Source organism: Bos indicus, chromosome 10 (genome assembly GCF_029378745.1).
Source record: "Bos indicus isolate NIAB-ARS_2022 breed Sahiwal x Tharparkar chromosome 10, NIAB-ARS_B.indTharparkar_mat_pri_1.0, whole genome shotgun sequence".
Taxonomy (NCBI): Eukaryota; Metazoa; Chordata; class Mammalia; order Artiodactyla; family Bovidae; genus Bos; species Bos indicus.
Window position 1 is genome coordinate 46781209 of NC_091769.1, and position 71629 is coordinate 46852837.

General features: G+C 45.1%; 1 protein-coding gene and 1 pseudogene across 29 annotated transcripts; both read right to left on the reverse strand.

Annotated features, from left to right (window-relative positions):
* Window positions 1–21013: 21013 nt before the first annotated feature.
* TPM1 (tropomyosin 1) lies at window positions 21014–50637 on the reverse strand. 29 transcript variants are annotated; one of them, XM_070797469.1, is made up of 10 exons: window positions 50416–50629; window positions 49540–49665; window positions 49214–49339; window positions 35383–35516; window positions 33314–33431; window positions 32076–32146; window positions 31219–31294; window positions 30690–30752; window positions 30333–30402; window positions 21014–21823 (listed from the first exon to the last, which is right to left on the reverse strand). In XM_070797469.1, exons 1-10 carry the CDS (start codon window positions 50527–50529, stop codon window positions 21741–21743), a joined length of 981 nt encoding a protein of 326 aa, XP_070653570.1. In that variant the 5' UTR covers window positions 50530–50629; the 3' UTR covers window positions 21014–21740. The 29 variants fall into 29 exon arrangements, with proteins under 29 accessions (XP_070653570.1, XP_070653560.1, XP_019824283.1 ...); XM_019968722.2 differs by lacking the exons at window positions 21014–21823; window positions 49540–49665 and adding exons at window positions 27053–27252; window positions 28808–28886 and having other exon boundaries at window positions 50416–50633; XM_070797456.1 differs by lacking the exons at window positions 21014–21823; window positions 31219–31294; window positions 49540–49665 and adding exons at window positions 27053–27252; window positions 28808–28886; window positions 31742–31817 and having other exon boundaries at window positions 50416–50633.
* On the reverse strand, window positions 35523–42722 carry LOC109565064 (cytochrome b-c1 complex subunit 7 pseudogene; annotated as a pseudogene).
* Window positions 50638–71629: the final 20992 nt, after the last annotated feature.

Sequence of the window (71629 nt, forward strand, 5' to 3'; positions counted from 1 at the left end):
ATCTGCCTTCATGGTTCTGTCTGCCACCCACCTCCACAAGCCAAGGGAAGACAGTGTGGTGTGCTGGGAAGTCATCTGGGTAAGAGCTCAAGGACCCTCAATTATAATGTGAACCCTGCTGCCCCTGAGCTGCAGAATCTTGGGCAATTTGCTCCAACAATTTGGTCTTCAGTTCCATATCTGTAATATTAGGTTTCCCTCTGTGAAATAATACATATATATGTCTATACCTGATTCCTGACAAAGAATTCCTAAAACTCTTGAAAAATAGAGGTCCTAGGGAAATCTTCTAATACTTAAGTCTTTGACTCTAGTTCCTAACATATAGCTTCCAAGACCTTTTAATTTCCTAAGTGATAGGAGTGTCATTTGTTCTAATGAGGTGACCTGTGGTCAAATTCTCGATAAGGATTTGTCACCAGAAGGACCAAGCCATGATCAGAATCTTAGAACTTTCAGCCCCAACCCCCCATTCTCTGGGGCTGAAAATGGAGTTAATAATTGACCTGGCTTCCCAGGTAGCCCAGTGGTAAAGAATCTGCCTGCCAATGCAGGAGACACAAGAGATGCAGGTTTGATCCCGGGGTAGAGCAGATCACTTGGAGGAGGAAATGACAATCCACTCCAGTATTCTTGCCTGGAAAATCCCATGGACAGAGGAGCCTGGTAGGCTACAGTCCATGAGATGGCAAAGAGCAGGCACAACCGAGCACACACATACCTATATGGTGTTGCTGCTGCTGCTACTAAGTCGCTTCAGTTGTGTCCGACTCTGTGCGACCCCATAGATGGCAGCCCACCAGGCTCCCCCGTCCCTGGGATTCTCCAGGCAAGAACACTGGAGTGGGTTGCCATTGGTGAAGCCTCCATAAAAATCCCAGTAGGACCAGGTTCGGGAAGCTCTGAGATGAGCATTGACATGCTGGGATAGTGGCATGTTGCCACTCCACAGGCACAGAACTCCTGTACTCGGGACTCTTCTGGACCTCACCCTCTGTATCTCTTCATCTGGCTTTAATCATTTAATTAATCATTTTAATCATTTAATCTTTATTGTGTCCTTTACAATAATCCTGAGTTCTGTGAGCCATCCTAGCAAATATTTTAACCCAAAGAGGGGTCAAAGGAAATCTGATGTGTAGCCAGTGGGGGTCAGAAGTACAGGTGACAGCCTGGGACTTGGGACTACCACCTGAAGTGGGAGCAGTCTTGTGGAGCTGAGTCTTTAAAAAAATTATTTTTGCATTTTAATTTTTTTACTAATTAATTTTTGTTACAGAATAGTTGCTTTACAATGTTGCATTAGCGTCTACTGCATAACATAATGAATCTGCTCTATGTATACATAAACCGTCTCCCTTTGGGGGGACTGAGCCCTTAACCTTCGAGATCTGATGCTAACTCCAAGTGGACTGTGTCAGAACTGAACTGAATTGTAGGCCACTTGGCTGGTGCCAAACAGCTTGTTGTAGTGAAGAATCCACACGTGTGGTGTCAGAAGTGTTGTGAGTGTGGTCACTGCTTGGTTTTATGATTCTGGGCAATGGCAAAATTTCTTTACACAAAGAAAAGATTGGGGATTCTTTGTTTAAAGGTGTGTGCATGCTCAGTCATTCACTTGTGTCCAACCCTTTGCGACTCCATGGACTGTAGCCTGCCAGGCTCCTCTGTCCATGGGATTTCCCAGGCAAGAACACTGCAGTGAGTTGCCATTTTCTTCTCCAGGGGATCTTCCTGACCCAAGGATTGAAACTGCATCTCCTGCATCTCCAGCATTGCAGGCAGATTCTTCACCCTCTGAACCATCGGGGAAGCATGACACTACAAAAATGGGAGATGGAAAAATTCACCAGAAAAGGCAGAGTGAAAGCCTTCTATTAACTTCCCTCAGTTGAAACCCTGAAGGTGGAGTTGGGTTTCAAGTTGCTTACCAACAATCCAGAGCCTGGCTAGAAGGCTCCTGTGCTGCTAGTGGCCTGCGAATTCTCATAGGGCACTGAGATGAGAAGGGAAAATGGAGCTTTAAGACTCAACACTGCTGAGAGCAACAAAATCCCCAAGGCAAATCCAGGAACACACAGGATTCCCGAGAGCCTGGGGGAATCACAGGTTTCAGGCTGGGATCAGGCTTCATCAACTTTCCCGACTGGGAGGTAAGGTCACACTTGAAAATCCCATTGCAACCAACTCAGCCCAAGTTCACATTCCTTCAGGCAACCAGCTGCAAAACCGTAAGTTTGTGGAGAGAGTCCGTGTGAGGATGTGGGGCCAGACAACCTCATTCCGACTGCTAACCTGGAGGGGGGGTGGGAGGCAGGGGACAAGGGACACCAATTCTGGAATTCCTATCCTTGCCTGTTCCTGCCCACCCCACTCTTTGCAGTTACGGAAACAATTTCATTGCAGACAGGTGATTTCTCAGGCATGTTGTTGGCAGTACATGGAATAAATCACTTTCTCCTCCACCCTGAGAAAAATTGTCCCTCTCCTGTAGGAGCATAATTCAAGCAGTCTGCCTCCAGGGAGCTGAGAGGAGTGCAACCAGCGCCGGTGGCCTAAGCTCCAAGAATTATGAGCAGCGAAAAGACACGATGAAGAGGAGGTGCCTCAGCGGTAAGGCAGTGCCTGCCTCAGATCAACCTGACACCGAAACTCAGACACAGGACGTTTTCTTCTCTCTACACCTAAATAACCATTTAAAGTAGAAGTATGCTGCTGCTGCTGCTGCTAAGTCGCTTCAGTCATGTCCAACTCTTCGTGACCCCATGGACTGCAGCCTACCAGGCTCCTCCATCCATGGGATTTTCCAAGCAAGAGTACTGGAGTGGGGTGCCATTGCCTTCTCCAAAGTAGAAGTATAAAACCCACTTAAACCAGGCTGCCTTGGTGGTTCAGTGGTAAAGAATCTACCTGCCAATGCAGGAGATAAGGGTACCATCCCTAACCCTGGAAGATCCCACATGTGGTGGAGCAGCTAAGCCTGTGCACCACAACTATTGAGCCTGTGCTCTAGAGCTCACGAGCTGCAACTCCTGAGCCCATGTGCTGCAACTGCTGAAGCCTATGCTCCCCGGAGCCCGTGCTCTGCAACAAGAGCAGCCACAACAATGAGAAGCCGCAATTGTAGAATAGCCCTTGCTCACCGCAACGAGAGAAAAGTCCACACAGCCAAAAGGACCCAGCACAGCCAAAAACAAATAAATAAAAATTATTATTATTAAAAAATTTTTTTAATTAAAAAAATAAATTTAAACCATGAGTCTATTTATAAGATTTCTACTTACACATAACTTTCTGGTAATCTATGTAGCTTCTAAAATGAGTGTTGGTTCCTCACTAAAATTAGATTATATCTAGTGATACAGATATATTTGTACATTTACATATTTTGTAAAAACAAAATACCGGAACAAGCTGATAGGATTAAGTGTAGGAGTAGAAACAGCCTCCTTTGAGAGCATGGAGTCAACAAACTTCTTCTAAATAGTAAACAGTGTAGACTTTGTGGACCTGTAAGTCTCTGTCACAGCCACTCAGCTCCATCATCGTAGCACAAAACAGTCACAGACGTCACAGAACTTAAGGAACGTCGTCGCGTCCCAGTAAACCTTTACTTAAAACTGCTGACATTTGAATTTTACATAATTTTCATATGTCATGAACTTTTATTCTTCTTTCAAGCTTTTTTCAATCATTTAAAAATTTAAAAGCCATTCTTAGCTCTCAGGCTGTATAAAAACAGGCTGTGATTTGAAGAGTGCCCACAGGAGACAGTTTGCCCGATTCATCAGAATTCCCAAGGCAAAAATATAATGAAGGCAAAGTTTTGTTTTTGGTTGATTTAATCCTTTCCCTTCCCTATGGCGTACTATTTTAAAGTAAGATGGAAAAAAAAAAAAAAAAAATAAGACCATGGTGAGGGTGGGGGTGGGGTGCAGTTTAGGAGTTTGGGATTAGCATATACAAACTACCATATATATAAAATAAGCTAAACAACAAGGCCCTACTGCATAGCACAAGGAACTACATTCAATAGCCTATAATAAACCACAATGGAAAAGAATATGAAAAAAAAATACATACGTATGTCTAATGAATCACTTTGCTGTACAGCAGAAACGAACACAACATTGTCAATAAACTATGCTGGTGCTACCTCAATTAAAAACAAATTCCATTCAGGGAAAACAGAACCACTCAGGGCTGCTGTGGTGGTAAAGGCACCCCTGTAACCCCGCCCTTCATACGTGCACGCGCTCTCGGTTGTGTCCTACTCTTTGCAGCCCCCTGGACTACCCAGCTCACCAGGCTTTTCTGTCCATGGAATTTTCCAGGCAAAAATACTGCAGTGGGTTGCCACTTCCTACTCCAGGGGATCTTCCCGACCCAGGGATCAAAACCACGTCTCTTTTGTCTCTTGCATTGGCAGGTGGGTTCTTTACCACTGTGCCACCTGGAACGCCCATCCCCACCCTAAACAAAACCAAGCCTTCCTGAGACTTCCTTGATGGTCCAGTGGCTAAGACTCTGTGCTCCCAATGCATGGGGCTTGGGTTCAGTCCTTGGTGGGGAAACTAAAGACACTGCAACTAAGACCCAGCACAGCCAAATAAATAAAAATAAATAAATATTAAAACAAAACAAAAAGCCTGCAAACCTTCCTGCCTCGACAGCTGAAATGCCTTTAACAGAGGATAAGTTCTGGAATTTGACATATTAAATTAATAGCCACAATAAGGATAAAAATAAAGTAAGGAAAAAGGTAAGTCAAAGGAACACATTATCAACACAGGAATTTCAGAAAGAGCAAGGGAAATATTTTGAAGAAGGTCCCTCTTTTGCTACCTTGTAACCAACTACCGACTTTACCTTCAAGGCGAATGAATTTTGCTTCTGGCAAAATCAACAGACTTCTGTCGACTCCCATTATATTCCAGGAACACAGAGAGTGCAAAGATGAGGCAAAACAGCCCCTGCTCTCAGGTAGAAGAGAACTGCTATTAGATAATAAAAGGTCCTTTCCATTGAGTGACAAGAGTCAATGATTCATTGAACAAAACATTTACTGAGCACAAAAAGGTAAAATGGTTGTCTGAGGAGGCCTTACAAATAGCTGAGAAAAGAATAGAAGCTAAAGGCAAAGGAGAAAAGGAAAGATATCCATCTGAATGCAGAGTTTCAAAGAAAAGCAAGGAGAGATAAAAAAAAAAAGTCTTCCTAAGTAATAAGTGCAAAGAAATAGAGGAAAACAATAGAATGGGAAAGACTAGAGATCTCTTCAAGAAAATTAGAGATACCAAGGGAACATTTCATTCAAAGATGAGCACAATATAGGACAGAAACAGTAGGGACCAAACAGAAACAGAAGATATTAAGAGTTGGCAAGAATACACAGAAGAACTATACAAAAAAGATCTTAATGACCCAGATAACCATGATGGTGTGATCACTCACCTAGGAAACATCACTATGAACAAAGCTAGTGGAGGTGGAATTCCAGCTGAGCTATTTCAAACCCTAAAATATGCTGCTGTGAAAGTGCTGCACACTATATGCCAGCAAATTTGGAAAACTCAGCAGTGGCCACAGGACTAGAAAAGGTTAGTTCCAATCCCAAAGAAAGGCAATGCCAAAAATGTTCAAACTACTGCACAATTACACTCATTTCACATGCTAGCAAAGTAATGCTCAAAATCCTCCAAGCTAGGCTTCAACAGAACGTGAACTGAGAAATTCCATATGTTCAAGCTGGATTTAGAAAAGGCAGAGGAATCAGAGATCAAATTGCAAACATCCACTGGATCATAGAAAAAGCAAGAGAATTCCAGAAAAACATCTATTTCTCCTTCATTGACTATGCTAAAGCCCTTGACTGTGTGGATCACAACAAACTGTGGAAAATTCTTAAAGAGACGGGAATACCAGACCACCTTACCTGCCTCCTGAGAAATCTGTATGCAGGTCAAGAAGCAACAGTTAGAACCAGACATGGAACAACAGACTGGTTCCAAATTGGGAAAGGGGTACGTCAAGGCTGTATATTGTCACCCTGCTTATTTAACTTATATGCAGAGTACATCATGAGAAACGCTGGGCTAGATGAACCACAAACTGGAATCAAGATTGCAGGGAGAAATATCAATAATCTCAGATATGCAGATGACACCACCCTTATGGAGAAAGTGAAGAGCAACTAAAGAGCCTCTTGATGGAGGTGAAAGAAGAGAGTGAAAAAGCTGGCTTAAAACTCAATATTAAAAAAAACTAAGATCATGGCATCTGGTCCCATCACTTCATGGCAAATAGATGGGGAAACAATGGAAACAGTGACAGAATTTATTTTTTTGGACTCCAAAATCACTGCAGATGGTGACTTCAGCCAAAAATTAAAAGATGCTTGCTCCTTGAAGAAAAGCTGTGACAAACCTAGACAGAGTATTAAAAAGCAGAGACATTACGTTGCCAACAAAGGTCCATCTAGTCAAACCTATGGCTTTTCCAGTAGTCATATATGGATGTGAGAGTTGGACCATAAAGTTGAGCACCAAAGAATTGATGCTTTTGAAGTGTGGTGTTGAAGAAGACTCTTGAGAGTCCCTTGGACAGCAAGAAGGTCCAATCCATCAATCCTAAAGGTAATCAGTCCTGAATATTCATTGGAAGGACTGCTGCTGAAGCTGAAGCTCCAATACTTTGGCCACCTGATGTGAAGAACTGACTCATTAGAAAAGACCCTGATGCAGGGGAAAGACTGAAGGCAGGAAAAGGGTACAACAGAGGATGAGATGGTTGAATGGCATCACTGACTTCATGAGTTTGAACAAGCTCCAGGAATTGGTGATGGATAGGGAAGCCTCCAGTGCTGCAGTCCATGGGGTCACAAAGAGTCAGACACTCTCTTTCAGCAAGCGAACTGAAGAAGAATTACTACATTCCAGGTCCTGGGTTGGGTCTTCCTCCTTTTCATTTGGTTATCTGCTTTTCTTAATGCATAAAAGTGTCAAGCTGGCAGTCCCAGATGGAACATCAAAGAGGGAAACCGCAGAGTGACTGGTCTCTGCCCTAGCAGGGCTGGACTAGGGAGAGGTGAGTGAGAACTCCAGGATGCAAAACCAAGGAAGTCTTAATGTGTATGTGCTTGCATGACCTGGAGAGTGGGCACCTCCTTGAATTTTGCACCGTAGCGCCCCACCTGGCTGTACTGGCAGAGCCTGCTATGAGCCTGGGAGGGCTGGAATTGGCATTTTCGGGTTTGGGTTACCTAAGACCCCCCAACTCCCTGGTGAGGAATTACATCTTTCTCACTGTATCCAGTCCTGTGGAACTCTCCCATGGCCTTGATTCCCCAGAGACTAGGCTGGTGTGGGCGTCACAGGCTCCCTTCCGGACTGTGACTCCTGGACTGAATGAGCTAGTTTCTGTTTCTTCCCACCGTCTACAGTCTCCCTGAGTAATGCTGACATTCCAGTCCAGGTCCATGGACCAGCATCGCCTGGTGCTGGTGAGAAATGTAGACCCTCGGGCCTGTCCCAGACCACAGTCAGAATCTGCATTTTGACAAGGTCCCCCACTCCTCCCACCATGGCATGGCCCTTGCTACAGCCCTTGAGGTTCACAACAGAAGGCCTGGCAAAGCAGCTTTGCTGAAAATGCACCACTTGTTCCACTGCAGAGGCTGGGTTTGATCCCTGGTCAGGGAACTATGATCCCACGTGCTGTAGGGTCAAAAAAAGAAAAAAAGAAGGGGGGGCCAGGGGGCCAAGGGGCTCTTAATGTTGTTCAGGGATACTTGCCTCTTACAGATCCAGTCTCAATGTTTTTCTGACATCCTAGTGATAGCAGACCCTGATATCACAGTTAATACTGTGAGGAGACAAAATAATGAGAATAGTTTTACCAAAGACAATGAAACATTGTATAATGTCTGTATTTCACCATTGACTTGAGTGCACCCTTAGAAAACTAAGTGTAACAAAAACCCAGGACATTTTTGGAAACTGTATGCTCTAGCAACTCTTTGTAGAGTTTTATACAAGCACTCTTTTATGAGTTATATAAAATGTTATAAATGTAGGGAAAAAATGCACCACTTGCTGAAACTCAAGGAGGCTCAGGGCTGGCCCTGCCCTTCCCAGTTGGGCCTCCCTCCCTGAGGAGTCCTCAGACACACTCATCTGGTGCTTTGTTAATGGTTGACTCTAAAATAAAACAAATAGGTATTAATTTCATAAAATGATGCCAGCACCACCATTTGAACAAGCCTCTTTCCAGAGATGCCCCTCCTTTTTAAAGTGGAGGTGGGTGACTCAAGAGGCTACTTCAAAGTGTAAAGGTACTCCCCTCAGTCTTGAGCTAATACGAGACAGTGGTGGTTCTTTTTTAGAGACAGACCTCTGGTCTTTCTTCCTTTTAGAATGGGCCAGGAGAGTAGAGAAGAGGTGTCAACAACTCTAATACTTACTGATAGCCTACTACACACCAGACCCTGGACATATATTTTTTATTCTTTAATGCTATCATAAAGGACAGGCTTAGACAGAGGATGAAACAAATTCAGAGAAGCCAAAAGAACTTGCCTCAAATCATCCAGTGTCTACCTGGGAAGAACCAGACACTGAACCCAGGTTCTATGTGTTTCTGACTCACAAGAACATATGAAACCTAACACATTACTGCAGCCAGCCTTTGCCCCATGTGAGAGTAGTGGTGGGGGTGATGATGGCTCTGGGTGTGCATGTATGTGAATATGTGTTTGGGGATGGTGGGTTGGGGTGCTCAGGAGAGGCAAAGGTAAGTGAGAAGCTTGCAGGCAGGCCCAACTCCTTGTGGTGGCGGGCCATGGCATCAGTGAGATATGCAGTCAGCTTAAGATTTCACATGTTTGTAAATTAAAATGAGAGGACTAACAAGGACCTACTGTATACCACAGGGAACTATATTCAATACTTTTTAAAATTAAACATTTTGGGGGGGGGCACGTGGCATGTAGCATCTTAGTTCCCCAGTCAGGTACTGAACCAAGGCACCCTGTATTGGAAGTGCAAAGTCTTAACCACTAGACTGCCAGGGAAGTCCTATACTCAGTATCAGTTCAGTTCAGTTTAGTTCAGTCACTCAGTCGTGTCTGACTCTTCGTGACCCCATGAACCACAGCACGCCAGGCCTCCCTGTCCATCACCAACTCCCGGAGTTCACTCAGACTCACGTGCATCGAGTCAGTGATGCCATCCAGCCATCTCATCCTCTGTCGGCCCCTTCTCCTCCTGCCCCCAATCCCTCCCAGCATCAGAGTCTTTTCCAATGAGTCAACTCTTCACATGAGGTGGCCAAAGTACTGGAGTTTCAGCTTCAGCATCATTCCTTCCAAAGAAATCCCAGGGCTGATCTCCTTCAGAATGGACTGGTTGGATCTCCTTGAAGTCCAAGGGACTCTCAAGAGTCTTCTCCAACACCACAGTTCAGAAGCATCAATTCTTTGGCGCTCAGCCTTCTTCACAGTCCAACTCTCACATCCATACACGACCACAGGAAAAACCATAGCCTTGACTAGACGGACCTCTGTTGGCAAAGTAATGTCTCTGCTTTTCAATATGCTATCTAGGTTGGTCATAACTTTTCTTCCAAGGAGTAAGCATCTTTTAATTTCATGGCTGCAATCACCATCTGCAGTGATTTTGGAGCCCAGAAAAATAAAGTCTGACACTGTTTCCACTGTTTCCCCATCTATGATGGGACCAGATGCCATGATCTTTGTTTTCTGAATGTTGAGCTTTAAGCCAACTTTTTCACTCTCCACTTTCACTTTCATCAAGAGGCTTTTTAGTTCCTCTTCACTTTCTACCATAAGGGTGGTGTCATCTGCATATCTGAGGTTATTGATATTTCTCCCGGCAATCTTGATTCCAGCTTGTGTTTCTTCCAGTCCAGGATTTCTCATGATGTACTCTACATACAAGTTAAATAAGCAGAGTGATAATATACAGCCTTGACGTACTCCTTTTCCTATTTGGAACCAGTCTGTTGTTCCATGACCAGTTCTAACTGTTGCTTCCTGACTTGCATACTGGTTTCTCAAGAGGCAGGTCAGGTGGTCTGGTATTCCCATCTCTTTCAGAATTTTCCACAGTTTATTGTGATCCACACAGTCAAAGGCTTTGGCATAGTCAATAAAGCAGAAATAGATGTTTTTCTGGAACTCTCTTGCTTTTTCCATGATCCAGTGGATGTTGGCAATTTGATCTCTGGTTCCTCTGCCTTTTCTAAAACCAGCTTGAACATCAGGAAGTTCACGGTTCACATATTGCTGAAGCCTGGCTTGGAGAATTTTGAGCATTACTTTACTAGCGTGTGAGATGAGTGCAATTGTGCAGTAGTTTGAACATTTTGGGCATTACCTTTCTTTGGGATTGGAATGAAAACTGACCTTTTCCAGTCCTGTGGCCACTGCTGAGTTTTCCAAATTTGCTGGCATGTTGAGTGCAGCACTTTCACAGCTTCATCTTTCAGGATTTGAAATAGCTCAACTGGAATTCCATCACCTCCACTAGCTTTGTTCATAGTGATGCTTTCTAAGGCCCACTTGACTTCACATTCCAGGATGTCTCAGTGTACTCAGTATAATAACCTATAAAGGAAAAGAATTTGAAACAAAAAAAGTATGTCTAACTGAATCACTTTGCTGTACACCTGAAACTATCACAACATTGTAAATCAACTATACTTCAAGTAAAAATAAAAAATACAAGTGGAAATAAGCATATTTAGATTTTTTTTCAATGGTGATTTTATCAATGCTTTTTGGGGGAAATATTAAAACCTAAATTCTATCATGTTTTCTAATTCTTTTGGATCCCCTGCTTTTGCTGACACACTCAGTACACAACCCTGTAAGACCCACCTTAATGCCAGTTCTGAGGTTGAGGGGACCCGGCCCAGCTATGTGGAAGTGGTGGTGACAACTTCTACCTGGGAGACCAGCAGTGCAAGGTGTGGTTAGGGAGGCGGGGAGGCTGCAAACTTTAGAATGAGCTACTGCTCCAAGAATTTCTGGAGTGCCTGTTTTCCCCATTCCTGGGCTCTGAGTCAAGAATGTAATTGAAGCCAGGGGACAATAGAGTGTGAAAGGAAAGATGTCCCCCGGTGTCAGATACCCTAGCCAACCAGACCCAGACACACAGAGCAGGTGCTTGGCTTTTGCTCCTGGTGCTGGCTGGGTCCCTGCACCCTGCCCCACACTCTGTGATAAAAGCCACAGCTCCTGCCTCTGTACCTCCAGGACGAGCTCTGACTGAGAAGAGCCTGCTTCCTCCTCCCGACCCCTTGTTTCCAGGCTAGAGATACAGAGGCAGGAGCCATAATCTCAGCAGAGGAAACCATGAAGCAGGACCTCAGATGCTAAGGACTTCCCAGAGGAGGGAGAGGATTTTGTTATTGTCTGAAGAAAGTTACCCTAGATAACCTTCTGGTGTGTGGGAAGAGGATCAATAGCCGGGTGAGCTGGGTTTGCATAGTGTCACTGAGAAGCCCCCATCGTGCCCTAGTGGAGACAACAGGACCTGCATGCTGTCTTCTGGATGGCATGGGGGAGGTGGCTCCCACAGGGCTGGTGATGGTTGGCCTTTCCGTCTTGCAGGGTCTACTTAAGCCCTGCCTCCCCCACTGGAGAGGGGCTGTTCTTATTGTTCATCAGTTTTGGATTTTAGGGGTTTTTTGGCCACAATGTGCAGTTTGCAGGATCTTAGTTCCCCAACCAGGGATTGAACTGCCATCGTTAGTAGTGAAAGCGCAGTGTTAACCACTGCACCGCTGGGGAATTCCCTGGATTTTAGTTCTGTAGGGCAATGAAACCTTATCTCCTTGTGATTTCAGGGGGAAAATCCAAGTGGGCTATCTGGCTCTGAACCATCCTGATGAACACCAGAGGCAGGCTTGAAAGAGCAAGGGCAGCACCATATGGCAGCCTCCCAGGTGAGTATGGAAGAGACAAGAGGCAGCCTTTTCCTTGAAGCCAGGGAGGGTGGCTGTAATGGCTGATGGCAGACACAAGACTCAGGTGTGTTTAAATAACAACACAAAAAAATGAAGCTATCTCTCTCTGAAAGCTTGCTGTGTCAGACACTGTACTAAAAACTTTACACGTAGCATCTTAATCATGCCCTGGATGCAGGTACTATTATTATCACCCCCATCATGCAGACAGAGACATTAAATAGCTTTCTCAAAGTGATACAACCAGTAAGTGGCAGATGACTTCAAAAATCTGGTCTTACTTCAAAGTCTGGCTTTTTGATTTTTGTTTTTGTAGTTGTATGTTTTTATTTTTGTCACACAAAGAAGGAGAGAGGAGGTGAAGGGGCGGAGCCCAGCAACATCCCTGGAACAGACTCTGAGGCATAGGTTCTGAGGCATACATTCATTCGGGTTTGTTCTGAAATGGCAATTTCAGTCCATGTTTCAGGAAACTCTCCAGGCGGTCAATCTCAGGGCAAAAAACTTACAGTAAAAACCTCCCACCTGTTCACCACATGGGGACACAACACAAAATGCAAAACAAACTTGTTTGGAAAATGTCCTTAAACAAGAATGGGCAAAGCCTGGGATTTTGACCTCTATCCTAGACCGCATCCGTCATAGTGCAGTTTAAGTTTCTCCTATTGCTGCTTCATCCATCTATCACCATTCACTACCAGTAGTTAAGGCTCTTACCAAAAACGGAGGTCAGAGTGACCCTGAGCAGTGCCTCGGAGACCACACAACAGTTCAGTTCAGTTACTCAGTCGTATCCGACTCTTTGTGACCCCATGGACTGCGGCATGCCAGGCTTCCCTGTCTATTACCAACTCCCGGAGCTTACTCAAACTCATGTCCATTGAGTCGGTAATGCCATCCAACCATCTCATCCTCTGTCATCCCCTTCTCCTCCCACCTTCATTCTGTCCTAACATCAAGGTCTTTTCCAGTGAGTCAGTTCTTCACATCAGGTGGCCAAAGTATTGGAGTTTCAGCTTCAGCATCAGTCCTTCCAATGAATATTCAGGACTGATTTCCTTTAGGATGGACTGGCTGGATCTCCTTACAGTCCAAGGGACTCTTGAGAGTCTTCTCCAACACTACAGTTCAAAAGCATCAATTCTTTGGCGCTCAGCTTTCTTTATAGTCCAACTCTCACATCCATACATGACTACTGGAAAACCCATAACTTTGACTAGACGGACATCTTTGTTGGCAAACACCCATTATTCACTTTTATCAACTTCAGGTCTAAACATGGGTTACAGGAAAGAGTGGCCGCCATGAAAGCATCTGTTAAAGTTCAAGTTTGTGTGTTTACGTTGGTGGGAGGAGGTGGGGGAGAAACAGAGATAACATGGAACTGGATTTCTTAAAGCCCTCTATTTCAACCAGCTTGGAGAAACTGTCTTGTTTGTTTGTTTGTTTGTTTTTTAAGAACCCAAAAGCTGGAAATTAAATGGATTGTCCAGTCCAGGCTGGAGCAGGAATCACTGCATATTGATAGTTAAACAGTTTAACACTATATTTAGGAAATCCTACACTTAAAATAAATAGTTTTTTCCCCCCAAAGTGTATGTTTTCATTTCCTATGAGTCAGAAAATATACAAAGAATTTCCTATCAGTTCTAGTTATAAGAACAAAAAAAATCAGAAAGAATCCAAATGTTTCAAAAACAGGAGAATAACAAACTATGGCATATTAACCATTTCATATAATGATACCGTGAAGACTAGATTAGCAAATAGGAAGGTATGCAAAGTTTTAAATAGAAAGTCCTCTGCATACACACAGGCAAAACACATGGAAAATAATTGTTTAAAGTGATGGTGAGACTTCTAGTGACCTTTTTCTTTATAGACTTTCTATTTTTACAATCTTTTGTGACAAATAAACTGAGAAATGTTTACAGTTATATGGTGCCTTGTACTTTAGATGTACATTTGGCTTATTTACCTTGCAGTCCTATATCCAAATATGGCAAATAGGTTTTCATTTGAATTTCTAAATCGCTACATGAAATTTACATATTCCTTTAAATATGTAACACCTATTTATTACTGTTATACAAGCTGGAGTTAATTCTCCCAGTTAGTCTTTTTCATCCAAATTTCATTATTCCATGTTAATCAGTAATATTTTATTTTTCTTGGGTCGGAATCCAAACTAGTAAAGTGAAAGGGAGCTGCCATCACCAAGCAATTCCTATGGATACAGCAGTATAGGGACTTCCCTGGTGGCCTAAGGGTTAAGACTGTGCTTCTAATGGATGGGATGAGGATGTGATCCCTGGTCAGGAAATAAGATCCCACATGCTGTGCCCAAAAAGTAAAAATTAAAAAACAAAACAAAAAAAAACACAGTAGTGAAAGCCCATGTACATTACCTTGCTTTCTGTCTTTCATGGAAGGCTGGAAGAAAGATTACCTAGAGACCCCCAGGGCTCCTATCCCATTAAGAAAGTTGAAGTCTGGCAACCCCAGCAGATCAGGTGACTCTTCTCTAAGGGCCTCAGGAAAAGCACGGAGGAGTCTTCCCACGGACTAAATGAGTTCGTGGTGATGCTCATCCATCTGCTTTCCTGGGAAGCAAAGGCTGTCTCCCTGCAGACCTCCCTCATGGAGTAGAAAGCTGATTTTGTAATCTCCAAGAGCCTATGTTTATTTAGGTATACACTACTCTTTGCTCTGAAGATTAGGAGATGCTCTAAGAGAAAAGCAAAAGTATAGTAAGATCCCAATTTTTTTGTTTTTTGGAAAGTCAATGGGATAAAACAAGAAATGAGGGGAGGGTAAGAGGGGAAAAGTTGTAAATTAAGTTCGACGAAATAAACCTACAATAATGAGCAAAAACTTGGTGGTGAGAGTAAATAGTAAGATCAAAGCAGATCTAAACTAACAGAGCTCTAGTTTCTAAGGTTTGAGAGGTAAGGGTGAGTTGTGCATGACTGTGGCTGGAATACTCAAGAAAATTATACAGCATGCCCAGAAAAGCCTTTCCCATTGGTTTTAGGTGCTTAAAAATCTTCCAGGAAGGGGGAACAATGCCTGTTTTCCATGCACTTCTGTATAATTTACTCTCATTTTGCAAATCATATCCTATTATTATTATTTAACATGTCTGCATTGCCTCCTGTAGATTATAGACTCTTTGCAGCCAAAAATTCTATACTTTTTCCTCCAACCTCCAACATATAGTCCCTAAAATAACAGGAGTGCTTTTTAAGTGGAAATGGAAATTCTTAGTCCTGTAAGCCAAATTACTGATGTATTTTTGGGTAAGTTTCTTTTTGATTTGGACCATTTTAAAAAAGTTTTTAATGAATTTGTTACAACATTGCTTCTGTTTTATGGTTTTTTGGCCACGAGGCATGTGGGATCTTGGCTCCCTGACTAGAGATCCAACTCACACACCCTGCACTGGTAGGCAAAGTCTTAACCACTGGACTACCAGGAAAATCCCTACTTACAATTTTAATCTCCATGTACTCTCTAGTCACTAGAAGACGATATACAGAGTCCCTGGTGGCTCAGAGGTTAAAGCATCTGCCTGCAATGTGGGAGATGCGGGAGATGCGGGTTCGATCCCTGAGATGGGAAGATCCCCTGGAGAAGGAAATGGCAACCCACTCCAGTATTCTTGCCTGGAGAATCCCATGGAGGGAAGAGCCTAGTAGTCTACAATCCACGGGGTCACAAAGAGTCGGATACGACTGAGCTACTTCACTTCACTTTCTATGTTTGAGAGTGAGCAGAATAAGAGATTATAATGAAAAACTACAGCTGGAGGGGAAAGAGAGAAGACAAACCAGAAACAGGAGAAGGTCCAGATAGGAATTTTCAAGCAGAGGATCAGGGATGGAAGAGATGTGAACAGTTCTGCCAGGATTTGAGACCAGATACACTTCACTGAGTCACATTTTCTTTACATTGATTACATCTCTATTTCTAGGCAAATTACCCACCACATTCTTTTTAATTTCTTGGGAAGGTGCTAAGGCAGACAGTCCTGGAGTATCCTGGAAAAAGAGAGTACTTTGTGAGAACAGAGCAGGAAGACACATGATGGAAATGGTGGTCATTAAGCTCAAGTAAGCCACTGATGAATCACTTTCCAGCTGGGTCCTAAGATACAGATAAGCCAGCCATCTCCATGAAGCTAGCACTTACTTTAAAAACGAAAATGAAAAACCCTATTGCCTGGGTGCTTGGTCACACTTCTAATATGCTGATTGCTGGACTTTCAGCAACAATGCCAAACCCTTTTGGGATAGCAATGGTGCTCACTTTGGATAATGGTGTCTGTAACCACAGCATGACTCAAGGGCTTAACTGGCAAACTGTTTTACTGTGAAATGTACTTTTCAGAGGAAGTGGGCTTGGGACAGGGTGGGTGGGTGGAGGTCCTAAAGCAGGAGGTGGCCAGCACATCAAAACCTGGTTCATCAGAAGGCCACAGGGCTATAGGATCCCACTGCATCTACTGGAGAATTTAATTTTCCATTTATGAGTTCAAGCAATGAGTTCCACTGGAAAGGCAGCATTTCAAACCCTGAGTTGATAGGAGGTTAGGACTCACTATCATCAACTGTACGCCCCTCTTACCTCCATCCCTATGCAGCATCCATCCAGGGGAGCCCACTCCTTTGTGCTTCTGGCCCAGCCATGTCCAGCTGGCCCCTTGGGAGCAGAACAGTGTTCTGTGTGTTCCTGGGCCACATACAGAAGGGCTTTTCACCTTTCTCGTCACTAGGTTTCCTCTGGAGATGGGGATCTACTGCAGTCTCTTAAGAACGAACGAGGGCTGATCTGTCTTCACTTATATTTGCTGCAAGGTCAACCATCAGGATCTGATGTTCTGTTCCCTTTCACTCAGCAACACATCCAAATGCAGTTCAAGAAATGGAGAAACAGAAATTTTCAAGAGCCAGTATTTTACTTAAAAATGAGATATGGCTCTTGCTACTCTGAAACATTCTTCACCTTTTATGCACAGGTGATTATGCTGAAATTGTTACCTGAGCATTTGTGTCTGGGTCAATCAACAACCATACTGTGAATGCCTTTTATGTGGAAGTACCACTGCAAAGCCATGAACAGTCTACTGGAGATTGGTGCTCAGGATTTTCATTTCAAAAGGAAAAAGTTATTTCAGTTTCCCCAAGGACCAAACACAAGGCGAAGAAAAGGCTTGGGTCAAGGGCCAGAAGAACTGGAAGCAGAGGCAGGGCGGGGGTGGGGCGTCCACGCACATCACCTCATTTAGTTCTTGGTCTTGTGAAGAAGTGCACAGGCAAACCATCTTTAAGGTTGGAGAAATTGCTGCACAAATGGTTAAGATTAACCAGGGGTCACTCAGGAAGTGGTGGAGGACCTGAAGCAGGTCTCTCTGGTTTCCAAGCCCCACCCTGTGCTGCCTAGCCTGGAGGGGAACTGGGGTTGCACACAAGCAGATGGTGACCTTGAGCAAGCCACCAAGCTCTCTAGCGTTGAGGACGATAAGCCTCTTTCCGGCTCCGCATCAGCATTTCAGTTATGGCATTAGCCTTGGCAGGCCCTGATAAGGCCTTGACTCCCCTCTTTGTTCTCCATGGCCTTGGTAACAGACAGAAAGCAAGCTCACAGGCAGCAGGAACCAGTCTTATCTTTTAGGTCGATGCCTATTCCTCAAGAATTTGGCAAAAGTTGCAATCACATTAGTGAGCCCTCAACATATCTTCATTCATCGTTTGACACAAAATTTATGACATCTGTCAGAGGAATGTAGGCCTAAAAACCCTCAATCAAAACGTGTATACAATGGAAGGAATACTTCTTGCATCGCCTGCCATTCCTAGCAATTTCTTTCCAAATCTGTCTCCAATTTTCGAAATGATGGCTCCCTGAACACCTCAGCATTTTGTTTTGATTGGAGAATTCAGAGGATTTTCTTGGTATGTACATCTGAGGGCATTTTCTTTTTTAATCACATTTATGAATAGTGTTGAAAAGGTAAAAAAATGGTTAAGATAGATTCAAGCACTTTTTTGAAGTGAAAAATAATTTTTCTTGGAGAAAAAAAATAATCAGGCCCAAGGTTTTAAACTCTGGAGGATACATAACAACATACACAAAAGTTAGATTTTGTTTCTGCTAATGATATCTGTAAGAGCAGTAAGTACTGTTCTCTTCAATGCCAGCCAGCCTCAAAAGGTTCAGAATGTACCCACAAAGTGGTTTTCTTTTTTCCTTAATAAGACATCATAGAATTCCCATCACAAAATTAAGTATTTTTGGAAGATGCTTATATGCTTACCTTGTAACCTTTCTCTGTGGAGTTCCACATTGTTTTACCCTGAACAAGGCAACATGTCTGGCAGTGCATTCTGAAATCTGGGCCTGCTAAGTCTTGACAATGGAATTCAGAGTACGAACCTTCAATTCTTTGTCTGCACTACATGGTTTTCTAAATGGTGACTGTATCAGCGTCCGGCCTTGGTGTTGGCACTCTGAAGACCTGTCACTGCTCTCCCCTGACCTCACTGAGCAGCACGTTCAGAGACGATCACGCTGGGTGTAAGACATATGCCCCGTGGGGACAGGGCGTTCTTCCTTTTCTATGTATCAGAATCATCAGTTAATAACAATTCTATGAACTAGCATGAGGCCACAGTAATCCACTGATTTCATCTGGTCCCTGGAACCCGGGAGGAAGTTGGGCCCTAAACCACCCATGGGGGTCAGGGCAGCTGCAGGCTGACTCAGCCTCTGGCCTCATCCTCCCACAACCGTACCTGCCTCCTCATCTGGTTCTATCTATGTCCAGGAGCTGCTTTTCTTCTGCTGCAAAATGTCTGAAACACGTGGAAGAAGAGCCCAAACAGGGCTTTGGAGTTGCACAGGCCTGAATTTGACATCTGACCACACTACTTGTGAGCTCTGGACCCGAGAGCAGGTTCGCTCAGCCTCCCTGAGCCTGTTCTGTAAGTGAAATGGGGCTGAGGTGAAGCTGAAAGAACAGCTCTAAGGCGCTCATGACGGGTTGTTGCCCAGGGTATCTAAGAGAGTCCTCATCGCCATCGGGCAGTTAGTGTTGTACCAGCATCCACCAGTCCCCTGTGGTGGTCTCTGGGCACAAGGGGCAGCAGCAGGAGTGGTCATTGAGTCCGCTTGAGGTACTGTGATGCATACTCGTCACCCGGCTCACACATTCCAGTCCCATGCTAGTAACCTGTGTGCTAGGTACCCATTCCATAGATGAAGAATCTGATTTAGGGACCTGACAGGCTAGGCAATTAGGAAACGTGAAGTCAGATCTGGCTCCCCAGGTGAAAACACGCTGGCATAGGAAAGCTTTTGAGTGGAGGCAGGGGTATCTCTGTCTACCTGGGAGTGGGCAGGGGAGTGCCCAGGGCTGGTGAAGATGCGAGAAGGCTGAGACACAGAGAGTTCATATTTGCTTTGAGCAAAAGGACAGCTTTTTATTTAAATACCAAAAACATTTTGTACTGAGGTATAGCTGATTAACAATGTTGTGACAGTTTCAGGTGAACAGTGAATGGACTCAGCCATACATATACATGTATCCATTCTCCCCAAGCCCCCTCCCCCCACCCCCATCCAGGCTGGCACATAACATTTGAGCAGAGTTCCATGTGCTATACAATAGTTTTTGTTGGTTATCATTTTAAATATAACAGTGTGTACATGACCTTCCCAAAGTCCTATCTATCCCTTTCCCTGGCAATCACGAGTTCAGTTTTCTGAGAGTCTGTTTTATAAGTAAGTTCATTTGCATTTCTTTTTAGATTCCACATATAAGGGATGTCATATGATATTTCTCCTTCTCTGACTGACTTCACTCTGTTTGACACTCTCTAGGTCCGTCCATGTTGCTGCAAATGGCCTTATTTCGTTCTTTTTAATGGCTGAGTAATTTTCCATTGTATATACACACCACATCTTTTTTATCCACTAAAAGGACAACTTTTTAGAGGTGGGAACTGTAACTCAGATGCCAGGCTTCTCTCTGGGTCTCTGCAGAGAATACCTGAGAAGAGTGTGGAAGAACAGCTAGAGATACTGGATCCTTTTCAATGAAAACATCTGTGCATCCAAATGAATGTTTCCATTTTACTGTGTTTGCTTTATATGAGAATGTCCTCCTTTTCCCCTGTAGTACAAGTTTAGCCAATTAACAGTGTAATCTGTTTTTCTTTGCTTAACATCTTCAAGACTGGCCAGTGATGTTTTCAGTTTCCAAGTCCAATAAAAGGATGTACTGGCATTCAGAACTCAAGCACGAGTTAGAAAGCAGAAAATCACCAAGATCCTTTACTTCTACTTAAAAAAAAAAAAAAGTTAATATTCATTTATTTGGCTGTGCCAAGTCTTAGTTATGGCATGTGAGATCTTAGTTCTCCAACCAGGGATCAAACCCAGGGCCCCTGCATTGGAAGCACAGAGTCTTAGCCACTGAACCACCAGGGAAGTTTTTTTAAATAGAATCACTTCTACTTTTAAATAGAATCACACTGCTGGGGGACAAAACATTTGGTGCATTAACTCGCAATTTTTTGATGTGTATGATCGCCACTGCTAAAGACTTAGTTAAGAGTTGAGGAAAACTCCCCAAACTGGTAGAACCACAGCAAAAGGCCTACATGTATGTATGTGCAGATGTAACCCATAACCTGGAGGAAGGCTGGGACTTGGGAAGGGTCCCCTGCTACTTGTTTTACCTTAGTCTTTCAGTTGTGTCTGACTCTCTGTGAGCCCATGGACTGTAGCCTGCCAGGCTCCTCTGTCAGTGGAATTTCCCAGGCTGCCATTTCCTCCTCCTGTAACTTTAACAGACTAAAGGGATCCTGCTTTGAGTGCTTCTGGGAGGATCACACAAGAAACCCACTCCCTGCCAGACACTGAGATATTCATAAGCTTTAAGAAACATGTGTGAGGGAAGGTAGGTCAGTCACGCGATCTGAAGTTCACAAAGTAAAAACGGACAAACGACAGGACCACCCTGTTTAGAAAACGTCCTACAATGTGCATTTATTCCATATCATTGTACAAGGCTTCCATACAGTTGTAACTCTTAAGACAATGTGTTTTCTTCACCATTGTATGTGGTGCCCACATCTTTCACTTGAACATGCTGGAAATCCACATCGCATGCTATCCCACAAGTTGTAACGAGCTGCAAATACGCCAATTAGAAGAGCACAGTGGCTTACAAAGCTTCAGCTTTAGTGAATTCTGACAGACAGGATCCACAGTCTCACCTCATTGTAAAACTCACAACAAAATAAATTAGTGTTGGACAGACTTCTAAATCGTACAATATTTAAGGAGAGACCATAGTGGGACCTTTTGTTTAAAGTAGCACCAATCCACACCCGATTGTTTCCAACATTACCCTTCCTGGTCATTGGCAGTTTGAGTGGAAATCTTTCTGCTTCCTCAAGGATTCCTGGACTGACTAAGCATACTGTGTCGCTAAACTCTCTACGGTGTGGCAATGTCAACTTGGGAAATGGCACATTTAAATCATTGTCACCTTGAACACGGGCTTGCCTGTGTGTGTGTCTTCCCCACCCCCGATCTAGCTGGTATCCTGTGGATGTTTTTGTGACAGTGGTGAAAGTAAATAAAAAATGCATTAAGGGGTTTCATGGTAAGCATGGTGTTTAAAAACAAAACAAAACAAAAAGATAAAACAACATGAAAGAATGTGGTCGCAGCTAAGGAGGTTTTCACATGTTGTTTAACTCCAGTAAAGTCTGATCCAGCATCTGGTGCATACTAAGGTTTTCTTCTTTGGCATGAGCCACTTTCTCTGTGGTGGGATTAGAAAATTAAGTCATGAATAGCTGAGCTTTGGACACAGCGGTGGTTTGTACACTTAGGCAGGCAAACATCAATCACAAACACAGGATGAGATGATTAGGACCGGGCATGCTCGTACGACATGACTCATTTCCAGACAGGGACCTACAAAGGGGACGCTGTCCTGGACCTGAAGAACCTGCAGGCACAGCAGGCTCTCACAGAGCGGCCAGGTGAATCTCCACCAGTAATCCCCGGGGAACAAAATGCAGGTGGGGCTGGTGGATGTTCACTGCTCATGCGCTGTGAGAACCGGGAGAGGTGCGCGCAGCACTCAAAGTTATAACAGCAGCAGACATTTCTGAGTTACAGGCAGCTAAGGTCCGAGAGTTGTGTTGTAACACAATCTCAGAGAAAACAAAGATGACATAACTAGGCCTTCTGACAACGTTTCAAGGATTTATTTCTGTTGCTCGTTTAAAAAAAAAATAACCAACATGTTTCATGCACACTCCAGTAGGACATTCTCTTATTATTCTCACAGTGTTATATTTATTATTAGCATGACATTCTCACCAGATTCCAACAACACTGTTAAGACTAAATAAAAGCATACCTTTCAGACAATCGGGGACTTCTGACATGAACTCCTGTTTTCAAAAGCTATTTTGCCCAAGCATAGGTACATTTAATCATATTTCAAACACTATACCAGATACTTAGAAGTGAGAAATATGAATATGTAATAGGAATATATTATTATATATATCATATCCTATATATTATATATATATACATATATATATATATGCTGATACACATCCCTCTGCTTTGACTTTCTAATTTTAAGCAAGACTCAGTTCTCTGTAGGAAATAGAAAACATGTTTTTGGTTCTCATTATGCATCAGTCCAAACAAGAGGACCTGCTATTGCAAAGACGAGTGCTGAACTGATTATAAACATTGATCCATATACACAGATGTAATTTTACCATAAAAGCAGTTTGGGGATTAAAGAGAACTTAATTATTCTAGATATAAGAGGAAAATTGCAGGCAAGGCCAACCTTTCAACTGATTCATGTTCAATTCTGCAGAATTCTGCAGAAAGCAATCATTTCCAACCCTACTATCTGAAGGTATGACAGTCTTATATTTCCTGACACGGGCTGCATTCCTAGAATTCAGCCCAGGTTCTTCCCCACTTAAGTTTAATCCTCATTCAGGGCCAGCTTTAGTTGGTTAGTTAGGCGGCGGTTTTGCTCAAGTTGCTGGTAGAGTTGATCTGTACAGGTCAGCAAGCAGGTTAGCAGAAGAGAAGAGGCAGAAGGAAGAGAGGTTAGCTGGAGTTGGTGAGAAGGAGTAAACAGAACACAGAGATACCTCAGGTACTGGTCACTTGCTGAGCAGGTTCCCCTCACCCCATGAGAAGCTGTCCTGTGCTCAGGGAAGGCCTGGCTGACAAAGGAAGAGCCAGGACTCCTCTCTTGGCAGGAGGAAAGGGAAACAAGAGGGGGGAAAAGGATCCTCCTCCTTGGCAGGATCCGAGGAGGAGAGAGGGGGCATGTTCCTCATGCATCTCACTAAAACCACCATATGAACTGAGCCCAATGAAGCTTCTGGCAACAGCCTTAGGAACTGGGGCAGGGCTGGAGGTGAGCCTAGTAGGCCATCCATTCCTTGCAGGACTCAGTGACTGAGAGACTTGCCTGCAAAACCTTGACCTACTGTTTCTGCTCATCCCTCCCTAGAACCCTTTCATCTCCACTGCTAGGGCTGGCTTTCCTTTCAGGTGGCCCCGAGAGGGGCCACTCCCACTGTATTAACAGTTTTGGAAATGCAGAACTAATAAGCTCCACGTCTCTGCCCCAGTCACTGTGTTACACAGTATAAACTCTCATCCAGCTTAGACGTAGGGTGTGTTACTCTACACAAACAGCAAAAGAATAAGCACTTACCCCACTCAAAACTGATTTAACTGTTGACTTCCTAGAAGGATGGCATTCTCTGGTGCTAAATGGGCATGTATAAAATCCCAAACGTCCACATGGAGACTGGTGTGAAGTACATTTTGCCCAAGGGCATGTAATCTTCTCATTTGGCAAGGAAGGCAGCTGCTAGTCAGCCTTTTATCTGATGGGGATACCAGGGGATGCCCAAACAAGGACAAGAACCTGGCCCTTATCACGGAAAGCTGGAGGTTACAGAACTGTCTTGCATGCCAGGGACAACCTAAACCACAAACTCTAACTTAACGATCCTGAAGGCTGACAATCCTACACCTGGGGAGAATAAAAATGTTCAGTTTCTAGTTCCCAGGTTTGTTGGGAAATCAATCAGTCCTCATTTTAATGTTCTCTCATGTATGAAGAACCTGCCTGCAATGCACAACTGGGTTTGATCCCTGGGTAAGGAAGATCCCCTGGAGTAGGAAATGGCAACCCACTGCAGTGTTCATGCCTGGAGAATTCCATGGACAGAGGAGCCGGGAAGGCTACAGTCCACGGTCACAAAGAGTCGGACACAACTAGCCGGCTAACACTTTCACTTTCACATATGGTAGGAGATGAGGAATACCTTATATTCATTGTGTTTTTTAGCTTGGAATATCTCTGCCTTGTCTTCTTTGCTGATCCAAATGTTCTGAATATGCAAAACCCCAGTCAAATATCATCTTCTCCAGGTAGCTCCCAATCAGAATTACTGTCTCTATTCCTCACGGACTCTAAATGTACACCATCTGTTAGGTCAGACCTGCTTCACTCATCTATCTTCCTACAAGATGGCCAGTTCACTGAAAACAAAGAACATTTCCAGTTCATCTCCTGACCACACCCTCCCTCCCTTTCATGATGTCCTGCATGTTTGGGGGCTGCAAAATTTAAACCCCACTAGCACATTCACACTCTCACGTGGGAGACATCATCATGGGCATGTAGATGTCTTAGCTTCTGAACCAACGTACAGTCAAGCTGGGATGAAAGAACTCTGCAGGAACCCTAGAGAACCCAGAGGGTTGATGTGAATGCAGTTTAAATGACAGTATCCTTACGGCCTCATTTGGACCTGCTCTACTCTGGCTACCATAGAACTGGTATGCTTGGGGGGCCTGGGAGGATTATGTTTGAAAATATTTTTCCTTCCTGTTCTACCTCCCCAATATCTGGGATGTCAACTGCCAAGCAATGCTTTTGCGGTTTGGTCCAACCAAGGCTATTGCAGCAGCTGCCTCTAAGTTGGCATGATCCACTGAGCTAGAAGCCTGGGCCCCGACAATTTCTTGATAAAATCAACTAGCTAGTCATCCTCTTGTGTGCCCATACCTTCTTGGGCTGTTTCAGATTTTATTTTTTTTTAATTTGGCTAAACCCTGTGGCATGTGTGATATTAGTTTCCCGACCAGGGACTGAACCTGGGCTCCCCGCACTGGAAGGCAGAGTCTTAATCACTGGACTGCCAGGGAAGTCCTTGGGCTACTCCAGATTTGCCTTTGCAGTCCATCGGTTTCCCATTTCCCCCTGTAGAATATACCTAGAGAAAGTGTAAGAGCCTATGGAATGGTTCCCAAAAAATTGATGTGCCTCCAGAACTAACTAAACATCTGTTCAGTACAACTTTCAGACTTGTCATTTCTTTCTGTGGCAGAAAGCAGGGTTACTCAGAGAAGGGACCACTTTTATTACTCTGAATTTTAAAAGAACAAAGCAGGAATCAGTCAAAAGCAGGCCCAAGAAGCCTTAGGAAAAGAAAAGAAATTATAGAAGTCCTGACACTCTCAAGGGAGAGAGACTGTCTAGATTATAAATTTTTAAAAGTCTATTATACCACTACTAAATTCACAGCCCTCTTAAAAAGAGTACTTTTACTCTGTTCTGAAGTCTTTGTAGAGTGACTGACATTTTCAGTTTGCTCAAATTTATTTGAACATAGGATATATAAGTACTTAGGCTCAGAAAAACTATACATAGATAACAATCACCCAAATTTAAAACACAGGAGAAATACAGTCAGATTGTTGAGGATGAGAAGTGTTGGGCATTAAGAGAGAAAACTCCACATCATTTTAAAGTTCTAATTTTGTGATATGTTTAAAAAAAAATCACTTAAATGCTGTTCTTTAATTTATAAATATAACTGATAAACCATAACTGAACAATTTCTACTATTTTTAGGGGGTAAAAAAAAAAGAACCAACTTTAATAGCTATGCTTTAAAAATATTCACAAATAAAAAAAAGTTATCACAAAGATTATATAAGTATAACCCCTCCTAAGAATATATGATGTGCTTAAGAGCAAAAAAATAAATCTTGACTTGAACATACTCATATATTCCTAAAACCTAAGAGTGTCATTTCATGATCAAAATGAAGGTGGCTGAGGAATGAATATACTTTTCTTTGTGCTGTAAAAGGATGATCAACAATGATCTCAACTTACACTGTTTTTGTATCCATATCCTTTTCATCTTTCCGGATATTCTAGCAGTGTGGGTTGGCAGCCTTTCCTTAGTTAGCTACCCATTCTCAAGCAGGACCATCTAAATACCAACACAGCAGGCTCTGCTGCTGCTAAGTCACTTCAGTAGTGTCCAACTCTGTGCAACCCCATAGACGGCAGCCCACCAGGCTCCCCCGTCTCTGGGATTCTCCAGGCAAGAACACTGGAGTGGGTTGCCATTTCCTTCTCCAATGCATGAAAGTGAAAAGTGAAAGTGAAGTCGCTCAGTCATGTCCAACTCTTTGCAACCCTATGGACTGTAGCCTACCGGGCTTCTCCATCCATGGGATTTTCCAGGCAAGAGTACTAGAGTGGGTTGCCATTTCCTTCTCCAACACAGCAGGCTCACCACACCCCAAACTCAACATCTGCACACAAAGGCCCTGCTCAAGGCAGACCTTCTGGCTTAAACAAGCAACATCCTCTGTGTGGAAGTTCTCAACCCATTTCATACACCAGTACCATCCCAATCCCTAAAAAACATCCCTGGACCTAACTCTAACCTTTGCAAACCAAAACCCAGAGATGGGCCCAGGCATGTGTATTTTGAAAAAGTTCCACAAGGAACTACCGCTTTAGAGACTGTTGATTTTAATGAATGATGTTCAGAATTGGAAAAAAAAAAAAAAGCAAAGCAGCAGCCAAAAATTAACCCTCCTGTGTGTGAAGCAGATTTGTGGTTTTATTCAGCGTTTAAACTAAAATATCAATAAATAAGAAGTAAAAAGAATAGCAAACAGAAACAGCTTACATAGTGTTTATTTTACACTGAAGTGAAGAGCTTCTGTACAACAGGAAGCCAGTGTGTACCTGGCCCTAAGGCAGGATGTGAAAAGAAAGAATCAGGGTCAGCTGGAGAACAGACAAACTGCAGAGCTCAGAGAGGTGGGACATCCAGCTCGATGAAGGGGTCTTGGGAGAAGTGAAGCAAAGAAACTTATCTGCATGAAGAGAAAAGGTGGGAGAAACAGAAAAAAAAAAAGTGGTACAACAGAAAAAACAGGGAAGCTAAGTGAACAGATGAGAGCAGCACCCGAAACAGGTGAGAAGCAGACATGCAAAACCTGCTGCCAGTCACAGCTGTGGGAGGATGTAAATCCTTGCCCACCAGGGCCTGGGCCCGAGGCCAGCACAAGCCTCTTCTCCGGGAGGGATCATTGTAAGAAGACCAGTGAACAGAACTCAGATTTTAAGCTAAGCCCACCTTTCAGAGTACATAACCAAACGTGATGCTGCAAGTTTTCCTCATAGAATCACCACATTTTAGCAATCAGAGACAGATGATCTGATCTACCCCCTCATTTATACATGAGTGGAGAGAGGATGCAAGTTTCTCCAGTTTCCATGGTAACAGTCATGTCTCCGGGGGTAGCATGATGATTCTATAATGTGTAAGGCAGCAGGCACATGCCAACACTCTTCAGACTACCATTTTTCTGCATGGGTAAAGGAATGACAGGTGGGCCTGGAAAGTGAAATTTCCAGCTTATGTGGAATTCAGTGCCATCTTGTGAGATTAAAAGGAAGCCTCTGTGAAACACTCCAAGTTAGAATTTAGTGGGGCAGAACCGGTTCAACGTTCAGGCTTGGTTAGTAATACGAAAGTTAGTTGTGTATGCTCCAGGTTCTCGTGAGATTAAGACTATTTACTCCACCCTTACTGCCCAGAAGTAGTAAAAGCTGGGCCATTAACCCTCAAACTCATATCACACAATCTGTGCTTTATGTCCCGTTTCTTTGACACAGGTTGTGCTGTTTGCATATTACTTTTTATATAAACAGAAACTTAAACCCCTCCTAAAGAACACATGATGTGCTTAAGAGCACACAATCTATGCTTTATGTCCCATTTCTTTGACACAGGTTGTGGTGCTTATATGTTAATTCTTTTTATATAAACAGAAAATTAAAGGCTTGGCTACTCAGCAAAAGGTTCATTTTTGTCTAAAATTCTTAAAAGAAAGATGTGATGTTTTACAGCAACATCCTTCATGCTGTTCTGGATCAATTTCCCTCCTCTCAGAGCCTCAGTCATCTGAGGATGTAGAGTTCCTTAAATTTGTATTTTTTTTTTAATAAAAAATGTTCACATTATATTTAACTGAATCACAGGAAACTGGCTTTTGCTATTTCTTGGGCAATTCTTGCACAACTGCACGGCCTACTGATTTTACTTGAGCCTAGTGTACGTTCCTACAAGTACAGTGCCCAAGTCACTTCTATGCCAGTTCACTGCATGGTGGGAACGATCTAGCTGAGACAATGTGGAATGAATGGATTCTGAAAGGAAGACGGTTTGTATAGACAATCTACTTGGCCTGTATACTAGTAGAATGTGAAAAAAAACCCAAACAATGACTCTCCTAGATTGTGCAAAGAGAGTGAGCAGAAAGTTGTAAAGGCAGAGATTCTGGAGATACAAGAGGGAGTGGTGGCGAACTGATCATATTAGCATGAGGGCACGGATGTGAGCAGGCAGGGTGGATGAACATTTACATGGAAGTCATGTCGTTGAGAGCGTGGTCCAGCTCCTCGCTGATGGCTTTGTACTTCAGTTTCTGAGCGTACAGCTCGTCTATGACCAGGAAGTGGAAGGCAGAGGTGCAAGGACATGGAGAGTGATCAAGAGATGGAAGGTGAATGAGGGTGGCAGGGACACCATCCCGACACAGCAGCAAGAAAAGGGCAATGCATGAAGGAAGTGATGCCGCAGCAGGTGGCCAATGCAGGAGACGTGCGTTTTGTTTTTGTTTTGTTTTTTTTTTTTTAATAAAATTGAAACAAAAACAGAAAGAACAAAACCCATTAGAAAATAAAACAAGAAACTCAATATGAAAATCGTAACAAATATGGTAGGTATACCAGTAAACCATGTTAAAACCCTAAACAAAACCACAGAAGGCTATCTCCCGCTTGGGGAGGAGCAATAGGACAGCTTTGCTTTTATAGAGCTATAATTTAACTACACTGGAGTAGTCAGCCACCTGCAACTATAAACAGTGGAAAAAATAGCCACGGGCATTGTTTTGGAGGAACAATTTGTGACTACAGTCTGTAATCCTTATCTGGCTCCACCTTCAAACCACTGACTTCCTGACCGAGCTAGACCACTGGGAAATGGATTTCTCGGTGCTATCCAGACTACTCCCTGTGGCCTTCCCACTCAAGCTTCCTTCAGTGGTCCAGGAGGCTTGAAAACCGAGGAGAGCCACGCTTCTTACAGTGTCACTGTGCCAAGTTTGCACTTCAGTATTTCTAACAATGAAGGTGTCATACCTTGCTGCGCTTTGGAGACTGTTTTGCACCATGTGTCACCTTCTCTTTTCCACCAGCTTGGGTATCATCTGAACCAACCCCCAATTCCTTCTCTAGCCCCCTCCACCTTTGGTACATATATTTTACATATTTTTTCCTTTCTTTTTTCACAGCCTTGGAGCTCAACATTTGGAATTTCTGAGAGACAGAGAGGGTGTTACCAAAATAAAACCTCAATATCTTAGCGAAGAAATGCTTACGTATAATGTCCAAGTGCAATAATGCCCTGTTACCCTCCACCCTCCTTTCAGGGCACAGAGCATATGCCAAGATGATTAGTAACTTAGAAAAATAAACCCAAGCCCTTACATTGAATTCATACCTGGGGAAAGATTAAGTTGTGCCTAAAAACCAAATCCTTACCATTCTGACAATAAGAAGGTATCACTAAAGACAGAAAACACACCAGTCATTCTCACCTACAACCGCCTCACTCACAGTGAAAAATAAACCAGCCACACTTCTAAGAGTGTGCAGTAGAGCCACTTGGCATCTGCTGTTACAAAAAGAAGACGGGCCCCGTCTGGTGGCTAGAGGTCATCTGGTGATCAGAGAGCTTAAGAGCCATAGAACTCCACAGAGCAGACCGGAAAAATGTGCAAGAGCAAAGGAGTGTGTCAAGGAGGATGCCATGACTGGAAAGTCACTTTGCCACGTCAGTATTCAGCCATAAGGACTAAGTTAGAAACAAGACTTAAGATCTTACCTTCCAAGTCATCAATGCTTTTCTCCAATTTAGTTACTGACCTCTCCGCAAACTCAGCTCGAGTCTCAGCCTGCAATAATTCAATTTATTTCAATCAAAATTGGGAAGTTTTAGGTGGCTGGTAGCTATAAAGATAGGGAAACCAGAAAATGAAAGTCAAGCCTGGCACCCACAAAGTGGTCTGAAACCACCCACCAGTGAATCACCACGGTGAGAGGTGGCTGGCTACCACTGCTGGCTCTCTAAGCCCACCCCGGAATATTCCTGGATCATTGTAACATTAAAATGAAAAATGTCTCGGCTCCATAGAGACAAACTCAATCCAGTTGGCTTTGTTCAAAACACCCCTAATATTACCTCCTTCAGCTTGTCAGAAAGGACCTTGATCTCTTCCTCGTATTTGTCTTCCTTCTGCGAGTACTGTAATCAGAAAGAACGTTCCAGATGTCAGGCCACAGCTCACCCTATACTTGTGTCTTCTAATACAAAGAAAGTGCCAGCCCAGCCAACAGATGTTGAGCATCTCTCAGGAGGTAATGGAGCCTCTGGGATCAGATGGCATGCCACAATGCGGTCTCTGCGTTCCTGCCTATTGTTTTACATGGGATAAGAACAAGATCACTTATCCATTTGGCACTTCGTTTAAATTAATTGTTATGGATGACTCACATACTCAACACAAAATGGATTTTCCATTGAATGAAAAAAAAAAAAAGAAAGAATCTGGTATCAATAACCATCAGGAAATCGCCTCAAAATGAGGCCTCTGGCTAAAGTCTCTAATGGACTATTCCTCTGACTGGCAGGGCCTTAGAAGGGAAAAAGCGGGTGTCTCTTGAGTAGCTCTTAAATGATGCCTCTCCCCGACATGGTGCTCCTGGCCTACCTTCTCAGCCTGAGCCTCCAGTGATTTCAAGTTGTTCGTCACAGTTTTCAACTCTTCTTCAAGCTCGGCACATTTGCTAATGTTTTCGATCAGAGGTAGAAAGGGTGGGAGACAGGCCAGAGGAAGGAGGAGAGAAAAAGGAGAGGGATGGGAAAAAAATGAAAACCGAGTCCTAGAGAACAAAGGGCTGCCTTAAAGAAGCCAAACCATCAGGGGCTGAGATGTCCAATTTCACTATGGACACTGCCCTGGACCTTCCTTCCAATGCAGAGAGGTGGGGAGACAAAATCCAACAACTTCAAAGTGTGATGATTTGGCTTCTTTTTTGGCTGCACCAAAGAGCATTTATGAAGGAAAAACAAAAGAGTATAAAGGACCCAAAGAAAGCACTTAAAGCAAGATATAAGATAGCAGAGGGTGTAGTGAAGGTGCAGTCGTTATAAAAACGGACCAGTAGGCATTGGAAGCTGAAAGACGCCTGGGTTGCAGTTAAACCTAAAACCCATACATGAGCCATCAGTACCTTATCCTCTGCAGCCATTAATGCTTTCAAGGTCTGATCCATTATTCTTAATTGTTCTTCCAGCTGTCGAACTTGGCTGTTAGTGGACACAGGAAATGCACAAGGCCATTCTAAAAATCAGTGTGCAGGTAAGGCATGCAGTGATACACGCATTCATACACAGACACCCCACACAAGTCCTCCATGTTCCAGACTCGTGGCTCATCCATGTCGAATGAGCACATGAGGAGCCCGGAGCTGAAACAGGTAAATGTGCAGCTGCCAGAAGGTCATGCTGTTTAGTCACTGCTCCGCAGCACCCCACACAGGGCCTCCTGGCGCCGGGCCCGCTTACCCTTCTGAAAGCTCAGCCCGCTCCTCTGCACGCTCCAGGTCACTCTCAATGATGACCAGCTTACGGGCCACCTGCAGCAGGACACACATAAAACACAGACACCATGGGGCTTCCAAGCTCTGAGGACGGTGTGTGTGTATGTGTGGGAGGAGAGCAGGGGCAGACTCAGCCCCTGGGAGTTCTTGCCTACAAACAAGATGATCCTCTCTCCCGTGGACTGGAAGGGAAGCAACTCTCTACCAGGAATGCCCATGGAGAGGAGGCCATCTGCTCACAAAGATCCAGAATGGTCAGTTATGAGTAGGCAGGCACATTTGAAGTCTGACCCAACTGAAGCCTGTATAATTACACAGCAGCCAGACCAACTGTGGAAGGAGGGGAAGAGATGAAATTCACCATCTCTGAAATAGCAGGATGATGAGACATGATGCCTTTTATGCTGAAAAGGTGGGAGCTGCAAGGCAAGACTGAAAATAACCCTAAAAGAACTTCATCAATTTAGAGCTCTGTACCTCCACTTCCTTTTGGTGGAGGAGGTTAAAAATGCCAACAGAAATAGCAAGAAATGCTAACATGAGAAGTTGGTAAGAGAACTAATGAGGTCGAAGGAAGAAAGGACCAGGAAGAAGGGATCCTATGAAGCATTTCAAAATTAGCGAGCATAGCGTAACCTGGAGAGGATGATGATGATGAAGAGTCAGTGGTGTTTCAGGAGAGCTAAAGGGAAAACTAAAACCTTAAAGAGTCATGTGGGCTCTTAACACAGGAGGGTGCTTTCATGGGGACATGACCAGGAGGTGATTCACCTGGGAATCGTGAGGAGAGAGGACAGACTGAGAGGTGCCTCCATGAATCCAGGAAGCAAATGTGTGGTCTATGTCTCCACCCTGCCTAAACTGGGATGCACCAGGTGGATCTCACTAGGGATAACTGCTTGCATGGTGACAGCATGAGAGACTCCTTTCACAAAACATAAGAGACCCAACCTTCCCTGCTGTCTGGCCAAAGATCTTTTGTCCTAGTCTTTGAGGGTGGGGGGATAACAAATCCCTGGTCTTTCCCAGTGTGAATGACTCCCTAGCAGGATCAAAATTAAGAACCATCTTCTGGAGACAAAGGAAATCTCCTTCTCAAAAACACTCATTTCTGCTAAGGAAGCAGATGGTTTCATTGCTCCCCCAGTCCCTGCTTCTGGGCCATGGCTGGGACCCATGAGGCCTTGAGCTCTAGGATCTGACCTCTTCATACTTGCGGTCGGCATCCTCAGCGATGTGCTTGGCCTCTTTCAGCTGGATCTCCTGAATCTCCATCTTCTCCTCATCCTTTTGGGCTCGGCTCTCAATGACTTTCATGCCTCTGAAAAGGAAGATTGGCAGGAAAAGCCAAGATTTAGAGGTGCCTTCCATGAACTCCCATTGCACAGCCATGGTTTGTGAGGTTCAGTGTGACTGACCGACTGAAACATAGCTACTTTCATCTTCCAAGCCATAATGTGAGACTTTCCAGAGCCGAAGGCAGGAAAAGACATCCACTTCCCTCTCTCTGTTTATTGTGAAGGAAAGCTTATACTTTTGGTACGGCTGACACTGTCCAGGCAGCTCATGTTAAATGAAAGGCACCATGGCATGGTCCTTTTTTTTTGAATCTGGAAGGGGGGGAATCAGAAAAGCCAACATGCTTTACTTGCTGTATAAATAATGGGACTTCTTCCCTTTTCCAGTGGTAAGCCTTAGCCTGGAAATGGATCAAGGTTAGAACAAAAGCAAATTTACCTTTGTGTACTTTTTTCCCACAAAGAAAGTAACTGTTCTTACCCCTTTAGCCACAAATGTAACTATTAGATTGAATCAAATGAAACTGCTAGAATTTGACCATGCTGCTGCTGCTAAGTTGCTTCAGTCGTGTCCAACTCTGTGCAACCCCATAGATGGCAGCCCACCAGGCTCCCCGTCCCTGGGATTCTCCAGGCAAGAACACTGGAGTGGGCTGCCATTTCCTTCTCCAATGTGTGAAAGTGAAAAGTGAAAGGGAAGTCTCTTAGTCGTGTCCGACTCTTTGCGACCCCATGGACTGCAGCCCACCAGGCTCCTCTGTCCCTGGGATTCTCCAGGCAAGAATACTGGAGTGGGTTGCCATTTCCTTCTCCAATGCATGAAAGTGAAAAGTAAAAGTGAAGTCGCTCAGTCTGTCTGACCCTCATCGATCCCATGGACTATAGCCTTCCAGGCTCCTCCGTCCATGGGATTTTCCAGGCAGGAGTACTGGAGTGGGGTGCCATTGCCTTCTCCAAAGAGATGGTGAGTCATCTTTAAAAATTCCAAAACTCTTAGTTAGAAGAGACAACACACAATGGTGAATAATGAACTGAAAAACTTCAGCTAATGAGCTTTTTTAATCCTGAAGTCTGAAATCACCCTTTTCCCATGGTGGCAGGGAGCAGAAATGCACCTCAAAAATGGAGAAAGGGACAAAAGGATTGACTGCATATACCTGCCAGGTCATAGCACAGATACCGACTGCCAGTGTCTGAGACACTACACTGCTTCCTCATCTCTCTAAGGACAGAACTCTCTCCAGTATTATGGAGTCTTTCTTGGAGTGCTTCCAAGCAACAGGAGTACATTAACTTGAGCAGCTAAGCATGAGAGAAAATGCCTGCTGGAATAACATGATGGCTGATATGGCCCTGGTCTTCCTTTACTACCACAAGGCTGGATCTTGGGGTCATAAGTCAGGAAGAGCCAGGTCACGGGGTGAGTGGGCTCAGAGGACATGCAGATCTGACTGTATTTACTTGTGCACGCATGACTTACCAGCTTTACTAAGTCCAACACAACTTACTTTTGTGGATTATATTTCTGGTTTATCTGTGCTTTCTCTTTCACTCATTTGTTGGGCTATTTGACAACTGACAGCCCATACTTTATTTACCTCAGCCTAAGCCTTCTTGGTGTATTTTAACATAAAGTTATCTTTTAAACAAAATGCAGAATTGCTCCATGGTCAGCAGGAATGAAAGAACCAAATCACATCCCTAGAACCTCCCGTTTATACATCCATCTCCCTCGCTGGGTGGTGAGCTCTAGGAGGGCAGGAACAGAGTCTTTTTCTTCTTTGCAACCTTGAGATTTAAAACAAAAGTGTTCCACTAGTGTTAAACAAATAAAACCAGTAGTTACCCCTGGATCAAGTGAGGAAATGGCACCAAGGTGCTGTGAAATCCTCAGACACCCAAGATCAGAGAGCCCTCTGGTTCCATCAGGGGGAAAGGTAGTGCTAACAGGTGGGCTGGACGAGGGGGCCTCACCTCTCACTCTCATCTGCTGCCTTCTCGGCCTCCTCCAGCTTCTGCAGAGCTGTTGCCAGACGCTCCTGGGCACGATCCAACTCTTCCTCAACCAGCTGGATGCGTCTGTTCAGAGAAGCTACGTCGGCTTCAGCCTGGGCAGAGAATGAGAGGTGTTTTAGTGTTGGAGAGGATGTGAGGGTAGTGCCTTCAAGAGGGGCTGGACTGAAACGTTGGTTCAACAAGGAAGCCTGGCTTTGTGGTGAGCTACCCTAAAGTGTGCTACAAGCCGTGGTCAACTCTGGAGTTGCTGGATATGTTCATCCATTGATTTATCCAGTGGTTGTCCACCTTGGATTTGCTATATGCAAATCCACATATATCATCCCCGCGAGACAGAGAGACCGTCAGCAACGCTTTCTCATTTGGTTCCTTTCTACCACAGATTTCAACAGGCTGGCTTTATCTGACTGTCAGAGGGGAGCTTCATCACAGCCACCTCACACGGTGGGGGATGAGGTGTGGATAGAGGCGACAGGACTGACCCAGGCTCCATCACACAAGATGAGAGGAGCTCGGCGAGAACTCTGACTCAGGAGTCTCAATTCTCCTTTCTTCTGATCACAGTCTCAAAGGGGCTTTATTAAATATTTTAGGAACTAAAAGATTTTTAAGTTCAGTGGTTCTAAAATATAAAACCATACAGAGACACAACAAAACCCAGTAAGCCCCCGTGCCCTTCAGCACCTCTTGAGGATAACAGGTCACACTGGAATACTGCCAAGACAAATTTCCCAAGCGCCTGTGACCTAAGCCTACAGGCATTTCTTACAAGTCAGGGTTGCTACAAGAAGAGTTTCAGCCTCCTTAGATACTGTTTTCACTTGGTATCTATCTCTGAAATATGCTCCTTTTTTTGGGATGTGATGTTGACCTACAGTTATAAGCATTTATTACTATGAGCCTCAGGACACTTGCAAGACTGGCTGAGTCCATTACATACACTTGCATTGGTGGCTGTTTAAATATTATGCACGGAAGTGAAAGATGGAATTTGCTAATCTGGTAGTGTTTCCTCATCTACTTTCAGTTCAGTTCAGTTCAGTTCAGTCGCGTCTGACTCTTTGCGACCCCATGAATCGCAGCATGCCAGGCCTCCCTGTCCATCACCAACTCCCGGAGTTCACTCAGACTCACGTCATCTACTTTGAATGTGTGCTTATCCTGCAATGATGGGGTTTTCAGGACATTTGGGAGTTTTCTAAAAATTACGGCCTGCACTTAGGGATGATGCTAGCTCTCTACCTACAGTGCTATCTTCCTTACTCACGTTCCTTCTTATGTGCAAGGAATCATGATTCTCTACACGGAGTATGGGCTCAGTAAATGTCTACGGAATAAAATAAGCAAAAACAACTTAAACAAAAGCAACTTTCTGAGTTCTGGACCCATGGTACACGGGCTTGAAATGTACAAGTAGTGAGAGTCTACGATCACAGCCTTGAACTAAAGGAACATGAGAACACTCTGCTCTCTGCTCATCTAGATTTGTAAAATTTTAAAAGCCAAGTTCTCTCTGGGAAAGAGAGGTGATTAGGGCATCTCCAACCTCGGTGAAGGACTCTATAAAAACATTCAAATACACTTTTATCTCGTCAAAAATTAACTATGTAGTAACAACTGGCTGATGGAGGCAGGGAGGGGGGGGAAATGTGAAACGAATCCAAGGTCAGTTTACAACTGTACCCACCCACAAAGTCAATCATTATAGATGCACAGTGAGAATTGGGCCCCACCAGGTCTCAATGGCCAGTGAACGTGGTTTTTTGGGGGCTGGCGGTGGGGGGAGGGATGAGGGTAATATGGATAACACATTTCTTAAGTACGAGAACTTTTAAAAGTTTTTAGCCCTGTAGTAAAAAAAAAAAAAAAAAAAACTGGTAGAAGGTATACATTAACGGCATATCTTTGGGTCAGGTCAGATTTCTGTATTTTCCAGTTCCAGAAAAATTCTATTCCTTTTTTCACTCCCCTCAACAAGAATTATAATATTTATTTAAAGCAATACATTTACAGCCCAAAGAGTTCTACATTATACATTTCAGGTTTAACCAATTTCATAAAAATACTTGAGAACAGCTGTATCCACAGATTTAGACTACTAAATTATTTCTTTGCCCATTTTTCTCTTTTCTTTCCTGAATAACCTCTTTTAGATATGGTTCAAGGTAGAATTTATCTGCCTCGTATTTTGTCCGCTGCTCTTTAGGCAGGATCTGCTGCCTCATGCTCAGGTCCAGCGCTCTCTTAATGCGAAACCCTCTGTCGTTATAAAGGTTCTCAGAAAGCCTTCTTATGGCTTCTCTTACATCGTCATTCTCATACATTGTATCATCTGGCATTAAGCCCAGTTTATTGAACCCAGTAGCCTTGCATACCATTTTCGAATACCCTCCAGCTCCACCTGCTTGATGCCGAAACGGCTAGCCTGTTTGCCATGTTGACCTGAGATAGAAGGAAAATTCTATTCCTTTTATGAACTGGGGTGGGAGGACAAGCAAGCAACTCTGAAAGCCGAAAACTAAAATGAACAGCAAAACAAACCCACCCCCTAAAATACCACCAAGAAAAAAAAATCAGTAGAGTGTCTAGGTCATGTACTCAAAAGTATTTTCTCCCTCTTTCTTAAATATGCTTGTTATAGGTGCTGTGGCCAGAGAAATGTCAACAAGATTTTCAAAACAATTTCTGTAGCCACCACACTAGAAGTTTCCAGCTCTGTTTTCAATCTGGGCCCTGACCTCAAGGACTTTGTACTCACAGAAAGGAGACTGTTTATGCTCTAGGGAAAGGACCTTTCAGGTGACAGGCCACTCTGGGTCCCCAGGCTCCCATGTACCTGGGGCGTTGGAGACAGCACTCCGTGTTCATTCCTGCCTCTGCACAAAAGATCTCCCTCCCTGAGAGGAACCCCCATTGATCCAAATCTTTGCTCTTCTGGCCTCCACTCTGCTTTTTCTTTAGCTCTGGATGCAGTCTTATAGATGGAACTTCTTTCCCCCTTGGAGCATTTTGTAGAATCTACATTAGGGGTTGTGTCCTATAGGAATACCAGTCGACAGGCCCCATAGAGGGCACCCAAACAACAGCCAGGAATGGATACCAGTTCCAGGAGCCAGGACTGGGTCAATGCAGAGAACAGACCTGTGAGTGGTCCACAAAAATGGGGTCTCAGATGTTTAGCTCAAAGGGTCCCTAATTCCCACAAATGGCTGAGTTCACCTGAAGACACATATTAAAAGTACACATTTCCAGGCCCCATCCCTAGAGATTCTGATCCAAGAGGTCAAGAGAGGAAGGTGGGAATCTGCACTATAAAAAAGCACCCACCCACCACCCCACCCAAAGACGCCAGCAAAGCCTACAGGAAGCACTTATGCAGCTCTTTGTTGAGCAAATAGGAAGAGGGAGGGACCTCTGACCCTGAGGGTTGAAGCATGCTTGGGTCACATAGCCATCAGTGGGAGACAGGACGAGTACCCAGTTCCCTGCTCCTCCTGTACAGGCTCGCCTGTTTCACTTTTCAAGGCTTCCTGGAGCCTCAGAGAAGCCCTGGAATTGTTGGTTCTCACCTATGGGGTCTTTCCACCTTCTGACATCAGCACGGCAGGTTCTCTACAGTCACCCCCAATTCAAGCCCCTGACTCAAAGAAAGGCCTTCGGGACAAGGCCTAACCAGGACTAGGAGAACTGTACTCATTATCATCTGCTGAGCAAGTCCTCTCAATGCTTTTTGAAAAAAGGCGTGGTATAAAATCAAAAACATCATCAAGTAATACCAAGGGGGAACAGCTCACACAAGGACACAGAGCATTTGTTCTCAACCCAAGAAGCCAACGGCTGCTGCCCTGGGAGGTTTCACAGCAAGATGGGCAAAGGTGCTTGTAGGTTACAGCCTGGATTTGAATGCAGTATCTGGGGAGTAAGTATCCCTACAAAAGGTTCCCCAGGGAAAAACCTGGACTCTTCCAGGCTTCTCAGGCCTTACAGTACTGGTCTGATCACAATTAAGTTTGGCTCCCTAGAACTGAAGATACATTCAATTTCATCAATTAAGGGCACTCTTTTCACTTTTTTTTTTTTGGATTATGCTGTGTTCAAAAGGCTCACATCTCTCACCTTCACTAGCTTTTATTTCTGGTATGTATTCTCTGAGTTCTGAGGCTTATTCAGGTATTTTCTAAGGTTGTTTTCATCACAATACCTGGGCAGTCTACTTAAGACTTCACTGGCTGTTGCCTAAGTACAAACCTCACAGCCACAGGACCTTTTGTTATTTAAAAAGCAGATATAAATAACAAGGCATTTGGGAAGGGTCACGACCCCAGACGCAAATTATTTCCAGGCATGAAAATCACCCTCAGTGTCCTAGGTTACCTTTTAACAAGGTAACCCATGTGTTGACACTGCTGGCAAAGTCTTTGTTTAGGATATTAGTTTCTTTTATTTCAAAAATGCTATTGTGTCTCAACATGCTATGAGCTACTCAGAAAAGAGACTACTATATTAGTAAAGGCTACCAACTGTCTTCCTGGAGAATTGTTGTTAAGCAACCACCAGGTGCCCTGCACTTGTGAGGTGCCTTAGAGCTGTATGTGCCTTGCCCCATCCCCTTCCACAAGGGGTGCGCTCAGCTGTTCACTCATGTCTGATCCTTTGCGACCCCATGGGTTATAGCATGCCAGGCTCCTCTGTCCATGGGATTCTCCAAGCAAGAATACTGGAGTGGGCTGCCATTTCCTGCTCCAGGGGATCTTCTTGACCCAGAGATCAAATCCAAGCCTCTTTTGTCTCCTGTGTTGGCAGGTGCATTCTTCACCACTGAGCCACCTGGGAAGCCCTCTTCCACAGGGCAGGTGTACACCATTCCTGTGCTCTTCTACAAGACGCTACAAAGCTACAAAGCCATCAGAGGCATGCCCACACAATACAGCAAAAATATTTCTCCAAGTCAGATCTGAAAGAAAACTTTTACAGGGCCTAGATTTTCACAAAATCCAGATGTTACAGTCAATATACCTAGAGACAATTTAAAAATATCAATGACTTTTACTTTAAAAACAAGTAGTCCTGTTAACACTTAAGAAGAAATAATGGTAGGAGAATAATATTATATTCTAAGAACAAATCCTCTGAATATATTTTCCAAGTCCTCCTGAAGTGGAGTGCAGCATGGGATGATCACAGGTCAGGTCTTTTTATTTCATGCAAAGTGTAGTTGTCCAGAGACGGTTTCACCCTTTACTGTGTAAGACCAAGCCACTACAGCCAAGTTAAACTTCTGCCCTTATATGGTAAGGAAAGGGGGAAAAAAAACACGCATGACATTAAGGGGCACTCCCATGGATAAGAGATAAAAACAACCTCTCTATCCGCACCAAAGCCTATAATTCATGAGGCATATTTGTACAATGAGCAAGAAGGGATATGAACAGGGCATTGTAGTGCCTTAGCCTCATCTATATATGAAAGCAGAAAGGCAGAGAGTACACTCCTGTTATTGCCACCCTGGGGGTGCCAATGTGAACACAAAATACACTTTTAGAATCCTGGTCTCAGAAATATTTACCAATTCTAAAGCGGGAAAGGGCTGGGATTTTTGTAAGTTGGTTTTTCCTATGATTTAATAAAGTTACCAATTAAGAACCTACAGGTTGCAACTCTAAGTCCCTTTGTTTGCTGGGTACCATCCAGAAAGGAGAAAGGAGGACTGGCTTCTTCTTGCTCCCTCTTTTCCTTTGATAAGGACAAAAGACAAACAAAACCCCAGTGGGTCACAAGACCTAGAGTCAACCACTACATCGAGCAAAGTAGTTGCATTCCAACATTCTGAAGGGCCCACACACCTTGGAAAAAATAAACCAGTAGAAAAAGAGAGATGACTGCTTTTTCCAAGGTAAGTGCTGGTGTAACAGGGCCAATTAACTACAGCCTGTCTGAACCTTTGAGACTCTGAATGTAGAGCTAACTCTCCAAATATTTTTTTGCAGTGGTTCACGACTTTGTCACTAAACTTTAATCTCTGCTGCCAAGAAAAACTGTGACTGCTAGCTTAACTCATAGCTATGTCTGACAACTACCAAGAAACCACCTTAAATTAGCTATCTTCAAGTTTCAGTTTTGTAAGTTAGGAACACCTCTCAATCTGAAATTCCCTCTTCTGTGGGCTGACCCAGTCCTTAAGTTGTTTTCATAAAAAGTTCTGTGTCCGTCTATCCCATCTTCTGGATAGACTATTTTCAAAAATCGCTTTAAAAATTGAAGTTATTTAAACTTTTTAACATAAAGCTTTGAAAAGAATGAAAGCACTACCTTTACCCAACTGGCCCAGGAAGAGTACTGTTATAAAAACTAAGCCCAAAAGAGAAGGTGAGTGTAATAGTCACAACGTGCCCTTCATAAAATTTATCTTCTGTGTCTAACATCAATCACCAGGACAGGAGTCCATAAGAGGCGCTCCTGTACAAGACCACATATACCCTTTCTCAGCAGGGGGAGGGAAGCTCTACCAACTTCCACCACTAACACTGCTTTGACCCATCAAACATTCCTTCCAGCCTGCCTGTGTCCTCTCTCTGTTCAAGTTGAAATAAGAATTACTGATTAGAAGCATTGAAATGGAGTGTTTTAAGACATAGTGAAATGAGCATCCCATTTTTAAAGCCCTTTGATAGCTGGAGAACTGAAAGCAAGGGAATAATGAGCGATGCAGAGTGCAAAGCCATTCTAATACTAACTGACACAAGGCACTAGTGTGCTAAGCGCCATGGCAACTTCTTTACACATACTCTTTTCATCCTCACAACAGGCAGGTACTACCATTACAAACATTGTGCAGTCCGCGAACTGAGGGGCTGACACGTTCAATGATTCGCAGCCAGGGTCAAAAGTTCTTATCCATCATCCTGTTCTGTTGGTTCTAATGGTTCAAGGACAACAGCGAGTCAGAGAAGGAGTTGGAATTCATTCATTGCCTGGCGAAATGCAGAAACAGCCACGGGACCTTTGCTGTCTTGTCCTTTACAGAAAATGATTTCTTGCCTATCGATTTCCTGGTTCCTCTCCATTTTTATCTGAAACTGCATCTAGTTAGGCTTTCCTCTTAAGAGGATCCATTTGCTTCTAGGTATTTTATGCAACACAGGTCCCATAGCTTCTACAGCCCACCATAACACCATTACACACACTTCTCATTACATACACTTTTTCTCTAAAGGCTTCTATTAGTACTGCACGCTACAGTCCATGGGGTCGCAAAGAGTTGGACACGACTGATCGCGCACAGGCCCCGCGCACGCGCGTGCCCACACCCTCCCACCCACCCAACAAGCACGACAGTGTATGAGCGCTTGTCCTAAAATTTCCAAGGTGTTTGAGTATCCTGATATAAAACACACATACTCAAACAGCGAACAAACAGCGAACGCCTAAACTACCTCTGAGATCCTGTTCCTGTTTGCTGGATACGTTTGCCTAGGAAAAACGAAGGAAGCCAGATATTACACTCAAAGTGGGGGAGGGGGAAGCCGGCGGGAGAAAACACCCAATAATCATAGCCATTTAGCCAACTTTTTCAAGACTCGGTAACAAAGGAACATCTATCTGTACAGGAGAACTTGGGAGGAGGGCTGGTTAAGAAAGGGAAAGGCAAAGGGCCGCATACTAAGTCAAAACACGCGCTGTCAGTGTCTCACCCACCCCCAGAGAAACAGGCTTTCAAGAAACCAAGGCTAGACAGAGATGGGCGAGTTCAGCATCCCCGGGCCTCAAAACCTGGCAATGCCTCAGACGTGATCTGTTAGCGTCCTTCCCAAAAGAACAGATTTCCACAAGGAGGGACCTCTTTTGTCCCCACCTTCCGAGTAAATAATGCCAGGAGGGCAAAGGGCACATCCCTTTGCCTCGGGGGACCCGAGGCGCCGTGTCGAACGCAAACACCCCACACAGAGCCCCTTCTGGGAAAGTGCTGCTTCCAGAACCTTCTCAACACCACTCCTGCTTTCCCCTCGGTTCTTTGACTGTAGACCAGAGAGATGAAAAGGGCCGAGGTGAAGGGGCAAGACCCCTCCCCAGACGACACCTGCGGGCCCAGGTGCGCCAGGTGCCCCCCGAGGCAGGGGGAGGGGTAGAGAAGGTGGGCTCCGGGAGGCCTTGCGGGGCGCCGGGGCGGGGGCGGGGGGGCGATCGGGGAGAAGGCGCCTCTGGTGGTGGGTGATGGGTGGGTCCCTTACGGTCTCCCTCAGCTTCCTCTCGTAGTCCAGTTCGCGCTGCAGGCTGCCCGCGCGCTCCTCCGCGGCGTCCGCCTGCTCCTGCAGGCTCCGAATCTTCCTCCGCACCGCCTCCAGCGAGCTGCTCCCCGCCATCGCGCCGGGCGGCGGCGGGCCGGCAAGCGGGCGGGCTGCGGTGGGAGAGGCGGGCTGCTGCGCTCCTGCTGCTGCTGCGGCTGCCGCACTCCGACCGACCGCCCGCCCCGCCCAGGCCGCAGCGCGCGACGGCGGCGCCCCCTGCGGCCCAGGCTCAGCCCGGAAGTCTCGGCCTCCCGGGAAGCTCAGGCGAACCGCAAGCGGGTGCGCGAGCGCCGGGGGCGGACCCAGCGGGCGGGGCGGGTCGCGCGCCGCGGACCCCGGGAATTCTCCAGTCGCGGGAGGCACGGCGCATGCTCGCGGCTGCCCGGCTGAAGGGCGCGGCGCGCGCTGCGGGGGCACCAGGTGGGCAGGAGACGGGGCCCCATGGCGCCTAGGATGTTACTTGGACTCCCAGCGCCCCGCCCTGGCGCCGCGGAGAACCCGGAGTAACGGATTTGGCAGCAAGGGGCGACGGTGCCGCCTACTGGCGGCGGGAGCGCTCCGCTCCGGACTGCCAGATCCCTGCCCAAGAGGGAGAGAAGCCGAGCGACGGGTTTGGGGCTTAAATGTGTCCCCAAAGGGACTGTAAAGAACCCCAGAACACCAGATCCTAACCCAGCAACTCTCCTCCCCTCCAAACTCATGACGTGAAAACCACTAACATACTGCAGAGGTTAAACCTCCTAAATGCTGTCTTGCTGGGTTTTGGTTTTCGCCTGGCTGTGTGACTTGGAAAACAACGTGACTTCATCTGTAAAAGCGCGGTTAATAGTAATACGTGCTGCTGATGCTGCTAAGTCGCTTCAGTCGTGTCTGACTCTGTGCGACCCCATAGACGGCAGCCCACAGGCTCCCCGGTCCCTGGGATTCTCCAGACAAGAACACTGGAGCGGGTTGTCATTTCCTTCTCCAGTGCATGAAAGTGAAAAGTGAAAGTGAAGTCGCTCGGTCGTGTCCGACTCTTCGCGACCCCATGGACTGCAGCCCACCAGGCTCCTCCGCCTATGGGATTCTCCAGGCAGTAGTACTGGAGTGGGTTGCCATTGCCTTCTCCAAGTAGTACATGAGGATTATGAAATAATAGAAAGCGCGAAGCACAATAAAAGGTAAGTAGGGAACTCAATGATAGCTTTAGTTAATAACAGGCATTGTCTTAGAGGAGAAATACGGTATGCTGCTGCTAAGTCACTTCAGTTGTGTCCGACTCTGTGTGACCCCATAGACAGCAGCCCACCAGGCTCCCCTGTCCCTGGGATTCTCCAGGCAAGAACACTGGAGTGGGTTGCCATGTCCTTCTCCAATGCATGAAAGTGAAAAGTGAAAGTGAAGTCGCTCAGTCGGGTCCGACCCTCAGCGACCCCATGGACTGCAGCCTTCCAGGCTCCTCCGTTCATGGGATTTTCCAGGCAAGAGTACTGGAGTGGGATGCCATTGCCTTCTCCGAAATAAGGTATGAAACTCCTTAAATGAACTTACAAGACAGAAACAGACTCACAGACTTAGAGAATCAACTTACGGTTGAGGGGAAGGGATGGTTATGGAGATTGGGATGGACATGTACACTCTGCTATATTTAAAATGGATAACCAACAAGGACCTACTATACAGCACAGGAAGCTCCACTCAATCTTATGTGGCAGCCTGGAGGGGAGGAGAGTTTGGGGGAGAATGGATACATATATATTTGGCTGAGTCCCTTCCCTGTTCACCTGAAACTATCACACAATATTGTCAATCAGCTATATTCCAATATAAAAAAGTTAAAAAAAAAAAACAAAACACACACAAGCACTGTCTTAAGAGTCAGGCTATGGCCCATAACCATCTGTGGGACCTCAGACCTGCCAGCCTCTCTGGAACTTACTTTCTTTTCCATAAAAACAATTGTCTCAAGGGTCCCTTCTAGTTACAGCCTTCTCTGATTGTAGGAAGGTTGTAATCTGGAATCTGACCAATTCTGGGCTGGACTGAGAAGCCTTTTAAAAGCACACCAAGGTAAAGAATGTGACTGCCAATGCAGGTGGGTTCGACCCCTGGATCAGGAAGATCCTCTGGAGAAGGAAATGGCAACCTCTTCCAATATTTTTGCCTGAGAAATCCCATGGACAGAGGAGCCTGGCAGGCTACAGTCCATGAGGCTGCCAAGAGTCAGACACTTAGTGACTACACAACAACAATAAATACAGACAAGATACTGAACATTTCCTTTACCCCAAGGATCCCTCAAATTGCCTTTTGGAAGTCATGTTCACTTATCCCCTGCCTCATCCCTTATATAAGCCCTGGCACCTACTATTTTTCTTCTCTATAATGTTATAATTGTTTGAATGTTATATAAATGCAACAATACAGTATGTAACCTTCAAGAAGTTAAAAAAAAAAAAAAAAAAAGCACACCAAGGAAGCCAACAGAACCCTATGAGAGCATCCGGCTGCAGCTGGATGAAAACCAAAGTGGACACAATCTCTGGGAACAAGTCTCGGTCCATACTCCCCTTGGGCTATGTTTTTAAATGTCTTCTAAGTCTCATGGCTTTCTTTCCTCACCTTTCTCACAGAAGGCCCTTCAAGTCAGTTCCAATGTGTTTAAGTGTGGGAATAATGAAGAGAAAGAAAACACAGTTGACAACCCCCTCCTCCTCGAAAGCCCTAACAACTGAACTTGCTTTTCTGACTCATTTGCTAAGGACATTATCACAGTCTCTGCTGAGACTCACAAGTCCCAGCATGGGCTCTCACATCCTGTAGGTGGAGCCTCTCGCTTTGTTTCCACAGTTTGTCTAGTCAGGAGGGTGGTCACAACTGCTTCCCTAAGGGTACAGACAGTAGGTCTCCAACTTTGAGGGTGGGAGAGGGATCATCTGGGAACCTTCAGGAGCCCTGGAAAATGCTGGACACGTGCACATGCTCCAAGCAGCCAACTAGTGACTTAATGTCTTGCTTTTCAAACACCTGGGAAAGTCAGTTTCAGGTGAGTTCACTTTCATGCTGATGTCATTATGCAAAAGAGTTTAGGACAGTTGTTCACAGCCTTGGCTGCACATTGGAATCACCTCAATCCCAGCGATTCTAATTGGCCTAGGGTGCAGCTTGGATTTTAAGTTTTTAAACCATCAATGTTTAGTTAAGGTTGAGAATCACTGATTTAGGAAGAAAAGACCTACATATTGGGAATAAAGACTCACATATTGCAGATGTCATAGACATCACAGTTATTAGGGAAGGGGTTTAAAGCCAAAGAAAATGGAGCCCTTGATCCCCTCCAGCCTCACTTAGGTGGAGAGACCATAAGAAATTCAAAACAAAGCCATCAGAGATTTGACCATGTGAATTACAACCTTTCAAGCTAGGACGAGCCCATTTCTGGAATAGGATTTGTAAATCGTTTGGTAGAAAATTAGTAGAAAAATGTTTTTAGCAGTAGAAAAATGTAAAAATATTTTACACTGGTGAGTAATGACAATCCAATGCCCTAGTCCCAAATGTAATATGATTCGACCTCAGGAAGTTGACCTCTCTCCTACCTCCTCCTTCCCTTTGTGACATCTGTCTCTTCCTCCTCAGGTCTTGACTATTTTTACTAGTTAGGAATCACTCTAAATAAAGCATTTCTTCACGAATGTCTTCTACATCCCTACAGGTTGCAAACAACCTAAAAGAGGAAGATAATATACTACCCCCCCAAAAAAGTGTACCATATTAGGGACAGTTTTCCAGTGGGGGGGAGGGAACAGTTTCAGAAACCTCCCCCTCCTCCTGGCTCCGCCCACTCCCCCCCTCCCACTAGCTTTAAATATCCTCTTTGCTACTTCTGCCTCATCTCATTCCAAAGCTCCCTTAAACAAGATTTTTCAATAAAGACATGATAGCACCACATAGTTACACAATAATTATGATTTTTTTTCCCCCTTAAGAATTGTAGTAGCTTTTTTCTCCTCTTGCTTTCAGTCTTACTGGGCTATTTTCAAATTCTCTGCATTCTTTTCCTTATAAGGAATATCTCTCCTTGATCTATCAGCGGCCCTTTTGAAAAAGCTAAATAAACGTCCTGCTGGAGAATCTGGGGGAGACAGGCCTCCTCCATTTAACCATATACGGAGCAGACATCTGATCTACATTATACAAAACTGGTGCAGAGTTATACATGTTTTTTGGCTCTTTTTCTAAAGCCAGGTAGTTTGTGACTTAAATATTTTAGCTAAATCAGTGCTTCCTTGAACCCCCTCTCCAGGGACCTTGCTCTTCACTGAAACTTTTTCTTTTTGTCAGATTCTAAATGTCCTGTGTCTGGATCTCTCATTTACAAAGCACGCTTGGAGATTACATTTCACACCTTTCACATCACAGAAAGCCTTTACTGATTTCAAAACCCAGACCCTCCATCAATGTATACTTCACTCCCATACAAAAAATTCTGCCGTTGCCCTTAGTTGTTCAACTTTCTGGGCATAGCTTTCCCTGGTGCTCATACATTCTTGAAATTGTTGCTCACTTCCCTAGGAATTCTTGCCTAATTGGGCCTCTAGGCTTAATTAGCTTCCAGAATGGTGTGAAAAAGAAGTCATTTCTTTGGAAATCTAATGCCTGTCTTGACTTATGCAGCAGAAGAGGCAAGCTCTTCAGCTAGAAGAGATTTCAGAGGGCAGAAGACAAAATACTGGCAGAGCTTTTGTGGTGTGTGCATCATCCTCGAGACTATGTGGTGGCTGTCAGAGGCTGGCAGGTCGGGGCGGGGCAAGCAGGGGAACCAGGGGCAGCTAGCACACTATACCATATAAAGCACTGAGCTATATATAACTCCCAGCTTACTTTCTGTATCTAGTGCCCTCAGAGTGCAGACCCAAGCAAGTATCATCTTCCCAGGCAGATCTGAAGGGCTGGATTAAGACTTCCCTGGTAAGGAGGCCTCAAGGGTTTCTGAGGCCCACCATCAAGCTTAACCTTCTCAGAATAAGTAGCACACACTATGTCATTCTTTCAATATAGAGGCTAGGTCTTCTGAATCCTGACTAGATTGGTCACTGAAAACCAGGCCTTCCCACCCACCAGAGATAGCAAAAAGAAAGAAAGTGGAGAAAACTAGGCATTCTGCTTGCACAAACCTTGGTGATGACACCTCAGAGGTTTTCTGCCACCACGGGGAAGGGTTCACCTCCAGAGTCCAATTTCAGTTGCTGTGTTCTCCCAGATTCTCACCACCCCCACCCGCCTCCAACCCCAGGGGTGAGGGAAAGAAGGAGAAAAAAGAGAGGAATGGATGAAATAAAAATGAACGTGTGCAGTAGCAGTTGAGGGCAGCATCCAGTGCTCTGGGCCATGGCAGGCTGTGCGCACGTGTCCAGCTAAGAGGAGGTGACCCTCCTCCATGGTTCTCTGGCCTCTGTGGTGACCCCCAGAGCAGGCCCCAAGGGCAGCAGGTGAGGGGGGCAGCGTGTGCGTGCACTTACGTCGGTGGCCTTTTTCTCCGCCAGCTCCAGCTTCTCCTGGGCATCTTTGAGAGCCTCGGAGTATTTGTCCAGTTCATCTTCGGTGGCCTTGAGTTTCTTTTGCAGCGACACCAGCTCATCTTCCAGCTGGGAGTGGCCGTGGGGGACGGGGACGGGACGGGGTGGGGGGTGCGGCAGGCAGCGTGATCCCGCAAGGGAGGGTTGTGGGTGCACAGAGCCAGAAGGACAGGGACAGCGGGAGAGAGAAAGGGAAAGACAGGGAGGGAGAGAGAGAGAGAGAGACAGAGTTAGCCATTCGTGCGCCGCGCCGCGCGCGCCCGGGGTACCTTGGCGGCGGCCTCGTCGGCGGCCAGGAGGCTGTCCTCTGCCTTGTGCAACTCCTCCAGCACCCGGTCCCGCTCGTCCTCCGACACCCGCAGCAGCTTCTCCTTGGCCGCTATGTCCTCCTCGAGCTGGGGGGCGGCGGCGGGCGGGCGCGGGCGGCCGGCACGGACCGGGTGTTAGACACACACACACAACACGGGCACCGGGTTGGCTGGGGCCCTTCAGCTTTGGGGCGCCACCGAGTTGGGGTTCAAGGGTCCTTAGGTAACCTCCTCTTGTCCCGAGGCTACTTCATACCCCCCACCGCTCCCGGGGACGAGACTCCTACCGAGGTCTCAGTGGGCTCAAGGCCACAACTTAGCGTTGCAGAAGAAATGGATGGGCCCGATTCCGCGCCCGCCATACCCTCTCTTCTGTCCCATCTTTGTTTTAACCAAAAAAACTCCGTGACTGTCGTTCCCCACTCCCGGACTTCCCCCCTCCCCCAGTTGAATGTTTTATATTCCCCGGTCAAAAGTCCAGAAGAACTTCTAAAACTTTCTGGACTTGATTCCCTTCAACCCTCCTCCTCTCCCCCACCCCCAGATCCAAAACTGTTTTCTGATCCTCAGAACGAAGTGCCTCTAGCACTTGATGGGACTTGGCGGGCTCCGGCAACCGGAGAAGGGAAATAAGCGTCCCCAGGTAAGAGAAAAAGTTAGAATAAGCCAGTTCTGCTCTTCCCCTCCCGCTTCTCAGGCGCCCTGGAGTGGGGATGGCTCCCGGAGTCCTCGGGGTGAGGGGCCAGGAAGGGGTGCTAGGCCGGGTCCCGGGGCTCCCGGCCCCAGGGCGGGCGGAGCGCGGGCGACCCGCGGGCGCACGGTTGGGGAGGCGCAGACCTGCTTGCTCCTGTCCTCCGCTGCCTTCTTATCGGCCTCCGCCTGCTCCGCTCGATCCAAGGCGTTCTCCTTGTCGAGCTTGAGCATCTGCATCTTCTTCTTGATGGCGTCCATGGTGGCGGCGGCGAGGGGCCCTGGGGCTGCGGCTGGAGCAGGGAGGCGAGCGCGCGGTGAAGCGGCGGAGCCGGAGTGCGAGCGCAGAGCCGCCTGCTGCTCCCAGATATGTACTTTCCCAAGGGGGCGACCGCATTCCTCAAGACAGCCAATACTTTTTTGGAAGAGCTTTTTTCTCCTGCCCCCTTTCCCCCTTCTCCTCCCTCCGCCCCCCGCGCCCTCCCCGCTGCTCCCGCGGGGGCTGCTCGCCCATTCGCTGCCGCCTGCCGGCCTCCCAGTTGACGGTGGATATGACTATATATGGGGACCCGAGCAGCCAGCCGAGGCAGCAGCCGGGCGAGGCCTCCCGTTTTCCAAACCTGAACGCCAGGAAGAGGGCACTTGGGCCTCTCCGGACCGGGGGCCTCGGTGCTATCCTCCGCCCTCTGCGCCCCCTCCTCCCAGGGTTCACGCTCCGGCCCTAGGGTCCCCAGCCGAGCCGTCCTAAGTCACAGGAGGCCTGAGGAGCCAGCCGGGCAGGTAGAGGATGCGCGTCGCTTCCTGGGCCGCCAGACCCAGCGGCTCGCCAAGCATCTGACCTGGGGTCCCTGCAGCCACCGCGACGGCGCCCAGGCCCATACGCTCCCGGCGCCCGCCCTGCCTACAGGGTGTCAGCCCGGGATGGCTCTCATGTTCTGGAAACTCAACTGGAGCAGAGAAAGGACAAGTTGGGAGGGAGGCCTGGGGTGCTGTATATGTCTGCTGGTGAGGGCCAGAACGTCTGCAAATCTGTCTTATGTGGTTCCCTGTCCCCCAGGGGAGAGACAGTTGTATACCTTAGGGACATAGGACTCGGTTCTGTGTGTGCCTGTGTGTGTGGTACTTCCCCAAAGGGTGGGGTGTGTTTGTTGGTGTGTGGGTAGGAGCTTGTGACTTTAACGGAAAAGGCTATTGAGTTTAGAGTCAGGCAACTTATTTTTTTGGTCTCTATCACCAGCAGCTCTGTAACCTTGACAAGTGAGTTGGCCTCTGTGCTACATCTTTAAACCTGGGGATGAGGGGTAGATGATCCCTATGGTGCCACCAGATCTAACTTTTAATCATTTTCCTTGCACTGAGTTTAGGGAGTTGGCCTCTTTCCATGTTAGGCACTCAGGTACTAGGTTACCAGAACACAGGGATAAATGTTATCCCAGCCAAGTCATTGTATCCACAGCTATAACTCTGAGGAGGGAACAGGCCCTGCTCTGTACAGTAAGCTCTGCTCAGAGGCAGGAGGATTTCCTCCTATAACTCTTACTCCTCCCAGTCCCCATGGGGAAAAGCCTGCTCTTTTCAGACTTTCGATGGGAAGGGAAGAAAGGGCTGTTCCCAAACCCTGCTTGAGACTGGCTGAGGCAGAGCTGGTGAGGGTCTTGTTGGGTCTTATTAACAGTCCCTGCAGAATAATTCACAACCTGTCCTACATGGATACTGAATATTCCCTGGACGGTATCTGAACAGATCAGGCAGGTCAAACAACTTGTAAGTCCTTCAGAGAATGATCAAGTTCCTCCCAGGATTTTATCAGGTTTCTTCCACTAACCCAACTTCCCAGGAGGGGGAAAACAAATACCCTGACCTAATGGTCAGAACACTAGATTTGTGTGCACAGGCACTGCATGGTACAGAAATTCACCAGGACCCTTTAATCATCGCACGTGAACCCAGCCACTGGAACACTGACAGAGTTCAAGGCCTCTGGGTGATACACAGATGTGTGGACCCCAGGGAACTGACTTCCCAACTTGGAGCTCAGCATAAGGTTTATGAGTAGGGACCCCAGAGTTAGACCCTGGAATCCAAACTTGGCCTGGCTACCTCCTTGCAAGATGGCCTTAACCACGTTATAATCTCTTTAAGCTTCAGTTTTCTCTTCTGTAAGGTAGGTATACAAACTCTTCCCTCTTAGGGTTGTTACAAGGATGAAAATGAGATAAAGAATGAAAAGCATTTTGTCTAGCGCATAGCAAAGTACTCAGTAAATTGTGGCTGCTCGGGTGGCAGAGGGCAAGTCATCTCTTGTCTCTGGGCCTCAGTTTTCTCATTTATAAAATGAGGCAACTGAACTAGAGAAACTCCTGGAGGGACCATGTATTGTGAATTTTCTCTACTGTGCCAAACATAGAGAAGCACGCTAAAGTTCCCTTAAATGAACTAGTGTTATAGACCATCTATTCAAACACACCACTGGTGAGCACTTTTATATACCAGGTAGGCACTAGGCTCCAGGATCCCCAATTAAGTAAGATACATCCATGTCTTCCAGGTGTTCAGCATGAACAGTGGAGAAAGAAGTAGAAATGACCAGGTCAGAGACAGACAGATAAAACTATTCTGACAGACAGATAAAAACTATTCTGAAAAGTGGTGGTTTTTAAACTGATTTTAGAGGAAGGATAGCAATTAGATAGAGAGGAGGGTATTGTATGAGCCAAGGGTAGAAAAGAGAATATTTGATGGTGGTTGGACAGTAGGTTCACTTGGGGATGAACTGGGACGTGAGACTGGAAAGGTAGATAAGAGGGGTGTATGGCAAAGGGGCTTGAATTTAGGGATTCATACATTCAGGCCTTATTGTTTAAGTTTAAAACATCCATTTTTTCTTCCCCTCCCTGCCTCTCTTACCCGCTTAGAAGTCAAAGACTATGGTGTCCAGTATGCAAATGGAGCTGCACAAAGCCAATTTAAAAAATTCCTTGGTACCATATCAGTAATCCCCAGACTGATGGGTTAACATAACAGGTCCCTGGCCTCAGTCATTTCCATTTCACCACTGGTGAGATTCTGCTCCATGAATAGCCTGGCAATCAACCAGGTTCAGCCCAACTTCATGGTCTGCACCATCCACTACCCTTCAAGGGTTAGGACCAGGCAAAATATCTTCACTTAAACAAGAATTTCTTCTATATTGGTCAGATCTCCTGGTCTTTGGATAACATCAAGGGTGTGGGCTGGGGACTTCCCTGGTGGTCCAGTGGTTAAGACTCCATGCTCCCAATGTAGGGGGGATGGGTTCAATCCCCAGCCAAAAAAAGAAAAAGAGGGGCAAGCTAGACAGCCATGGGATATACAGTATATTTCTGTTCCCCACCTGAGTGGCTATGACTTAAGGACAGATCCATAGACTAGCCAGGGACTTAGGGTTGTGGCCTGTTAGGCAGAGATGGACTGTGCCTCTGGGCTTCTCTTTGACTGTAGTTTGAACTGAGGAGCATGGAAAATATGAATCCATAGCTGAAGCAGCTGAAACAAAAAGGGGTTATGATCTTGGGCTGGAGATCACTTGTAAGAGGGTGATTAAGGTTGTTTACAGATATTTGGGCTTTCTTCCCAATCAGGTCTTGGTAGGATTGATTGCACATCCCCACCCAATTAAGTGTGCTCATTTGACGTGCTTTGGCCAAAGAAATGTGAACAGAACTAACTTATGGTAGATACTATGAGTTAGTATGACTCACTGTGTTCTTTTTCAAAGTTGTTGCTGTTTTGTAGTCTGAATTTCCAAGTGGCTGTGGTAAGTAGAGTTCCCCTCTCTCCAGAACCAACCCTTGGTGGACATGTAGCACAAGCAAGATATAAACCTCTGCTGTTTCAGGCCATTGAGAACTGGGGGCTGTTTGTTACTGAAGCATTACTAGCTTCTCCTGACTAATATATCATGACAGGCCATGTATCATTTAAGGTATGAGGAAGCAGAGAAGTTGGTTGTAGAGAAAAAGAATGGGATAGACATATCATGGTAAACAGAAACACCATTAGGAAAAAAGACTGGGAAACAATGACCAAATCTCAGTTCTGGGGGTCCTTATAATTATACCCTTTCCTTCCTGAGGTTACATGAGAGAGTCAATGTTCCTTGGAAGTTGAAAAACTGACCAGATCATGGTGATGTGGAACCCCGCACAGGATCCTTGGTCCAGAGGTTCTGTGTGAACACCAAGAGCATCCTTGGAATTTCCAGAAGATTTCTCCAGTGCTTGGTATTCAGTCATCTCTCCATAAATGTTTGTTGAATGACTGTTTTCTTGGCTGTTAACCATACAAGTAGGAGAAACAGTTCCTGGGAAGGAACCACAAGAAAACTAGGCTCAAAAGACTTAATTCCATTCAAAATAGAGATTCTATGTTATGTTGCCTGAAGAATGGGTATGTGTTGTGATAGGGTAGGACAAATGTCCCACAAATATTTACTGAGCCCCTTTTGTGTGCATGGCACTTAACTGGAGTTTATAAGATCAAGGGAGGTGGGTAAGAGATGGATCTTTTCCTCCAGGAGAAGCATCTATGTATGTTACAGGGTAAAACCCTCTTGGTGGGGGGATGGGGTGAGGCGCAGGGGAGGTCACTTATTATGTTTTTCAACTATATTACTGTTGTCCCAAATGCTGTCTGGGCTCTCCCCCCCCCCCATAGCTGTGAGGAACATATTGCAGATTTTTAAAATACTTTTTTTGCAGGGGAGGCACTCCCCAAAGGCAGCATGTGGAATCTTAGTTTCCTGGCCAGGGATTGAACCCATGCCCCCTTCAGTGGACATGTGGATTCCAATGGACCACTGGGAAAGTCCCCATATCACAGGTTTTCTAGGAGATCTTTCATTTTAAATACACTGTCCCTTCCCTCTATAAGAGCCCCCATACCTACCAGACTGTGTTTCCCAATATTTGATTAGAAAAGTGAGTCAAAAAAAAAAAAAAAAGAAAAGTGAGTCAACATTAGCGTAGCTTACTAATGTGACACCTTTAAAAGGAACACTTACTTGAATATGTACATCAAGGTCTGTTTGTTTACAAAACAAAACAAAAACCTTATTACCTAATAGTCCCACCCTACTTAACAGCAATGCCTCTCTACCTGTGTTACTGTGACTCCCCCAGAGTCCACAGTGCTGACTCACACAATTAAGGGAAAGTGAAGAATCTGTAATTAAGCTGATAGACAATGGCTTCATGCACTGGGTTTTGGAATGCAGCATGTCATGTCCCACGGAACAAGATACGGCGTGTTCTTCTCATACACAAGAACATTTTCTTTCTTGAGGGTTTGTGATACTACCCTCAAGAACCCAAGGAAAATATGCTCTGTTTCTAGGGAGGGTTTGGAGCTCTGAGAAAGGTCTTTAGGACATCGCGGACATCTTCCTTAATTGTTTAGTGACACACTGCTGGTCCTGATTCTGTGGTGAGCTCCCTGAATACTCTTGCTATCTGGAGGGTTTGTATGGGCAAAATGGTTCTCCCAGTACAAAAAAAGACCACGAGTTTTCCTGTCTTATATCTTAATTCTCTTTCAATAGCAGCAACGAGGTATAGATTTAATCATGCTGACTCGTGAAATTGAGCTGTCTCAAGAATGTCAATATTGGAACATCCCTGGTGGTCCAGTGGTTAAGAATTTGCTTTCCAATGCAGGGGATGCAGGTTCGATCCCTGGATGGGGAACTAAGATCCCACGTGCCTTGGGGAAACTGAGCCCAGCTAGAGAAGCTCATGTGCTGCAACTGCTGACCTATGCTGAGCAACAAGAGAAGCCTGAGCATGAAAAGCCCTTGTGCTGCAACTTAGAGAAGCCCCTGCACACTGCAGTAAAGACCCAGTCAAAAGAAAAAAAGAACAAACAGCAATATTCTCTATGGCTGTAAAATTTAGAAGGCACCTAAAAAGCTTATTTTCTCTTCCTCACAACTTCTTATGTCAGCATCAGGATGAGTGCTGTTCTCCTCTCTATAGATTAGAAAACCAAAGGCAGTGATGACTCAGCATCACCCACCTGGGAGGTAGTTGTGCAGGAATAAGGAGTGAATGCCCCAGTTCCCAGAAATGGCGCTTTTTTCATTAACCATTCCCAACTGTTTTTATATTAATACTTGATTTTGTATTTAAAAGCGACACATTATAAGGTGAAGAGGAGAGGAGAAGGGGCCACCAGAGGTCTTGTCTACATATCATGGTGGTGCTCAGACACTCAGTTATGACCGACTCTCTTGTGACCCCATGGACTGTAGCCCACCAGGCTCCTCTGTCCATGGGATTTTCCAGGCAAGAATACTGGAGTGGGTTGCCATCTCCAGGGGATCTTCCTGACCCAGGGATCAAACCCACATCTCTTACATCTCCTGTATTGGTAGGCAGATTCTTCACAACTAGTACCACCATATGAACATGGTTAAAAGATAATAGTAACAAGGCTGGGACTGAAGGCTCACCCTGCATGGCCCAGCCCAGGACTGCAGCCTAGGCTTCTAAAGGCACCCTCATTCCCCAGTGATAGGAGAACTTGGTGAGAAAGTATGGTTGGGCCAAGGCAACCAACCTTCTTGCCTACTCTTGTGTTTATGGCCCAAGATGGGACAAAAAGAACATCTTTATGAAGACAGAAGGATAAGTACAATCATTTTGTTCCCAGTAGCTTTAAAGGAGAGTTTGAGGTAACTGTTAGAAACCTACACCTCCTTTTTTTAAACCTTTGGATCAGCAAAAGGTTTAAGCTACCAGTCCATCCAGGCAGTGTGTTTGAGGAAAAATGAAGACAAAATATGTGATCAGGACAGCACTGGGTGCTTCCCCAAGCCAGAGCCTGGGCAGAAATGAAAGCATCTACAGACTTCACCAACTAGAGACCTGAGCCAGCTTCAGGGGCCACATCGAGGCTTTGGCATGGTTTTAATCATTGCTTCCCAGCAATTCCTGCATTCCTTCATATTGGATGCCACCTATTCATTTTTATATTTTTATACTTGGTTTTCGAGTTTCTACTGAGAACATATGTGAAAGTGACCTTTGCAGCCTCCCAAGTGGTGAGCAGAGCTCCACGCTTACTCTGCAGACTGTGAAACCTGATGCAAAAATGCCATGGATGTGGACAACCCTGGTGCCTCCTGCTCGAGCTGAGGTCTGGCTCCCAACCATCTGGGCTCTAGGAGAGCCGCTGCATTAGGTTAGTTCAAAATTGGGGTTTCTAAAATTTTATTTCTGGGCCTATGCCCACTACTGCCAACAGCTTCATCTTCAGTTGAGATGATTTGGTTTGGTGGCCTATGGTTCTGAAAATAGGCAATAGACTTCCTTGTTTTTATAAATACCCTTTCTTGACTGACTAACAAAATCCTTCTTTCCAAGTGCATTGTACCGGGACCCTGGCTTCTCCTTAAGAGAGACTGTTGTCATGATTTAGTAGAAATCGCTATTTCTCAGTAGAAGTGCTTCTTTCAGTATGTTTTCTCCAGAGGACCATTTCCACCTCAGTAACTTCAGCGGAGGAAGGAGCCAGACCTTTCTCACTGCTTGAGGCGAAGGAAACTCTCTGTTCTTTTTCTGAAGTCCTGGCACTGGAGGACGGAGCTCCGGCTGCCGGCTGAGTTCCAGAAGAAGCTGGGTATTTTTAGTGTGGCCTTCTTTACTTCCCAGCACCTGCCATGATCTGTAACCCAAGGGGCTACTTAAATGCCAGCGAGATGACTGAGGACAAGGCAGCCTGAGCTAATGTCCTAAAATACCACCCAAGGGAGGCTTTTCTTGTGGGAGACATTGCATTACCCGCTCTGTTCCTCTTCTTGTTCCTCCCCAAACTGTGGAGCTTCTGTGGATCCTGGTTGGTATGTGTGACATCTGCCTTGGGAAGAGGTTGGAGAAAACCACTAGATCCGTGTACCTCGATGCCAGCCAATGTCGTTTTGATGATTTTATTCTTGGCTCCCAACTTCAATCTTTCTCTCTACTGCTCATGCCAGATGGAAGCAACAGGAGAATGTCTGTACACATTTCCCTGAAGCAAAATCCTCTTTTGATATCTATGAAAATATGTGGAGATTAGAGACAAACCCTAGCTAATGTTCTAGATCAGCCTGACAGGGTTGATAACAGGGATACCATTTTTTTTCTCATAGCAGATATAACTCACTGGATTCATTATCTCCTAAAGATGAGGCAAACTGGAAATAGAAATAGGTTCTTAAGACGCCTGGTACATATATGGAGGATAGTGCAGCATGGGTCATAAAAGATAATGGGAATGGTTTGGATGTCTCTAATCCTGGAGTTTGATCTCAGCCCATGCTATGCACTGTGTGCCTTTGTGCCACTGTCAGACATACAGTAATGAGCTGGTCAATTCCAGGGCAGCAAGGAAATGGAAACAGCCAATCCTAAAGGAAATGAACCCTGAATATTCATTGGAAGGACTGATGCTTAAGCTCCAATACTTTGGCCACCAGATGCAAAGAGCCAACTCATTGGAAAAGGCCCTGATGGTAGGAAAGATTGAGGGTAGGAGGAGAAGGGGATGGCAGAGGATGAACTGGTTGGATGGCATCACCGACTCAATGGACATGGATCTGAGCAAACTCAGGGAGATAGTGAAGGACAGGGAGTCCTAGAGTGCTGCAGTCCTTGGGGTCTCAGAGAGTCAGACACGACTGAGTGACTGAATAACGATTCTAGGGCTAGCCCAGAGTGGAAGTTCTTCTGTGCCTCTGCTGATTTCTCTGGCTATTCTTAATTCTCCCAAATGCCTGGTCATAAAGTTAAGAACTTATTTCAAAAAGAAGTGAACCAGAATTTAAATATTTAAATGAGTTTGCCTCTTTAAAGTGGTCACTTTTCATTTAGTTGAGTGAAAAATGCAAGCAGTGAATCACACATACCATGTACATTTTAGTAAACAATATGTTTGATATATACAGTATATATGTATAATACATATGTATCAGATCAGATCAGATCAGATCAGTCACTCAGTCATGTCCGACTCTTTGAGACCCCATGAATCATAGCATGCCAGGCCTCCCTGTCCATCACCAACTCCCGGAGTTCACTGAGACTCAAGTCCATCGGGTCAGTGATGCCATCCAGCCATCTCATCCTCTGTTGTTCCCTTCTCCTCTTGCCCCCAATCCCTCCCAGCATCAGAGTCTTTTCCAATGAGTCAACTCTTCGCATGCAGTGGCCAAAGTACTGGAGTTTCAGCTTTAGCATCATTCCTTCCAAAGAAATCCCAGGGCTGATCTCCTTCAGAATGGACTGGTTGGATCTCCTTGCAGTCCAAGGGACTCTCAAGAGTCTTCTCCAACACCACACTTCAAAAGCATCAATTCTTCAGCACTCAGCCTTCTTCACAGTCCAACTCTCACATCCATACATGACCACAGGAAAAACCATAGCCTTGACTAGATGGACCTTTGTTGGCAAAGTAATGTCTCTGCTTTTGAATATGCTATCTAGGTTGGTCATAACTTTCCTTCCAAGGAGTAAGCATCTTTTAATTTCATGGCTGCAGTCACCATCTGTAGTGATTTTGGAGCCCAGAAAAATAAAGTCTGACACTGTTTCCACTGTTTCCCCATCTATTTCCCATGAAGTGGTGGGACCGGAGGCCATGATCTTAGTTTTCTGAATGTTGAGCTTTAAGCCAACTTTTTCACTCTCCTCTTTCACTTTCATCTAGAGGCTTTTTAGTTCCTCTTCACTTTCTGCCATAAGGGTGGTGTCATCTACATATCTGAGGTTATTGATATTTCTCCCGGCAATCTTGATTCCAGCTTGTGTTTCTTCCAGTCCAGCGTTTCTCATGACGTACTCTGCATATAAGTTAAATAAACAGGGTGACAATATACAGCCTTGGTGTACTCCTTTTCCTATTTGGAACCAGTCTGTTGTTCCATGTCCAGTTCTAACTGTTGCTTCCTGACCTGCATACAAATTTCTCAAGAGGCAGGTCAGGTGGTCTGGTATTCCCATCTCTTTCAGAATTTTCCACAGTTTATTGTGATCCACACAGTCAAAGGCTTTGGCATAGTCAATAAAGCAGAAATAGATGTTTTGTATACACACAAATATAAGCAATTTTGGAAATTTGCACATCTATCTGATAATTGAATTTACTTCCTCTGGGGAGGGAGTGTAGGATTGGATATGGTGATCAAAAAGGAGTGCAGCCATATCTTTAAGATTTAATTTGCATAAATGAATATTTTTATGAATTATACAATTAAATTATTAACAATTTCTCATTTTTCTTACTGTTGCTTTAAAATATATTCCTGAATGTATCACAAAAATTTCTAGAAGTCTTATCATAGCCCAAGTCTCTTAGAGGATGGAAAATCCACTTTGGCATGTATACAGGCTAAAGCCATACAGCAATTAAAAATCAGTTAAGGTGCTTCTCTGGTGGTTCAGTGGTAAAGACTCTACCTGCCAATGCAGTAGACACAGGTTTGATCCCTGGTCCGGGAAGAACTTGCATGCTGCAGAACAACTAAGCCTGTGTACCACAACTACTGAGTCCGCCTCTAGGGCCGGAATACTGAAATTGCTGAAGCCTGCTGTACCCTAAAGCCCATGCTCCACAGCAGGAGAAGCCACTGCGATGAGAAGTCAGAGTACTGCAACTAGAGAGCATCTCTACAGGCTACAACTGCAGAAAAAAGCCCAGGCAGCAACAAAAACCAAGAATAGCCAAAAAACAAATACAAATTTTAGAAAATCAATTTAAAAAAATGGAGAATTACCTGGAGGTCCAGTGGATAGGACTCTGAGCTTCCACTGCTGGGAACATGGTTTTGATCCCTGGTCAGGGAACTAAGATCCTGCAGGCTGTACAGCATGGCCAAAAAAAAAAAAAAAAAAAAAAAACAATTAAAAAATAAAGTGGTCCAGCCCAGCATTCTGGCCTTCCATGAGATCCTTTATTGCTAAGCCACTGTTGTGGCAAACTCAAATCTCAAGCTACTGACTGGAACAATCGTTAGTGCTGTTTTACAAGCCACGTCATAAAATTAGTTTTGTAACTTTACCATCTGTGTTTGGACCGAAAGCCACGTGGCTTCGGCTCAATCACTAACCAAATTTCTGGTTCCTGGCAACTTAAGGCTGTTCCAGAATGCCAACCTACCTTCAAAGGATAAAGATTTGCCTCATGAGGTAAATTCCAAAGAATGTGCTACCAAGTCTAAGGAGCCAGGCTCCTAGTGTGGAGCTCAAAAATATTTCTGGAAAAATTACAGATAAAAGGGTATGTGGCAAGATACGTTTACTGTATATTTCTTAGATAATGGAATTATGAGACATTTCTGAAATACTTTCTGTACTTTTCAAAGTTTCAAAAATGAACATGTTTTAATTTTATAATAATAATTAAAAATCAATAAATGTTCAGAGACTCCTTTCAGTTCAGTTGGCAACAATGCTTTATATGTAAATATGAGACCTCCCAAAGGAACGATTTTGAAAGGGACAGGGCTTATAACTCTGAATAATCTGTTAGGTTCCTTGCCATATTCTGCATGTTTCTTATTTCACAATCACAGGCTATTTGTGTACTTGTCTTAATGCCTCTCCCAGCAGGAACACTCCTTGAGTACTACTCTCCTTTTTCCCCAGGACCCAGCTTAGGACTTGCACTGAGTCCTAGGTAATAGCAGCAGCAGACTCTCACTAGACTAGGTTGAACAAGGCTAGGACTTGAACCCAATTCTGACAGACACCAGAGTTCACCTTCTTAACCTCTAGACTGTATCACCTCTCCCAATACTTAAGGACAGTGGACCCACAACACACATTTATTGAGTGGACAAATGTTACACGGATATATTAAAAAAAGTACAGTTGCTGGGCTTCCCTGGTGGTCCATGGCTGGGAATCCGCTTGCTAATGCAGGGGACATGGATTCGCTCTCTGGTGTGGGAAAAGTCCACATGCCACGGGGTAGCTAAGCCCGTGTGCCACACCTGCTGAGCCCATGTGCCTTAGAGCCCGTGCTTCACAACAAGAGAGGGCACTGCAATGAGAAGGCCTTGAACTTCAACTAGAGAGTAGCCCCCACTCACCACAACCAGAGAAAAGCCACATGCAGCAGTGGCACCAAAGACCCAGTGAACCAAAATAAATAATAAAAAATAAATGAAATTAAAGAAAAAGTACAGTTACAATAACTTGTACTGATAGGTTATTAACAGCAATAGGAAAGTCAGCTAGTATTGTCCCGGCTAAGAGAAAAAGAGAAGACAAAGATCACTGTTGCCTGTTTTCATCTCTGCTCACTCTCCATCCACTTCACTGTCTAAGCAGCCATCTGGCTGCAAAGGCTGTGTTTCTCCCAGGTGTATGTTCAGTGGGGGAGCCATTACTCACGTCCTTCCGTCGTCTGGGAAGGCCAACTTCCCAGACATCAGTCAGTTCCTCCAGGGCACAAATGCTGGTGCTTGCTCTCCAGGCTCCTCCATTACTGGGAACCCACAGTGGGTTCAACGTGACTCTTTTTTGGTACTTGCTGAGTTGGTGGGCCCGGGAACCCTGGAATTGTCAGAGATAAACAGAAGCCCCAAGTGTCACAACCCACTCCCTGAGCACACCTGATCCAGGGCAAAGCCAGGCCACATATGAGCCTTCTTGTTCAACCCAAGAGCTGAATGGGTTCCATCTTAGAAGTCAATGCCAGGAGACAGACTGCCTTGTTTGGGGATAAAAATGCCTTTCTGGTCTTTGGCATCAACCAGGGTAACAATCTGAAGAGGGATGATGGCCCTTTAATCTCTCTTAGCCTCAGTTTCTCCTTCTGCAAACTATAGACTATCCACCTCATAAAATTTTTAGGAGGATTAAGTGTCATAACAGAACCATAATGTCTGTTGCTCCCCCTACAACAGTTACACATAGGAAGATGATCAGGGAATCCTATTTACTACTCAAAACAAACAAGCTTGCTTGTCTTGCTACCAGGTGTGTCATTAGTATAAACCATGGATGAATGAAAGAGGACATGTCTTGTCTTATGTTTCACACATGAGAATCGAGGGTATACACTTCTACTTGCATATTTTTTAGGGAGTTGGAAAGTACTATTTGAAAAACATTAGACTTTGGAATTAACCCAACCTGATTTTGCCATTTATTAGCTCTGTGACATTAGGCAAGTCACTGAACCTCTCTGGCCTCAGTTTCTTCACCTGAAAAATGAGAGTAAATAATAGTACCCATTTCATCAGGTTGTTGTGGTAATCGAGTTAATTGATAAGTGTAAACCAGTGCTCCCCAAACTGCCATTTGAGGGGCATTTCTGACTCTAGCACAGCATCCAGCTACAGTCCTTTCATCTGGCTCTGAGAATCAACTCTGGTTTTATAGACACGTGCTCTGCAGTTTCTCCCCCTGAGGAGGGTGTCCCATCACAGCACAGACCTGGCCCCCAAAACTAATTTCCTGGAGGCAGGGACCACCAACTGTTTATGATGATAATTATTATTGCAAATCATTGGAATTCCTGCCCAGATTTCAGAAGTCACCCACATGCAGGAGAGTTCACAGCAGCACCCTGAGTCCTGCATAATTCATGGTCAGAGTAAAGAACATAAAGCTGGACGTATGGTCCCAACTCTGCTCATGTCACGTGTGTGGGGCAGAGCCAGAGGCAGGGAACTGTGCTAAGTGTCCTTTACATACATGAAGTCATTTAATCCTTGCTGCAAATCCAAGAGAGACGCCATTACTCCTCATTTTTTTGGATGTGCAAACTGAGGCAGAGAGTGTAAGTGTAACACAATTAAAGACCATTATCATTTGTAAGTGCTTTCCTCCTTATTATCTCACTTCATCCTCAAGAAACCTCATTTTGTAGATGAGCTGCTTATGGCTCAGTTTCCCAATTTTGCACAAGTCATAAGTGGTGGAGGCTGGACACAGACTCAGAACACCCCTATCCCCCAAGGCAAATTCTCAAATAACTGTAATAAGAAGCATATGGAGAAGAATGCCTTTCGATGATCCAGGTGAAATTCTGTGGCATTACAGAGACTGGTGAGCTCATATACAGATGGAAGAAATTGAGGAAGGATTGAAAGAGATTTTTAGACCTAGTGCTTAAGAGTAGGCGGGCAGTGCTGGACAAGCATAACTGGAGGAAGAACACTCCAGGAGGACTCTGCATGAGCCAAAGCCTGGAGAAAAGGAGTATCCAGGAAACAGTGGGAAGTCTTTTGATGGCATCACTGACTCAATGGCTACGAGCCTGAGCAAACTCTGGGAGATGGTGAAGGACAGGGAAGCCTGGCATGCTGCAGTTCACGGGGTTGCAAAGAGCTGGACTGAACAGTAGCGACTGGACAACAACAAACAACTTTTGATGTACCGGGGAGACTGGTGGGCAGAGTGTGGAGTGAGATCAGAAAGCCAGGATGCCTTTCACCTGGGCCATGGTACCTGCCACCTTGGCAAGTTGGGACAGACGGGGTGGTGGGTCGAGAACCCGTAGGTAGAGCTTGTGTCCTCAGAATCCCCTGACTGAACTTCCTTGGCTTCCCTGGGGGCCTATGGTTAGGGACAGGGTGGGGGCAGCAGTTGGGGCGCCACGTTATTTACAAAGTGCTGGGGAGATTCAGCAACTTTCTAAAAGCAGAAACAATAAAACCTTTATAGACTGTTACGGAGTCAGTTGCCCTTTAAGACATAGAAAGATTGTGGGTATGGGTTGGGAAATTTGCAGATCAGGGAGGGTAGGGACCAAGCTAGGGAGGGGTTAGAGCTGAGCATGGTCTCCTCTGGTTCCATGTAGGTTTCCACTTCCAGATGCATAGCTTATGGGAGGACACCAGCTCTTCTCTGAGTCTCAGTTTCCTTATCTACAAAATGGGAGATCAGAATACATATCACTCAGGATTGCTGCAGGAATCCAGTGAGATGTACCAATGTGTCTTGGGATATTACTTTCACTGTTATTGTATACTATTATTGACCTTTTCTCATGGGTGAATACCTTTTCACCTAGAGAATAAAAGTCTTCAGGAGTCAGGGCCACATCATCTATTTCTTTTTATCAATTTAAATTTATTTTGAGGATAATTGCTTTACAATATTTTGTTGGTTTCTACCTTATATAAACATGAATCCGCCATAGGTATACGTACGTCCCCTCCCCGATGAAACTCCCTCCCACCTCCCAGCCCTCTAGGTTGTCACAGAGGACTGAGTTTGAGCTCCCTGCATCACGCAGCAAATATCCAATGGCTATCTAATTTTATATATGGTAACATATATATTTCAATGCTATATGTTTTGATGCTTTCAAACTGTGGTGCTGGAGAAGACTCTCGAGAGTCCCTTGGACAGCAAGGAGATCGAACCAGTCAATCCTAAAGAAAATTAACCCTGAATATTCATTGGAAGGACTGATGCTGAAGCTGAAGCTCCAATACTTTGGCCATTGGATGTGAAGAGCCAACTCATTGGAAAAGACCCTGATGCTGGAAAAGACTGAGGGCATGAGGAAAAGGGGATGACAGAGGATGAGATGGTTGGATAGCATGACTGACTCAGTGGACATGAGTTTGCACAAACTCTGGGAGATGGTGAAGGACAGGGAAGCCTGGCATGCTGCAGTCCATGGGGTTACAAAGAATGAGACTCAACTGAAGAATGGTAACAATGTTTCAGTGCTACTCTCTCAATTCTTCACACCCTCTCCTTCCCCCATCCCATGTCCATCTTTGACTGCTGCTACTGCTGCTGCTGCTAAGTCGCTTTTAGTCGTGTCCGACTCTGTGCGACCCCATAGATGGCAGCCCCCTGGCTCCCCTGTCCCTGGGATTCTCCAGGCAAGAACACTGGAGTGGGTTGCCATTTCCTTCTCCAATGCATGAAAGTGGAAAGTGAAAGTGAAGCCGCTCAGTCATGTCTGACTCTTAGTGACCCCATGGACTGCAGCCCACCAGGCTCCTCCATCCATTGGATTTTCCAGGCAAGAGTACTGGAGTGGGCTGCCATTGCCTTCTCCGACAGTGCCAAACAAACATGCAACAAATTGTTTCAACAAACCAAACAGACAAATGTTTAGTATAGTTTTGGAAGTCTTAGCTTATTCCCTCAAACTGTACTGTGCCCGAGCTGCAAGAAGCAAAGGCAAGTTTCACATCATTCTTCAATATTCACCAACCAAGCTTCATTGAGCCCTTGACCTGTGGGTTCTATTCCGTGGACCTTCTGCTCTAAAGGTGTAGATTATTTTAGAATCAAGAACATGGAAAGGTGATTGCAAATGAACGATCAAGTTATGACAAATGAGAGTCATCTTTGTGATGCTGTGGGCTCCTCAGCAGAAGAGAGAGTTACTTCTCTCTTGAGCCTCACTGGATAGGGCAGCCAGTGGGCTGCCTTTTGTTGAGCCCTGCACATCTTCCCCTGGAGGATGAGAATGGGGTAGAGGGTTGATAACAAACTGCTTCATTGTGTGTGCATGTGTGTGTGATTCCAGGAGCCAGCATCTGGGATGTTTTACAAGATCTGGTTAAGAGGAAGTCTTGGTTGTCCTAGGGGAGAAGGGGTCAGGGGCTTGGGGTTTGGATTGGAGAGATGATGGGAGACCTTCATTCCTGAGGGTGGCAGGACCCAGGGTGGGATGCCTGCTTGGACGCTTAAGGACCTAGGTGCAAACACCGTACTTACACAACTTTGGTTTCTGTCCCATGCCTGAGTGTGGCATGGTGGTTGTGGATATGTTTGTGGAGCAGCTCACCTTTAGAAGGACTCCACAATCTTTGACCAGGGATCTCAACTGTGACCATGAGGAACCACAACTAAAGGACTTGCTTATGGGTCATGAAAGCCCCAAAGAGAAAACAGAGAAACTACCAAAAAATGACCCAAATCGGACTTTACACTGAATTTGGATTGTGAGGAACCAGAGCCCAATTTGATTTAGTTCAGAAACATTTCCAGTAATAACAATTCTTACAGCTCAAGGAAGGCACAATGACGTGTGTTAGTTCAGTTCACACTGGTGAATGTTGTTAGAGAAACTGCTGTAGAAAAACTCCCATAAAGAGTAGAAAGGGCAGAGGTTTACATGGAGAACTCAGGACAAGTCTACATAGCATCTGGGTGATTTGGGTAGGGGGAGGAATTTAGTTTTGGAAAGAATACCCGGAAAATTTTATAAATTTGAAAAAGTAAGAGATGTTACAAAACCACAAGCAGTCTCTAGAGTGGGAAAAAGGAATTTGGGTGGGAATGTGTCATTTCACATTGTATTATCCTTTTTGTGGTTAGAGGATCAAGCTATAGAAGGCAAAGATATTTTGGGAAATGAGGACTTTATTTTGGTTACTCTGTATTTTGTTTCCATTTGATTATCCCCAGAGCTCTTGGGCTAAGTCCTCTTGCCAGTGAAGTTTCTTGACTTGACTCCTCATTGGAGACTCACAATATGGTGTCATCACTAGAGTTTCATTGTTATCTGTTTCAGAGACATTGTCCATTGTCGACAGGCTACAAGATGGGGAACAAAAACTGTGATAGTATGATTAAGCAGAGACAGCTTCCCTTGAGATTTTGGCATGGAAGGATGTGTAAAAGGCCCCCCTCATGGCAAATCTAGGTAAACTCAGACTCAGGAACTAGAAAACGTTGAGGTGAGAATAGTGAACACTCTAACTATGGGATGGGTGCCCGGCTGAGAAGGTCCATCTGCTGGGTGAGCAAGCAGGGAAGGGCATTACTTATGGCAGCAGCTCAAGGATGCTTTGCTAGATTGAGGATGAAGAATCATAGTTGGGGGGAAGATTAAAAAACAAAACAAAACAAGGGGCAGTGGGATGAATTGGGAGACTGGGATTAATGTACGTGCACTGCCACGTGTAAAATAGATAGTTAGTGGGAACCTACATCATAGCATGGGGAGCTCAGCTCAGTGCTCTGTGAGGACCTAGATGGACGGGATGCAGGGAGGGAGGTCCAAGAGGGAGGGAATATATGTATACATACAGCTGATTTACCTCATTGTACAGCAGAAACTAACACAACATTGTAAAGCAACTATACCCCAATTAAAACAAACAAACCAAGGGGACCGTTCAGTTCAGTTCAGTTCAGTCACTCAGTTGTGTCTGACTCTTTGTGACCCCATGAATCGCAGCACGCCAGGCCTCCCTGTCCATCACCAACTCCCGGAGTTCACTCAAACTCACGTCCATCAGGTCAGTGATGCCATCTAACCATCTCATCCTCTATCGTCCCCTTCTCCTGCCCCCAATCCCTCCCAGCATCAGGGTCTTTTCCAATGAGTCAACTCTTCGCATGTGGTGGCCAAAGTATTGGAGTTTCAACTTCAACATCAGTCCTTCCAATGAACACCCAGGACTGATCTCCTTTAGGATGGACTGGTTTGACCTCCTTCCAGTCCAAGGGACTCTCAAGAGTCTTCTCCAACACCACAGTTCAAAAGCATCAATTCTTCTGTGCTCAGCTTTCTTCACAGTCCAACTCTCACATCCACACATGACCACCAGAAAAACAATAGCCTTAACTAGATGGACCTTTGTTGGCAAAGTAATGTCTCTGCTTTTTAATATGCTGTCTAGGTTGGTCATAACTTTCCAAGGAGTAACTGTCTTTTAATTTCATGGCTGCAGTCACCATCTGCAGTGATTTTGGAGCCCAAAAAATCAAAGTCAGCCATTGTTTCCACTGTTTCCCCATCTATTTCCCATGAAGTGATGAGACCAGATGCCATGATCTTCATTTTCTGAATGTTGAGCTTTAAGCCAACTTTTTCACTCTCCTCTTTAACTTTCATCAAGAGGCTTTTTAGTTCCTTTTCACTTTATGCCATAAGGGTGGTGTCATCTGCATATCTGAGGTTATTGATATTTCTCCCGGCAATCTTGATTTCAGCTTGTGCTTCTTCCAGCCCAGCATTTCTTATGATGTACTCTGCATATAAGTTAAATAAGCAGGGTGACAATATACAGCCTTGATGTACTCCTTTTCCTATTTGGAACCAGTCTGTTGTTCCATGTCCAGTTCTAACTGTTGCTTCTTGAAGGGGGCCGTAATGGGTGCCAAATCCAAAAGGTAGCTGAGGTGGCAGAGGAGAGAGGTGAGGGTGTGATTGGGAGGAGAGATTGGGCGGAAGAGTCAGGACATTCTGTGAAGGCAGTCATGTGCTTGAGTGCCCTTGACACCTGGTGGCTGGTTCACTCTCCAGAGGAGAGTGTTGATCTTAAACACTCACCCCTGAGTCCCTTGAGAATCTGTGGAAGTCATCTGCATGCTTGTCTGCTTTTCTTAACCATCCTGCTGCCTAGACTCGATTCTCTAGACTGCTTGAATCCATCTATCTAGTTGACCCTCGATCCCCAAATGGCCAGGGAGAAGGAAGCACAAAGAAACCACAAGAGTCTACTTGGCCACAGACCAGCAACAATAATGAAAAAGCAGTTCCAATGGAGGCTCAGAAGTTGAAATCAGTTAACATTTCAGCTCATGGTTTGGTTTATGTCTCTCTACTTTGAGGAAAGAGATTTAACACCTTATACCAGCTGGATCCCTCTCCCAACTCACAGATGGATCTAATTTCTGCCCATTCTGCTCTCTACTTCACCAGACAGGGAGCCTCTTTAACTGTCTCTGCTGCACCCTGTACTCTGTTTTGGGCTCCTGGATCAAGCAAGGTCTCAAATGGGGGAATGGCAGGACCTAGAGCTGCAGTCCTGTAGACACGTGCTGAATCAGTCTGCCAGCTGGTCTATAGCTTTGATTAAGCTGGCTTGAGCTCCAGGTCTGGGCTTCTGACTCATTCACCACTGATTCCCTAAGCTTCTGAGACTGGGTTTCTTTATTTTGTCCCTCATGCTTCACGTTACAGCCTTCTCTTAGTCTGGAGTCTTGTCTTTGAGTCCCAGTACCTACCTTCTCTCCAAATTATACCTAATACTTTCCTCCCTCCAATATGGACCTAGCCTGGATCTGTCTGGCTAGCCAGGAGAATATTCACTGGTTATCTCCAAAACTCCTGTAGGCCAGCCCATCCCTCTGGACTTCTAGATCATCTGTGGCTGAGACCATTCTCCACAACCTGACTGGCTTTGGTGGGTCTCTCGTGTCTTGGCCAAACTTGTGTGACCTGTTACCTGCCCTCTAAGCCACTGTTGTGCTCAGTGGTTTTAAAATCATTAACCCAACAGCCAGCAAACACTTATTTATGAAGCACCATCTACATGGTAAGACCATGATGCCCGGAAAGACTGAAGGCAGGAGGAGGGGGACGACAGAAGATGAGATGGTTGGATGACATCACCAACTCAACGGACATGAGTTTGAGTCAACTCCCGGAGTTGGCAATGGACAGGGAGGCCTGGGCGTGCTGCATGGGGTTGCAAAGAGTTGGAATGACTGAGTGACTTAACTGACTGAACTGATCTACATGGTTGGTGCTATGGGAGCAATGTTGCCCAGCCAAATGACAAATGAGAGGCAGTAAACATCAGTTTGTAGTGATATGAAGCCAAATGTGGCCTTGTTCATTTATCCTTAGGGGACAATTATTTGACCAAGACTGTTGATTATCTGTTGCTATATAACAAATTACCTCAACATCTAGTGGCTTAAAATAAGAAAAAAATAATGTCTCTCATTATTAGTATAAATGGTACATTAGTATAAAAATGTACCAAGGGAACATTTCATGCAAACATGGGCTCAATAAAGGACAGAAATGGTATGGCCCTAAAAGAAGCAGAAGATATTAAGAAGAGGTGGCAAGAATACACAGAAGAACTATACAAAAAAGATCTTCACGACCCAGATAATCACGATGGTGTGATCACTGACCTAGAGCCAGATGTCCTGGAATGTGAAGGCAAGTGGGCCTTAGGAAGTATCACTACGAACAAAACTAGTGGAGGTGATGGAATTCTAGTTGAGCTATTTCAAATTGTAAAAGATGATGCTGTGAAAGTGCTGCACTCAATATGTCAGCAAATTTGGAAAATGCAGCAGTGGCCACAGGACTGGAAAAGGTCAGTTTTCATTCCAATCCCAAAGAAAGGTAATGCCAAAGAATGCTCAAACTACCGCACAATTGCACTCATCTCACATGCTAGTAAAGTAACGCTCAAAATTCTCCAAGCCAGGCTTCAGCAATATGTGAACCGTGAATTTCCAGATGTTCAAGCTGGTTTTAAAAAAGGCAGAGGAACCAGAGATCAAATTCCCAACATTCACTGGATCATCAAAAAAGCAAGAGAGTTCCAGAAAAACATCTATTTCTGCTTTATTGACTATGCCAAAGCCTTTGACTGTGTGGATCACAATAA

What these genes read in the sequence shown, in the direction of transcription:
- TPM1 (XM_070797469.1), bottom strand. Translation starts at nt 50,529, where the DNA reads ATGGACGCCATCAAGAAGAAGATGCAGATGCTCAAGCTCGACAAGGAG. An exon ending in CCGACCGCAAGTATGAAGAG is followed by an intron (nt 32,147 to 33,313) that starts GTCAGATCCTAG and finishes GTCCTGCTGCAG; the next exon opens with GTGGCCCGTAAGCTGGTCAT. An exon ending in TGGAGGCTCAGGCTGAGAAG is followed by an intron (nt 30,753 to 31,218) that starts GTAGGCCAGGAG and finishes TTCTGATTACAG; the next exon opens with TACTCGCAGAAGGAAGACAA.